The 72,089-nt window shown below is 33.6% G+C and overlaps 4 protein-coding genes and 2 pseudogenes across 4 annotated transcripts; 3 read left to right on the forward strand and 3 right to left on the reverse strand.

Moving 5' to 3' along the window:
- Positions 1–17,679: 17,679 nt before the first annotated feature.
- LOC107615345 (protein FAR1-RELATED SEQUENCE 5-like) lies at positions 17,680–18,984 on the reverse strand. The gene is made up of 3 exons (XM_016317418.1): positions 18,924–18,984; positions 18,368–18,426; positions 17,680–18,273 (listed from the first exon to the last, which is right to left on the reverse strand). Exons 1-3 carry the CDS (start codon positions 18,982–18,984, stop codon positions 17,680–17,682), a joined length of 714 nt encoding a protein of 237 aa, XP_016172904.1.
- A 7,000-nt stretch (positions 18,985–25,984) lies between these two features.
- LOC148544222 (uncharacterized) lies at positions 25,985–29,537 on the forward strand (annotated as a pseudogene).
- A 5,603-nt stretch (positions 29,538–35,140) lies between these two features.
- LOC110266814 (uncharacterized) lies at positions 35,141–37,337 on the forward strand. Its single transcript, XM_021111837.2, has 6 exons — positions 35,141–35,213; positions 35,329–35,567; positions 35,645–35,857; positions 36,516–36,608; positions 36,735–36,836; positions 36,945–37,337. Exons 1-6 carry the CDS (start codon positions 35,141–35,143, stop codon positions 37,335–37,337), a joined length of 1,113 nt encoding a protein of 370 aa, XP_020967496.1.
- Positions 37,338–43,901: 6,564 nt separating this feature from the next.
- Positions 43,902–45,128, reverse strand: LOC148544223 (uncharacterized). Its single transcript, XM_088498898.1, has 3 exons — positions 44,580–45,128; positions 44,215–44,462; positions 43,902–44,130 (listed from the first exon to the last, which is right to left on the reverse strand). The coding sequence occupies exons 1-3, from the start codon at positions 45,126–45,128 to the stop codon at positions 43,902–43,904; spliced, it is 1,026 nt and encodes a 341-aa protein (XP_088355024.1).
- Positions 45,127–48,326, forward strand: LOC107615343 (ferric reduction oxidase 5 pseudogene; annotated as a pseudogene).
- A 3,476-nt stretch (positions 48,327–51,802) lies between these two features.
- LOC107618105 (lon protease homolog 1, mitochondrial) lies at positions 51,803–62,896 on the reverse strand. Its single transcript, XM_016320043.3, has 20 exons — positions 62,377–62,896; positions 61,818–61,883; positions 61,530–61,721; positions 61,384–61,449; positions 61,153–61,194; positions 60,920–61,042; positions 59,399–59,497; positions 59,148–59,213; positions 58,983–59,069; positions 58,297–58,336; positions 57,692–57,863; positions 56,725–56,849; positions 56,001–56,131; positions 55,797–55,901; positions 55,502–55,615; positions 54,736–54,903; positions 54,479–54,580; positions 53,828–54,079; positions 52,663–53,172; positions 51,803–52,237 (listed from the first exon to the last, which is right to left on the reverse strand). Exons 1-20 carry the CDS (start codon positions 62,698–62,700, stop codon positions 52,034–52,036), a joined length of 2,988 nt encoding a protein of 995 aa, XP_016175529.1. The 5' UTR covers positions 62,701–62,896; the 3' UTR covers positions 51,803–52,033.
- Between the last annotated feature and the right edge of the window lie 9,193 nt (positions 62,897–72,089).

Genomic DNA, 72,089 nt, shown 5'->3' on the forward strand with positions numbered 1-72,089 from the left:
ATTATTTCGGGTTGGGTCTGGGTCATAGTTCGGGTCACCCGAACTCGGCTCAGTGGCCCGGTCATCATACACAATTAATATTTTGTGTTATTAGTGATGGATAATGGCTATTCTTATGTGGAATTTAAGTATTGTAAACCTTAATATTTTGTGTTATTAGTTATTATAAGACTATAAGTTAATGTTTTATGTTTAAAATGCATAAGATTTTAAACTAATGCATAATATTGGGTTATTTGTATTGATTTAAATATTTGGTGTTATTAGACAATATTAGTATTGATTATGGTTATGCTTTAATTTTAGAGAAGAGTTGGTTCTTGTTATATTTTTCTAAGTGAATTTTACCATGTCAAATAATGGTTGGAGTCTTGGAAATTTGCATATTTTCACATGCTAGTTTATAAGAAGGTATCAAGGTAATGTAATGTTAACGGCCCGGTTTTCACCCGGTATAATCGTGGCCCAAAGTGTATAGATTTCATCGGGTCTAGGGCCGGGATCGGGTCTAATAAATAGGCCTGGTATATATTTCAGGACGGATTTGGGTCACATCAAATCCGATTTCACCCAACCCATGCATACCCTTACTGCTAAACACTATTCTCTCTCTCTTATATACGTTACTATATATATATTATTGAGATATTAATTGTGGTGAATATTAATATTAGAGTCTTCTACTTATATTTCTTTATTTTATTCCTTATTTATTTATTTTACAACACGTTATCAGCACGAAAATCTGATCAAAATTTAGGAACACTCGGGTAATAAATTTTCATTATGTCAAAACTCTTTCATCTTGAATTTAATGCTCTTGATATATCTGGAAACAACTATTTATCATGATTCATGGATATTAGATGCTGAAATCTATCTTGATTCAATAGATCTTAGAGATACCATTAAGGCTGAAAATAATGCATCCCAAAAGAATAAAACTAAAGACATGATCTTCCTTCGTTGTCATCTTGATGAAGGATTGAAAAATGAATATCTCACATTAAAAGATCTTACAGATATGTGGAAAGACCTTGAAGAAAGGTATAATCATCAAAAGATGGTGATACTTCCTCAAACCTGATATGAATGGATGCACTTGCATCTACAGGATTTTAAATCCATAAATGAATATAATTCAGCAATGTTTCGAATCACCTCACGAATGAAGTTATGTGGGGAAAAGATAACTTATAATGACATGTTAGAGAAAACTTTCTCGACCTTCCATGCCTTGAATGTGCTCCTGCAGCAGTAGTATCCAGAAAAAAGGATTTAAAAAATATTTTGAATTGATTTCTTGCCTTCTTGTTGCTGAACGCAACAATGGGTCGCTTTTAAAAAATCATGAAGCTCGCCTTGCTGGCGCCACCCCATTTCCTGAAGCAAATGCGGCAAATCATTACTCCAGAATAGGTAAATGGCAAGGTTTTAGTAACAAGAAAAATTATGGAAGGAAAAGGAATTATGTTCACAAGAAAAGATCTCACCACAAGTGGGATAAAGAAAGAAACACTGGGCAAAATAAATCAATAGAGGATAAATATTTCCGTTATGGTGGAAAAGGTCATTGGTCGTGTACCTGTCATATCCCAAGGTACCTAGTCGATCTTTATCAAGCATCTTTGAAAAAGGACGACAAAAGAAAGGAGACGAATTTTGTTTAAAATGATACTGAAAATTCCACCATTTATTATGATATATCTGATTTCTTTGAAGATCCTGAAGGAAATATTGGTCATTTGATCAATGATGGAATAGTTTAATATGTGGGATTGTTAAGTATTCATATAAATAAATAATGTAAGAAACTTATTATTAAGTTTTATTTTCTATGTATTTAAGTTTCAAATATGATGTATATATAATGAAATATTAATATTTATGTTTAAAAATTTTAAAATCATTAAATGTGTCAATAATAATAATAATAATAATAATAATAATAATAATAATAATAATAATAAAAAGTTTAGTATATGACATTATTTTTATGTATAGTGTTTCTTAGAAAAATAATTCCAATCAAGAATTCAATTTGACTGTGCATGTACTACTACTCATTTTATTATTATTTGTCTTTGAAGAAAATGGCAATGATATATAATGAAGATGTATGCCTTGCGGAGAGTGTAAGTTCGCACACCATTCTCAAAAGTAATATATACTTTACCCATCTTGTGCCAAAAGAAGAATATGTTAATACTATTATTGGCTTAGGCAATGTGATAGAAGGCTCGGGAAGAGCTATAATTTTGTTTCCTGTAGGAACAAAATTCATAATAAATAATGCACTATTGTCTACCAAGTCTCTAAGGAACTTATTGAGTTTCAAAGATATTCGCCGAAATGGATATCATATTGAAACTATGAATGAGGGAAATTATGAGTACTTATGTATCACAACTCATTATTCAAATAAAAAGGTTATATTAGAAAAGTTACCCTCACTTTCATCTATGTTATATTATATCAAAATTAGTGTAATTGAATCACATGCCATTGTAAATTAGAAGTTTACTAGCCCAAATGAATTCATAACTTGGCATGATCGATTGGGTCATCCGAGAACAACCATGATGCAGAGAATTATTGAAAACTCCCATGGACATTCACTAAAGGATCAGAAGATTCTTAAATCTAATGAATTTTGTTGTGCTGCATGTTCTCAAGGAAAGCTAATTTTAAGACCATCACCAGTAAAGATTGGATTTGAGTCCCCTCAATTCCTAGAGAGAATTCAAGGCGATATATGTGGACCTATTCATCCACCATGTGGATATTTTAGATATTTTATGATCCTAATAGATGCATCTTCGAGATGGTTACATGTGTGCTTGTTGTCTTCTCGCAACCTGGCGTTTGCGAGATTACTCGCTCAAATTATTCGATTAAAAGTACAGTTTCCAAAAAATCTAATCAAAACAATTCGTCTTGATAATGCTGGTGAATTTACTTTTGATGTGCGAAATCGTGATCATTCCATTCCTTGGTAACGGCGCTAAAAACTCAATACGCACGTTCATGATCTTATATCTGTTTCACAACTTCGTACAACTAACCAGCAAGTGCACTGGGTCGTCCAAGTAATAAACCTTACGTGAGTAAGGTTCGATCCCACGGAGATTGTCGGTTTGAAGCAAGCTATGGTCACCTTGTAAATCTCAATCAGGTGGATTAAATTGTATTAAGAAATTATAGTGAATGAAAATAAATAAAATATAAAATAGGATAGTGGTACTTATGTAATTCATTGGCAAGAATTTCAGATAAGCGTATAGAGATGCTTTCGTTCCTCTGAACCTCTGCTTTCCTGCTGTCTTCATCCAATCAATCCTACTCCTTTCCATGGCAAGCTGTATGTAGGGCATCACCGTTGTCAATGGCTACATCCCATCCTCCTGTGAAAATGGTCCAATGCGCTGTCACTGCATGGCTAATCATCTGTCGGTTCTCGATCATACTGGAATAGGATTTACTATCCTTTTGCGTCTGTCACTACGCCCAACACTCGCGAGTTTGTAGCTCGTCACAGCCATCCCTTCCCAGATCCTACTCGGAATACCACAGACAAGGTTTAGACTTCCGGATCTTAGGAATGGCCATCCATGGGTTCTAACTTATACCACGAAGACACTAATAACTCAGACTCGGTCCCCTGTATTAGATATCCAAGAGATATCCATTCAATCTAAGGTAGAACGGAAGTGGTTGTCAGGCACGTGCTCATAAGTTGAGAATGATGATGACTGTCACGATCATCACATTCATCATATTGAAGTGCGAATGAATATCTTAGAAGCAGAATAAGTTGAATTGAATAGAAAAACAGTAGTACTTTGCATTAATCCTTGAGGAACAGCAGAGCTCGACACCTTAATCTATGGTGTGTAGAAACTCTACCGTTGAAAATACATAAGTGATAGTGGTTCAGGCATGGCCGAATGGCCAGCCCCCAAAACGTGATCAAAGGATCAGAAGATAATCCCAAGATGTTCCAAAGATATAACTAAGGATGTAAATACAATAGTAAAAAGTCCTATTTATACTAAACTAGTTACTAGGGTTTACAGAAATAAGTAATTGATGTAGAAATCCACTTCCGGGGCCCACTTGGTGTGTGCTTGGGCTGAGCATGAAGCTTTCACGTGGAGAGGTCATTTTTGGAGTTGAACGCCAGTTTGTAACGTGTTTCTGGCGTTGAACTCCACTTTACAACTTGTTTCTGGCGCTGAACGCCAGACTGCAACATGGAACTGGCGTTCAACGCCAGTTTGCGTCATCTAAAATCGGGCAAAGTATGGACTATTATATTATGCTGGAAAGCCCTGGATGTCTACTTTCCAACGCAATTGGAAGCGCGCCATTTGGAGTTCTGTAGCTCCAGAAAATCCACTTTTAGTGCAGGGAGGTCAGAATCCAACAGCATCTGCAGTCCTTCAACCTCTGAATCTGATTTTTGCTTAGGTCCCTCAATTTTAGCCAGAAATGACCTGAAATCACAGAAAAACACACAAACTCATAGTAAAGTCCAGAAATGTGAATTTTAATTAAAAACTAATAAAAATATACTAAAAATTAACTAAATCATACTGAAAACTATGTAAAAACAATGCCAAAAAGCGTATAAATTATCCGCTCATCACAACACCAAACTTAAATTGTTGCTTGTCCCCAAGCAACTGAAAATCAAATAGGATAAAAAGAAGAGAATATACTATAAATTCCAAACTATTAATGAAACATAGCTCCAATCAGATGAGCAGGACTTGTAGCTTTTTGCCTCTTGAATAGTTTTGGCATCTCACTTTATCTATTGAAGTTCAGAATGATTGGCATCTATAGGAACTCAAAGTTCAGATAGTGTTATTGATTCTCCTAGTTCAGTATGTTGATTCTTGAACACAGCTACTTTATGAGTCTTGGCCGTGGCCCTAAGCACTTTGTTTTCCAGTATTACCACTGGATACATAAATGCCACAGACACATAACTGGGTGAACCTTTTCAGATTGTGACTCAGCTTTGCTAAAGTCCCCAATTAGAGGTGTCCAGGGTTCTTAAACACACTCTTCTTTTGCTTTGGACCTTGACTTTAACCGCTCAGTCTCAAGTTTTCACTTGACACCTTTACGCTACAAGCACATGGTTAGGGACAGCTTGGTTTAGCCGCTTAGGCCAGGATTTTATTCCTTTAGGCCCTCCTATCCACTGATACTCAAAGCCTTGGATCCTTTTTTATTACCCTTGCCTTTTGGTTTTAAGGGTTATTAGCTTTTTGCTCTTGCCTTTTGGTTTTAAGAGCTTTTGGCTTTTTCTGCTTGCTTTTTCTTTTTCCCATTTTTTTCGCTATTTTTTTCACATTTTTTTCTGCAAGCTTTTGTATTCACTGCTTTTTCTTGCTTCAAGAATCATTTTTTTTATTTTTCAGATTATCAAATAACATGTCTCCTTTTTTCTTATTCTTCAAGGGCCAACATATTTAACATTCATAAACATCAACTTCAAAAGACATATGCACTGTTCAAGCATTCATTCAGAAAACAAAAAGTATTGTCACCACATCAAAATAATTAAACTAGTTTCAAGGATGAATTCGAAACCATGTACTTCTTGTTCTTTTGTAATTAAAACATTTTTCATTTAAGAGAGGTGATGTATTCATATTCACTACTTTAAGGCATAGACACTTAGACACTAGTGATTATGTAATAAAGACACAAACATAGATAAACATAAAGCTCAAAAATCGAAAAACAATAAATTTAAGAACAAGGAATGATTCCACCTTAGTGATGATGACGTTTTCTTCTTGAGGAACCAATGATGTCCTTGAGCTCTTCTATGTCTCTTCCTTGTCTTTGTTGCTCCTCCCTCATAGCTCTTTGATCTTCTCTAATTTCATGGAGGATGATGGAGTGCTCTTGGTGCTCCTATCCTTAGTTGCTCCCAATAATTGTGTGGAGGAAAATGTATCCCCTGAGGTATCTCAGGGATCTCTTGATTTGCAGTCAAATATTCTACCACTGAGCTATAGACCCTTGAGATGAATCTCTCCATCTCCTATGACTCGAAGGTGGAAGCTTTTGTCTTCCCTTTCCTCTTTCTAGAGGTTTCTTTGGCCTTAGGTGCCATCAATAGTTATGGAAAAAAAAAAGCTATGCTTTTACCACACCAAACTTAGAATGTTGCTTGCCCTCGAGCAAAAGAAGAAAGAATAGTAGAAGAAGAAGAAGATATGGAGGAGATGGAGGGATGTGTGTATTCGGCTATATGGGTGGGCTTGGGTGGAAAAGAGATTTTGAATTTTGAAGGTAGGTGGAGTGTATGGATGTGAATGGTGAATGAAAAACAGAAGGGATGACTGTGAATGGAGAGAGAGAGGGTGATATAGGATTATGAGGAGGGAATGTGAGTGGAGGTATGTGGGGATCCTGTGGGGTCCACAGATCCTGAGGTGATCCCGTGGGGTCCATAGATCCTGAGGTGTCAAGGATTTACATCCCTGCACCAATTAGGCATGTAGAATGCCTTTGCATGCATTTCTGGCGTTGAACGCCAGCTTCATGCTTGTTTCTGGCATTCAGTGCCAGCTCCAGGCTCTGTTCTGGCGTTGAACGCCAGCCAGATGCTCCTTACTGGCGTTTAAACGCCAGTAAGTCCTTCCTCTAGGGTGTGATTTTTCTTCTGCTATTTTTTATTCTGTTTTTAATTTTTGGATTTATTTTGTGACTCCACATGATCATGAACCTAATAAAACATGAAAGAACAATAAAAATAAAATTAGATAAATAAAAATTAGGTTGCCTCCCAACAAGCGCTTCTTTAATGTCAATAGCTTGACAGTGGGCTCTCATGGAGCCACACAGGTGATCAGGTCAATTTTATAGATTCCCAACACCAAACTTAGAGTTTGGATGTGGGGATTCAACACCAAATTTAGAGTTTGGCTGAGGCCTCCCAACACCAAACTTAGAGTTTGATTGTGGGGGCCTTGTTTGACTCTGTAGTGAGAGAAGCTTTTCATGCTTCCTCTCCATGGTTACAAAAGGAGAACCTTGAGTTTTAAACACAAGGTAGTCCTCATTCGGTTGAAGGACCAACTCTCCTCTGTCCACATCAATCACAGCTCTTGCTGTGGCTAGGAAGGGTCTTCCAAGGATGATGGATTCATCCTCTTCCTTCCCAGTGTCTAGGATTATGAAATCAGCAGGGATATAAAGGTCTTCAACCTTTACTAACATGTCCTCTACTAGTCCATAAGCCTGTTTTCTTGAGTTGTCTGCCATCTCTAGTGAGATTCTGGCAGCTTGCACCTCAAAGATTCCTAATTTCTCCATTACAAAGAGGGGCATGAGGTTTATCCCTGACCCAAGGTCACATAGAGCCTTCTCAAAGGTCATGGTGCCTATGGTATAAGGTATTAAGAACTTTCCAGGATCCTATTTCTTCTGAGGCAATCTCAGTTGATCCAGATCACTCAGTTCATTGGTGAGCAAGAGAGGTTCATCTTCCCAAGTCTCATTACCAAATAATTTGGCATTTAGCTTCATGATAGCACCAAGGTACTTGGCAACTTGCTCTTCAGTAACATCTTCATTCTCTTCAGAAGAAGAATACTCATCAGAGCTCATGAATGGCATAAGGAGGTTCAATGGAATCTCTATGATCTCTAGATGAGCCTCAGATTCCTTTGGTTCCTCAGAGGAAAACTCCTTATTGATCTCTGGACGTCCCAGGAGGTCTTCCTCACTGGGATTCACGTCCTCCTCCTCTTTTGTGGTTTCGGCCATCATGGTCATTTCAATGGCCTTGCACTCTCCTTTTGGATTTTCTTCTGTATTGCTTGGGAGAGTACTAGGAGGGATTTCAGTGATCCTTTTACTTAGCTGGCCCACTTGTGCTTCCAAATTTCTAATGGAAGACCTTGTTTCATTCATGAAACTTAGAGTGGCCTTAGATAGATCAGAGACTATATTTGCCAAGCTAGATGGATTCTGCTCAGAACTCTCTGTCTTTTGCTGAGTGGATGATGGAAAAGGCTTGCTATTGCTAAACCTGTTTCTTCCACCATTATTAAAGCCTTGTTGAGGCTTTTGTTGATCCTTCCATGAGAGATTTGGGTGATTTCTCCATGAGGGATTATAGGTGTTTCCATAGGGTTCACCCATGTAATTCACCTCTGCTATTGTAGGGTTCTCAAGATCATAAGCTTCTTCCTCAGAAGATGCCTCTTGAGTACTGTTGGATGCAGCTTGCATTCCATTCAGACTCTGAGAAATCATATTGACTTGCTGAGTCAATATTTTATTCTGAGCCAATATGGCATTCAGAGTATCAATTTCAAGAACTCCCTTCTTTTGAGGCGTCCCATTACTCACAGGATTCCTCTCAGAAGTGTACATGAACTGGTTGTTAGCAACCATGTCAATTAGTTCTTGAGCTTCTGCAGGCATTTTCTTTAGGTGAATGGATCCACCTGCAGAAGTATCCAATGACATCTTAGCTAATTTAGTCAGACCATCATAGAATATATCCAGATGGTCCATTCTGAAAGCATGTCAGAAGGACACTTTTTGGTCAGTTGCTTATATTTCTCCCAAGCTTCATAGAGGGATTCACCTTCTTTTTGTCTGAAGGTTTGAACATCCACTCTAAGCTTACTCAGCTTTTGAGGAGGAAAGAACTTGGCTAAGAAAGCCGTGACCAGCTTATCCCAAGAGTTCAGGCTATCTTTGGGTTGAGAGTCCAACCACACTCTAGCTCTGTCTCTTACAGCAAACGGGAAAAGTATAAGCCTGTAGACCTCGGGATCAACCCCATTGGTCTTAACAGTATCACAGATCTGCAAGAATTCAGTTAAGAACTGAAAAGGATCTTCAGATGGAAGTCCATGAAACTTGCAGTTCTGCTGCATCAGAGAAACTAATTGAGGTTTCAGCTCAAAGTTGTTTGCTCCAATGGCAGGGATGGAGATGCTTCTTCCATGTAAATTGGAATTAGGTGTAGTAAAGTTACCAAGCATCCTCCTTGCATTATTATTATTTTCGGCTGCCATCTCCTCTTCCTGTTCGAAAATTCCTGTAAGGTTGTCTCTGGATTGTTGTATTTTAGCTTCTCTTAGTTTCCTTTTTAGAGTCCTTTCAGGTTCAGGATCTGCTTCAACAAGAATGTTCTTGTCCTTGCTCATGCTCATATGACAAAGAAGGGAATAACAAAGAAAATATGGAATCCTCTATGTCACAGTATAGAGATTCCTTTATGTAAATAGAAGAAGAAAAGAATGTAATGTAAAGAAGAGAAGAGAAAAAAAACTCGAACACAGAGAGGGAGGTGGTGTTCGAATTTTTGGATGGGAGAGAAGTGTTAGTAGATGAATAAATAAATAGAAGGAGATGAGAGAGAGAATTTCGAAATTTAATTAAAATAAAAATTAAAATTGAAAGTTAGATTTCGAAAATTAAAGTTGAAATTAAATTAAAATTAAAACAATTAGTTAATTAAAAAGGAATTTTGAAAAAGGAGAGAGGGAATTTTCGAAAATAAGAGAGAGGATTAGTTAGGTAGTTTTGAAAAAGATATGATTGAAACAAAAAGATAAGATTGATTGAAAAAGTTTTGAAATTTGTTTTTGAAAAAGATATGATTGAAATTCAAAAGGATATGATTGAAACAAAAAGATAAGATTTGAAAATCAATTTTAAAAAGATAAGAAGTTAGAAAAGATTTTGAAATTGAATTTGAAAAAGATACAATTGAAATTTTAATTTGAAAAAGATTTGAAAAGAAAATTAAAAAGATTTGATTTTGAAAACTAAAGTTGATTACTTGACTAACAAGAAACAAAAAGATTTGATTTTAAAATTTAAAGATTGAACCTTTCTTAATAAGCAAGTAACAACTTGAAATTTTTCAATCAATCATATTAAATGTTAGTAAAGATTTTGAAGATTAAGAAATAAAATAAGAAAAAGATTTTGAAAATCAAATTTAAAAAGTTTTCGAAAATATGAAGGTAAAATGAAAAAGATTTGATTTTTGAAAAAGATTTTGAAAAGATAGGATTTGTAAATTGAAAATTTGATTTGATTCATAAGAAACAATTAAATTTAAAAACTTTTTGACTAAATCAAATCATATTTTCGAAAATTTTGAGTAAAATAAGGAAAAGATATTTTTTTTTATTTTTGAATTTTTAATGAAGAAAGAGAAAAACATGAAAAAGACTCATAACATAAAAATTATGAATCAAAACACACAATGCATGCAAGAACACTATGAATGTCAAGATGAACACCAAGAACACTTTGAATGTCAAGATGCACATCAAGAACTTATTTTTGAAAAATTTTTAAGAAAAGAAAACATGCAAGACACCAAACTTAAAAAATTTTTATTCTTTAGACATTAATAATTCAAGAATGCATATGAAAAACAAGAGAAGACACAAAACAGGAAAACATCAAGATCAAATAAAAATATGCAATTGACACCAAACTTAAAAATTGACTCAAGACTCAAACAAACAACATAAAATATTTTTGATTTTTATGATTTTATTAATTTTTTTGGATTTTTGTATATTTTTTTCGAAAACATATAGGAAAAAGGAAGTAATGAATTCAAAGTCCTCAATCAAGATTCCAGGAATCATACCAGGTTAGTCTAAAGCTTGATGGCCAGCCAAACTTCAGCATACCATTTTGAAACTTTAGAATTCATTCTTAAAAATTTTAAAATAATTTTCGAAAACAAAGGGAAAAAAATTTTTTTTTTTGAAAGATTTTTGAAGAATTTTTTGAAAATAAAACAAAAAGAAAATTACCTAATCTGCGCAACAAGATGAACCGTCAGTTGTCCAAACTCGAACAATCCCCGACAACGGCGCCAAAAACTTGGTGTGCGAAATCGTGATCATTCCATTCCTTGGTAACGGCGCTAAAAACTCAATACGCACGTTCATGATCTTATATCTGTTTCACAAATTCGTACGACTAACCAGCAAGTGCACTGGGTCGTCCAAGTAATAAACCTTACGTGAGTAAGGGTCGATCCCACGAAGATTGTCGGCTTGAAGCAAGTTATGGTCACCTTGTAAATCTCAGTCAGGTGGATTAAATTGTATTAAGAAATTATAGTGGATGAAAATAAATAAAATATAAAATAGGATAGTGGTACTTATGTAATTCATTGGCGAGAATTTTAGATAAGCGTATAGAGATGCTTTCGTTCCTCTGAACCTCTGCTTTCCTGCTGTCTTCATCCAATCAATCCTACTCCTTTCCATGGCAAGCTGTATGTAGGGCATCACCGTTGTCAATGGCTACATCCCATCCTCCTGTGAAAATGGTCCAATGCGCTGTCACTGCATGGCTAATCATCTGTCGGTTCTCGATCATACTGGAATAGGATTTACTATCCTTTTGCGTCTGTCATTACGCCCAGCACTCGCAAGTTTGAAGCTCGTCACAACCATCCCTTCCCAGATCCTACTCGGAATACCACAAACAAGGTTTAGACTTTTCGAATCTCAGGAATGGCCATCCTTGGGTTCTAACTTATACCACAAAGACACTGCTCGGTCCCATGTATTAGATATCCAAGAGATATCCATTCAATCTAAGGTAGAACGGAAGTGGTTGTCAGGCACGCGCTCATAAGTTGAGAATGATGATGACTGTCACGATCATCACATTCATCATATTGAAGTGCGAATGAATATCTTAGAAGCGGAATAAGTTGAATTGAATAGAAAAACAGTAGTACTTTGCATTAATCCTTGAGGAACAGCAGAGCTCCACACCTTAATCTATGGTGTGTAGAAACTCTACCGTTGAAAATACATAAGTGATAGTGGTTCAGGCATGGCCGAATGGCCAGCCCCCAAAACGTGATCAAAGGATCAGAAGATAATCCCAAGATGTTCCAAAGATATAACTAAGGATGTAAATACAATAGTAAAAAATCCTATTTATACTAAACTAGTTACTAGGGTTTATAGAAATAAGTAATTGATGTAGAAATCCACTTCCGGGGCCCACTTGGTGTGTGCTTGGGCTGAGCATGAAGCTTTCACGTGGAGAGGTCATTTTTGGAGTTGAACGCCAGTTTGTAACGTGTTTCTGGCGTTGAACTTCACTTTGCAACTTATTTCTGGCGCTGAACGCCAGACTGCAACATGGAACTGGCGTTCAATGCCAGTTTGCATCGTCTAAACTCGGGCAAAGTATGGATTATTATATATTGCTGGAAATCCCTAGATGTCTACTTTCCAACGCAATTAGAAGCGCGCCATTTGGAGTTCTGTAGCTCCAGAAAATCCACTTTTAGTGCAGGGAGGTCAGAATCCAACAGCATCTGCAGTCCTTCTTCAACCTCTGAATCTGATTTTTGCTCAGGTCCCTCAATTTTAGCCAGAAATTACCTGAAATTACAGAAAAACACACAAACTCATAGTAAAGTCCAGAAATTTGAATTTTAATTAAAAACTAATAAAAATATACTAAAAACTAACTAAATCATACTAAAAACTATATAAAAACAATGCCAAAAAGCGTATAAATTATCCGCTCATCAACTTTCCAGGTCTTTGATACTTATTGTATGGCTAATGGAATAAGCGTTGAACATCCAGTAGCTCATGTTCACACACAAAATGGGTTAGCAGAATCACTTATTAAATGCTTCCAATTAATTGCTAGACCCTTACTTATGAGAACAAATCTCCCAACCTCAGCTTGGAGGCATGCTATTTTACATGCTGCAGCACTTATTCATTTAAGGCCAACAAGTTACCGTCAGTTCTCTCCTATACAATTAGCTTTTGGCCAGCAGTCAAATGTTTCCCATTTAAGAATATTTGAATGTGCGATATATGTTACCATTGCACCTCCTTCTCGCACCAAAATGGGACCCCAAAGAAAATTAGAGATATATGTTGGATATGATTCTCCCTCTATAGTGAGGTATATTGAGATACAAACTGGAGATGTATTTAAAGCCAGATTTACAAATTGTCATTTTGATGAATCAAAATTTTCAACATTAGGGGGAGAGAATAAACTTCCTAAAAAGGAACTTAATTAGAATGCATCATCCTTGATGCATTTAGATCCTCGATCAGGGCAATGTGAACTAGAAGTTCAAAAGATACACCTTTTCAAAGAATAGCAAATGAATTGCCTGATGCATTTTCTGATACAAAGAGGATAACAAAATCTTATATACTAACAAAAAATGCCCCAATTTGAATTGATGTCCCAGTAGGACAAGTGGCCACTGAAATAAATTCACGCCAGAAGCGTGGTAGACCGGTTAGTTCCAAAGACAAAAATTCTCGAAAAAGAAATTAAAAGAGGTAAATACTATTCCTGTTGAAAAAAGACATAGTAAAGACACCTGCAGTTGTTCAAAATTCTAATATAGTTTTAATGCCAGAAGACGTTCAGGTACCTGAAAATTGTGAAAATGATGAGATCTCGATAAATTATATCTTTACAGGAGAAAAATGAGACCGAAATAAGATAATTGTCAATGAAATATTTGCATATAATGTGACATTAAATATCATGCATGATTGTAAGGATCTTGAGCCAAGAACAGTCGAAGAATATCGACAAAGAAATGATTGGCCAAAATGGAAAGAAGCTATGAAAGTTGAGTTAGACTCACTTGTAAAACGTGAAGTCTTTGGACCTATAGTCCGTACACCAGAAGATGTAAAACCTGTTGGTTATAGATGTGTATTTGTGAGAAAACGAAATGAGAAAAATGAAGTTGTATACTACAAAGCTTGACTTGTAGCACACGGTTTTTCACAAAGGCCCGATATAGATTATGAAGAAACATATTCCCCTGTAGTGGATGCAATAACATTGCGTTATTTGGTTAGTTTATCTGCATACCATAAACTACATATACATTTAATGGATGTGGTAACAGCCTATTTATATGGATCATTAGATTATGATATCTATATGAAAGGTCCTGAAGGACTAAAGATGTCTAAACCATCCAATGAATATTTGTAGGGGTTATACTCAATTAAATTGCAAAGATCTTTATATGGTCTAAAGTAATCTTGACAAATATGCTATAATTGTCTTACTGGGTATCTGGTCAAAAACGGATTTAAGAATGACGATATCTACCCATGTGTTTTTATAAAGAAATATGTATTTGGATTTATTATAATTGCTGTGTATGTTGATGATTTAAATATCATTGGAACTCTTGAAGAGATTCCAACAATTATAAAAACTCTAAAAGGAGAGTTTGAAATGAGAGATATTGGAAAGACTGAATTTTGTCTTGGCCTGCAAATCGAGCATACAAAAAATGGGATCTTTATTCATCAAACAACATACACAGAAAAGATCATGAAGAGATTTTATATAGATAAGTCACATCCATTAAGTACCCCAATGATCGTAAGATCTTTGGATGTGGAAAATGATCAATTCCGTCCTAAAGAAGAAAATGAAGATATCCTTAATCCTAAAGTACCATATCTTAGTGCCATTGGAGCGCTAATGTATCTTGCTAATAATACACGACCTGATATATCATTTGTTGTGAACTTATTAGCAAGGTATAGTTCCTCTCCAACCAGAAGACATTGGAATGAAATCAAACAAATCTTTCGATATCTTCATGGAACAGTTGATATGGGATTGTCCTATCCATATGGATCCAAGTCGCAACTAGCTGGCTATGTAGATACAAGATACTTGTCTGATCCATACAAAGGGAGATCTCAAACAGGATATCTATTCACATATGGTGGTACAGCTATATCATGGAGGTCTACGAAATAGACGATTGCAGCAACATCCTCTAATCATGCTGAAATACTAGCAATACATGAAGTTAGTCACGAGTGTTTTTGGCTCAAGAGTCTGATCCAATATATTCTGTCATCATGTGGACTGATTGATCAGAAGATAGCTCCAACTGTTCTGTTTGAAGATAATACAGCATGCATTGCGCAACTTAAGAGTGGATACATCAAAGGTGATAGAATAAAAAATATTTCTCCCAAATTCTTCTTCACTCATGATCTTCAAAATCAAGGGACAATTGATGTCCAGCAGATCTGCTCAAGTGATAATTTGGCATATTTATTTACAAAGTCACTCCCAAAATCCTGTTTTGAAAGATTGGTATATCAGATTGGGATGCGTCGATTTTGAGATATTAAATAATGGTGACAAGAGGGGGAGGCTGTACTATTTTTTCCTTGGTCAGATTTTTTTCCCATTGGGTTTTTCTTGACAAGGATTTTAATGAGGCAGTCCCCATCATAAAGAATATTGTACTCTTTTTTCTTCACTAAATTTTTTTCCATTGAGTTTTCTTTAGTAAGGTTTTAATAAGGCATTTTCATAATGGTCATCCATGGGGGAGTGTTACAATATGGATGACAACCAACCCTTCATCCAATTAAAGATACTTGGATAGTACAAATCTTTAATATAGACTGTGCCATCCTTTCCGAAGCTTGAAAAAGTTAATCTTATACAAGTATAAATAGGAGGCATAGTCAAAAGTAATATACACAACACAATCAATAAAATCTTCTCTCTCTCTTTCTTATATTATTAAACACTATTCTTTCTCTCTCTTTTATATATGCTACTATATATTGGTAATATATATAATTTATATTATATTGAGATATTAATTGTGGTGAATATTAATACTAGAGTCTTCTACTATACTTCTTTATTTTACAACAGAATCATGTGGGCTCGCTTATTATATAACACAGGATAGCCGCGAGTTGATCGCCTACGTGGAAATATCTCAGCTTTTAGAGTTTTCTTAAAAAAAAATTATTCACTTCAATGTGATGGTTGGAGACTGATGTATGTTTCTCATTTTCATAGTACTTATAGTTAGTACAACTTTGGTTTCTTCTCTCTATACGAATTCATCGTCGGTGGTGGTTGTGACGATGACAGATGCTTCTGGTTTGCACAATTGTTATTTTTGGTACACGCTATGATTTACTTCTCTACTATTCTGCATCATCGATAAGGTGGCTCTGCTCCTCTGAAATTTTATCTCATAATCCTGTGTTTTTGGCTTGCCATGTTATTTAATTCTTCTTATTTTTGTTCAATTTTGTGTTTCAAGGGAAATAAAAAATTTAGGGTTCTTGTTCAACAGATTATTTGGCTCGTTTCTTGGGAAAAATACAAATCTTTCGTATTTATTCTCAATTAATTACTATAATTACTTATTATGGTAGGTTGTCTCTGTGATGCTTAGTTTTTTGATCTCATAACCCTGTGTTTATGGTTTACCATGGTATTTACTCTTTTTTATTTTCGTCCAATTTTGTGTTTCAAGAAAAATCAATTGGGTATTTAGAGTTCTTGTTCAACAGATTTTTTGCCCCATTTCTTAGGGGCAATAAAAATCTTTTGTATTTGTTCTCAATTAATTACTATGATTACTTATTATGGTAGGTTGTCTTTATGATGTTTAGTTCTTTGATTTTCATATCATTTGTATCTTCTTTTTGTTTTCTTGAATACGGTGCCATATTGTCAGTATGCTTAATGCTGGTTTTGGTCATCATGAGGTGATTCTTTCTTTTTATATTTTCAAGGCAAGGAGTTTCTACCTACTACTTGAATAGACATGATTTCTATTCAGTTTAGTTTCTGGGTCGTGAATGAATTGCTTTCTCATTTCTTATAATATGTTTATTTTCATATCCTCTTTGATAAGATAGTTTCCTAGAAATTTCATATATCAGTCAATCTTCCTTTCTTGTTTGCATGTGTTTTTGTGCATTATTTTTTATCAACTCTTAGGATCTTCTTTTACATGGTTAACTTTTATTTATCGAGATCTTTTGTAGGGTATGTTGTAGCTTACTTTTATTGGATAGAATATTAGTAAGGTTATTGATGGGTATTGTTATACAGGAATTTCTATGTATATAATTTTTTTATCTTTTCTAAAAATTTCTGGGTAGTTATTCTTATTATTAGACATTTCTCATTGTTCTTTCTCCTTAATGTTTTAGTCTTCTGTTTCCTGTTTGTTGTTTAGCTCATTTTTTAGTTATTATTGTTCTATAATTTTCATATAGATTAATTATGTGTTTCCTCTTCTTTCATTCATTTTCTTTCAATTTTTGAATTTAACCATATCAACTCATTCATAACTTAAATTATATTATACTATGTAGTATGTCAGCAATTATTATCAAATCAATAGACTCTGAATTTGGTGATAGTTAGTGGGTGTCAACTTCATGATTTAATTCCAATTAGAGATGGTTTTTCTTTTTTCTTTCAGTATGTGTTCTGTTTTTGTAGATTGTATTTCTTTTTATTTGAAGACTTCTTTTAAGGGTTATGTATAGCCACATATGTTTACAATATTATAACTTGTTTTTCCTCCATCATCTTTTTTTTTAATTCAAATTTCAACTTCTTCTTTCAATTTGTCTATAAAAGGAGAGTGCAATTGAGTATGTTGTGTATAAGTTCCTTTACGTTATACATTATCTGCAGTGTTTATCTTTTTTAGCCTATTCTTATTGACCCTACGAGCGCACTACAAATGACCCTGCACCTTGTATCAACCCAAAGTGGACTCCTGAACTTGTAATTATCGTCAATATTTATTGCATAAAAGAAGTTTGGATTGATCTTTTTCATTCACATGAAGTAATTCAAAATCTCCTTAACATCTGCATTGATATCAGTAGACCGGAGTTTGGTTGTAATGTAATTTCTCACATCCTTTTCTGAGTAACCCAGGTTAGACAACTCACCAACCTCATTAGCCAATGGTAGGTATGTCTTATTGGGTCGTATGCCAATCTCATCATTATCCTCAATCACACACTTAGCATGCATGATCAGCTCTCTATACTCATGGTAGTGCACTGCCATTTTAGGACAACATGGATGCGAATGCCCCAATTCTACCTTCAACAACACCTGATCTTCTTTCTCTCTATCAAACTTCGCATATATCCTTGCTCTGTATCCCATGGCTGCAATCGTGTTCTTCCGTGTTGCTGCTTTCACACAAGACTCGCAAAAACCCTCCCGATTACAATGAATAGATTGGTTAATTGGTTTCTTGAATTCCTTTGTTATGCTGTTAAATATTGTGGTCTTAATCTTACTTACGAAACTGACTTTCTTTGCATACGTCGCATAAAATTCCAATGCCAGTTGCAAAGAATCAAACTGCAATCCAACTCTTGGTATTTTCTCTTCACGAAGACCACTGTAATCCGGTAACTGTATATAAATTCACAACAAACATCGCTCAATGCCACATATGATTAATAGTGAATTCTAAAATCTAGTTATTATTAAATCAACAATAAATTACAATTTGAACCTCATGACTCAGTTCTGTCACATCATTTTCTAGCTCAATAACGTCCGTAACTTCCACAACATGCAATCAAACACAAACAAACAAAACCAAAACAAAGAAACCAATTGAGATATCATACTGTGAAGTAAATATCAGGAAAATAAACAACCAGTCAATGACAAAAAAAATTCACATAAACACACAAGATTTTTTATTTTTTAAATTCCAAAATGTTAACATAAGATCAAAATTTTTGTTTATTTAACATGTACAAGGATTTTCTTAAAACAAAAAAAAATTATTATTGTTTTTTTTCTTTCATTGGAATTATTTTGACTCTCAAGTTACATTAACCAATGTACTCCAAAAAACAATAGGCATATACAACAAATTCGCATAAAATATACAAGAATAATCCATTTGCATTAAGAAATAAACATCTATATGCAAACAAAACTTTCACCGCATATCTTCTCATCCTATTGAGCTTAATTAATGCTTAAATCCACAATGTTGCCATCTAATTGATTAAAATGATCATTGATGTAGGAGCATGGGGCATTAGAACCTCCTTCACCCATTGATGACTCCATCAAAAGTACCAATAGCATGCCTTCAACACCAACCATGGTAATGAGCTTGGGATAGCAACAGTGGTGCCTCCCTCAATGATCACGAGACAACAGCTGCAGCAGTGGTTCTCGTGTCATGAATCAGAGCGACAGAGGAAGCACAGGAACGTGAATGAAACGCACGGGGTGCGGCGTTCTGCTGCGTTTGCACGGGGTGCAGGGAACAGCGACATTCTCAGAAAGAAAGACACCTCTCCACAAAGCTGTCTCCGACGATGATGGTGAGTTGTGGATGTGGACCGGAGAGAGATTGTGTAGGCTATGCGGCAAACATTGGAAATGAAGTTATGGTGGGATTGGGATTACCCGTACTTAGTGTGAATGTGTTTATGTGCTAATTCTAATTTTGATTTTACCTTCTTTCTTTAATCTTTTGTTTACGTTGTTTATTATATGCGTTGTTCTCTTATACTTTCTGATCTCAAAAAAATATAATCCAAGCTTCGCTTTACCTCCTTGATAACATTCTTCCCTGATGGATTACCATGTGTTCATAACACGCAGCGAATGAAAAGAAGGTAATTCTAAAGATCTATTTTGTGCTTAAATTTTATTCTAGAAATATATAGATTAGATCTAAATACCTTTAGATACTTTAGTAAAAATTTTATTCTTCGATTGTACGAAGACTCTATGTGTATCCACACCGAGACCAATCTTTGCTGTCAACTCCTTGACCAATGGACATCTGATTTAAATTGAGAAACCTCTTGCAACTCTTTGTACACCATAAAATTCTTCTCCAAGAATCAGGCTCACGTGCGTTTATGTGTGTAGAGGTAAAGGAATAAAATCCTTATGTTTTATTCTCATCTCCGTCACCTTCCTTTACTTTTGGCATACATATATATAGTATGAGATTTGTTACTGATTTTAAATTTGAATCTCAATTCAAATTTAAATCATATCTTAAAATTCTAAATCTGAATCCTTCAAATTTATGAATCATATCATAACTCAATTTGAAACAGAATCAGTTAGGATCTCATCCAAATTTAGAATTCAAATTTAGAAATAGAATAACTAATTATTCTCAAATCTCATTTAATATTCTCAATTATCATACTATTATTATATTCGTGGTGCTAGCAAAAAAATATAATAATATTCCATCTGAATTAATATAATTATTTATTTGATCAAATCAAAATAATAATTAAATAATTCTACAGCAAAGATTAGAACACTCGTTAGTGTGTGACTCCATAGGTTCAATACTAAGCAGGTAGTAAATTAGTCATACTAAATTTACTAATCAAGGTTGGCGTCTAGCAACACTCCTTAACGACCCGATAGTATGAAGTAATATATTTTTACTAAGAACCTTAGAAGAACAAAGTATAATTCCTTCCATCTTTCCAGCTCTTGGTTAACCCTTAGAGTATAGTTTAATTGTCAAACTCTAACTTGTTACCATTATTATAATGAACTGTGAATGACCTAAGAAACTCATTTCTTCATTCATTCAATCCCCTTGGCCAAGGTTTTATTCATCTCAGTCATTATAATCATAGAGCTCAAACTCTTTACCGAGAGTTGACGGATTCCTTATTGACTAATCATTAATTCTACAAGTATTTAAATCATACCCAATATCCATTCAACTAGCACCCTAGGGTATTAGGTATCTGGAATCAAAGTATAATAAATACATTGTTAATTACTATGACAGTCACAGGTCAAAGGAAACTCTATTACTATGTTCATCTTGAGAATATCCTATTGACAAATATACGATAATTATAACCATTAGGAATTCTCAGAGTGAGTCAGTTCAATGATCATATCTCTATATGTACCATCTATATATATAATTTAATAAATGAGATCTATTAATCTTCATCCAATGAAGACCATTATATATATATTGATCTTTCCGGATTATTAATGTCCTTTTTAATAATCCTATGACCAAGAACAATTTAGATTAAATTATAAAAGATTTATCTTTCAATATTATGATCATTATCACAATGATAAATCTCTAAATTTAATCAAGAACCTTATTATATTAACATTTTAATATAATAACAATAATAAATTATTTAACATATAATTGATTGAATTGTGGTCATACTCCTTATTCCCAACATTCCCATCCAATCTGAATTCCAATCCTTTAACACGACACCCCATATCTCCCGTGATAAACCACATGAAAAAAAAAAGATGATAAACTGATTCAATAAGACAGTCACACAGAACACAATTTGTCATAGAGTAATAAATGATACCACATCTACTTTCTTTATTTCTAGTGTTTCATTTCTCAAGTGTTACCAATCAAGTCAATAATTTTACTCGTGGAGGAACCATACCTTTCTGTAAAATTTTCGCATATGTCTCCATCTCTTTTTTTTTTGTTTTTTTTTTCTTGTAATGCCAAAAGTTATCCCAAACAATGCATCATCCGTTTTGACAATAGTCTGGCCTAATATTATACCATTATTAACGTTGATCACTTATTTTTAAATACAAAATTATTAAACACTTAATTAACAAACTCAGCTTTGTAAATCCTATACGGTTGCAACCATTGTCCCTCTAAAAGTACGCATGTGAAGTCCAATATAGTTACATTCACTACAGCAGATGCGGAGCTTAGCAGCGGAGAAACAACAGCCCTAGCCAAAAACGCCGCTAGTTTAGAAGATCCCGGCAGAGATCCGCGGCAGTCTGGCAGGTACCGCTAAACCTCCCTGGATATCGGCCGTGTAATCCGAACCGCTTCGAATTTGGTGTATATATCTTCAACTAACCATCCTGATTTCATTTAACCTCTTGGCGCGAATGAAAGCACGAGCAGAGGTGCGAAGAGCACCCAACCTCCCTCTGGCGCAACCTACCCGCGAGTACACCCAGAAACTCCGCTAGGTGAGTTTCAATTCCTTAATTCAATTCCCCCTTTTACTTTACTGCCATTAATTGAAACCCCCCTCCCCCCAAATTTGCAGAAACCCGTCACTTCATTTTGGTAGCGCGCCAAACACGAGCGGGAGCAGAGCCGCGTACCATCTGCTCCACCCGGCGCTTCCGTGTTCGCCGTCGAATCGCGCGGCGGCCAACCGTGGTTCCATCACCGGCGACGAAGTTGAGCATCTCATCGGTAGTGCGTGAAACCCCGACACCGTCCTCCACCGTGCGCGAATCCTAGCTATCGCTGCCTCCCCCTTTCAGCGGTTTGTTCTTCCACATTGAGCTTTTCTTCTGGTTTACATTATTGGTTCAGAGTTCTGAACATGTATTTGTCTATATCTTCTATAAATTGTGGCTAATTGAAGCAGTTTCGAGTTAGGGATTTCATTCAGTGCGATTAATTAGCAGATTGCAAGTTTATCTTCAAAAAGATAACAAATATTAGAGTATAATACCTCTGTTCATTGGTTTGATTTAATTATACGGATTCTTTGATGCTCATTTGATTGTTCATTGTTGCTTTATTCCTCCCCTTTCTCTTACGATCGATCATCAAATTTATATTGCCTTCTTAAACCGGCTGCAATTAGTTGTACTTGAAGGGTAATCGTGTGAGTTGGATTGAATCAAGCAATATTTTGGATGAGAGAAAAGAAAACCCCATTAGCCTTTGAACCATCACTGAACCCCCTCCCTGTGCATGCTGCTTTTAAACTGTGAAATTAAATAAACTAATCTAGTTACAAGGTTTTGGGCTAATCCTGATATATAGATGCAAAGTGGTTGTCATCATTCCTTTTAGGTGCGTGTACAGAACTGGAAATATGTACAAACGCTACAGTTTTCATGATGATCTCCATTGTGCTCTTTGCATTCTATTCTGCATCTATGGTCTGCCTCTAAGCTTGGAAATTTGAATCCACTATGATAAATTTTATTTAGTAATATTGCATCCATTCATCTTTTGCATATGTGAGTAGTGGAATTGATCATTCTCCTAGTTAGGAAAGGGTTATGTAAGAAGGATTTGATCCTGATGTAACCATAATATTGTCTATGTGTTATAACCAATACTTACCTGCATTGACAACGTCTCACCACTGCATCTTTTGCCTATTATTAGTAATATTAAATTGGAATAAGCAATATTATGTGAGTTTTGAAAAATGTTGGATAACTGATAATATAGTATATTTGGTGACATTCTAATTTCCAAAAACTCTGACTAATGAATTAACTGTTGAGATCAAGAGGAGTTACTAAGTTATAACAAACATATAGATACATGAGTCTTTATTCCATTTTTAGTTGGACTGATTGGTACTTGTTATGTTCAACAGATTTCAACAGAATAATTAAAACATTTATTCATTTATTATATATTTCTCTGCCTGTGCCTGGACGGAAGAATGAACGAGCTAAGTTTTATCTAGCTGTGGTCTATAGAAATACTCCATGTTATGTCAGTCGTTGATTCATATACTCAGACATAGCTGCTGGTTTCACCCTACATTTTTATGCTGTCTCATTTTGTCTGCTGTTATGCCATAATACAAGCTGCAAGGCCTAGTTTCTACTATATATTATTATAAAAGGAAACAAATCAGAGAGAGATAGAGAGGGGGCAGATAAATCAGAATATATATGATAGTCTCTTTATGTTTACATGTCACTAGAAGAGAAGCAATTGTTAATCACATATTATTTCATATATGTCTCCTATGAATGGATGATTGACCATTCTTTTAGTTTATATATTAAATAAATTAAAACAGTATGTAACTATGTATACATAACGATTAATCAACGAGGATAAAATGCACTTAGAGTTTTTAAGTAATAGTAATAGTAGGAAGTGAAATTTGAGTTAATAAATATCAATTAGAGATATAATTATTTATGTTCTTATTTTAATTAGTTTAATTTTTTTAAAAAAAATAATTAGAGGTTTCCTTTGTATTATTATTTATGTGAAACTTGAAATTAGTACTTAATTAGTTTCCGCAGTTAGCTAGCTTGGCTGGTTTATATACTAATTATTGATAGAGAACTTGGTTTACATAAGATAGGATTTTGGTCAATTTTCCAAGTATGAAAAACAATGGAGATATTATATATGGACTCTGCGTGTTTACTTATAAAGTTTCATTTTTTTTAGAATTCTTAGTTACTAAGTTTAGCTTTTGTGCTTTGTTAATCACATTTTTATTTCCTCTTGCTCTGTTTAAGACCTTAGCACAAAAAAAAAGTGCTCTGTTCAAGACCTTACTGAGTTTCTCTTTTTTGTTACTTCATTGACCGAGTTTGTTCCCTAAAATTGTGTTGGGATTCTAGCACTTATTATTTTTCAAATTGGTTCATGATTACTTTGATTTGTACTATTTGGTTCGCTTTAGTATTAATCTTTGTTTTGGTAATATAAAATGACTAGTAGAGATGTTTATGTAGCCTTAAAATAAGTTGATAGTGAGGAACTTTTGAGGGGTTGGTCTAAAAATAACACAGCAAGATGTATATAATATGACTAGTGGAGCTGTTTTAGGGTATACTAATCAAATTGTGTTCACTTTTATGACCAAGTGTTGTCGTTTTTCCAATGGTGTAGTTGAGGATAGTGCAGCGGTATGCTACTTTCAATGAAATATTTTACATCAACTTTGGTTGATATTAATATATGCACCATGATATAATAAAGCTGCCGATTAGACTTCTTACTATATTTTTCGTTACAGTTCTCATATCAGGAACCTTGATTTATCTCACTGACATGTATCGTTAATGTATATATAAAAATGATCATAAATGAAACATAAATAATGATGTATCACTGAAAATCTAATAAATAAGGATACCGAAAAATGAAAAAGCAACTTGGAAGATGGGAAACAAGTGCTGGAGGTGTGGGAAGAGATGCTCACCAAAACATTTTTCAATTTATTTCACTCTCGACATTAACAGATTCAAAGGCTTTGTTGTTTTTTTCTGCACTGTGATCTGTTATTTATACTTTTGTGTTTTATATCTTTACACTCTAACTTTTTTTCCTGCCCCTTTTTTTTAAGGAAGCTATTCTTTTCCATTTCATTTTTTGGCTTCGGAACCAAAAATTTTTTCTTCCAGTAATTTCTTAAAAGTGCAGAATTAGACCATGAGTAAGCAACCTTCCTAATACCATTTATATTCTATCTATTATCCCGAATACAAGTACCTTTATCTATGTTTCATTTCCGGGTTATTCTCCCGTTCTTTCTTTTGTATTACTTACTGAATTAATATCGAATATTACTCTCCCGTTATGAAGATTTAATTATTAAAAAGGATCTTTACTACTAAAATTATTAAAAAGGACTAAATCTTTTTATAATATTTAAGAAGAAGAACCAAATCTTATTATAAGGAAATAAATATATTGTTAACTATACTTTTATTTAATTTTTAAAATCTTTAATATATGTTGTTTGATTCTTAACGCTATACAGATATGTATGAATATTCACTTGAGATTAATTAGTTAATTACTTTTAAAAAATTTACTCTAAAAGATTGTCAGGGAGATTTGATTATTAAAATATTAATATTTAACTGTTTATTTATCTTTTTTATAATTTTTATATTAATTATTTTTATATTTTTAAAATTTTTAGTAATTTTATTATTTATTTATTTATTTATTTATTTATTTATTTATTACTTTTATGATCTTTTGTCTTTTTTTTTTCGTTGGGTAAAGATCACAAAAAAAATATTATAAAAGATTTGATTCTACATGTTAAACATTATAAAAAGATTTAGTCCTTCTTAATAATTTTGGTATTAAAGGTCCTTTTTAATAATTAAATCTTCCTAACGGTTCTTCAGAATAATTTTCCCTTTAATATATCTCGTTGGACAGTTCGTCCGAAATTTTTTTTTATTTTCTATTTGTATTTCCTTATTAAAGTTTTATTCATTCGTTTATATGAACATCATAAAAATAGATATAGATAAGAGTTGGATCTCAAGGCCACGAGGTAGTGTCGAATACAAGGCCGGGTTGAACAAATTTTTGGATTTTGCATTTGCAAATGCATCATCCGATGGGATGATACATTGTCCATGTCCTTCGTGTGGATTCCGGCTATTCCAAACTAGAGAGGATGCTTACGATCACTTGCTGTTAAAACTGTTTCCTGCTAAGTATACCTTTTGGTTACATCACGGGGAGAGACGCGTAGGAGAGAGTTCTACTGAGACACAAGAAACTGACCCTGGTAGCGTCTACCGAGATCCAATGCGCGACATGGTTCGTGAGGCATTCAACTTTCCAGGTTCTGTTGTCGATGAAGATGACTCGAGCAATAAAGATTTTGAGGGGGATGCCGAAGAGTTGCCTTATTTGTACAGCGAACCTAGTCAGGCGGCCCGTCATTTTGATGAGCTGCTTGAGGATGGAGAGCAGGAATTGTATCCGGGTTGTGCGAAATTCTTGAAGTTGGCTTTCTTGGTCAGGCTATACCATATAAAGTGCATGTGTGGCATGAGCGACAAGGCATTCAGAATGATACTAGAGTTACTGTGTGAGGCCTTTGAGCATGCAAAGATTCCAGCTTCACTGCACGATGCCAAGAGGATCATACGAAAGCTCAGTTTTGCTTACAAGAAGATAGATGCATGTCCGAATGACTGCATGCTATATCAGGGCAGCGATCAAGAACTATCTAGGTGCAAGATATGTGGGACCTCGAGATGGAAGCAAAAGACTAGGAGGAATTCCATTGTCCGGATCAATGTGGTTGTTAAGAAGAAAGGGAAGCCGCAGGCGACGAAGGTTCTTCGGTACTTTCCCCTTGTTCCACGACTGCAGCGGATGTTCATGTCCAGTAAAACATCTGTTGACATGTTGTGGCACAAGAAAGGTCCTAACTCGGATGGTTTTTTGAGGCATCCACGAGACGGAGAGGCATAGAAGGCATTTGATAGAAGATATACTCACTTCAGTGGCGATCCATGCAGCGTTCGCTTAGCCTTAGCTAGCGATGGCTTTAATCCCTTCGGAAATCTCAGCTCAAGGTACTCGATCTGGCCCGTGATTCTCATCCCCTACAACCTGCCCCCATGGAGTTGTATGAGACCTAGCTCTTTCTTGCTGTCTATGATTATCCCCGGTCCCAAGATGCCTGGTAATGACATAGATGTCTACTTACAGCCGTTGATAGATGAGTTGAAGCAGCTGTGGGGTGGTGTTGATACGTACGACGCTAGCGAGAAAAAAACATTCAAGCTGCATGCTGCGTTGATGTGGACAATCAGCGATTTTCCAGGGTTGGGCAACTTATCTGGGTGGAATACGTACGGTGGGAGAGCATGTCCTACGTGCAACCTAGATGCCGAGTCAAATCGACTCATGTTTAGTCATAAATGGTGTTTCATGGGTCATCGGCACTTTCTGAATCAAGGCCACAAATTTCAGCAGGACCGGGTCAGATTTGATGGGAAGGTAGAGGTCAGAGGTTCGCCTGTAACATTGTCGGGTGGAGATATTTTGAGACAGTTGGATAATGTGCATGTCAAGCTTGGCAAGGTGCAAACGGAAGCCGGTAAAAGAGCGCGCAGACAACAGGCTACATTACAAGATGAGTCTCCTTGGAAAAAAAGGAGTATATTCTTTGAACTCCCATATTGGGAGTATAATTTGTTGCGTCACAATCTGGACGTGATGCACATAGAAAAAAATGTGTGCGACAACATTATCTACACGATACTGAACGATAGTGGTAAATCCAAGGACAACCTCAAAGCTTGAAAAGACCTCCAGCTGATGGGAATTAGGCATGAACTCTGGCCACGAGAAGATGGAAAGTATCCCACTGCAATATTCTCTATGTCGAATTCACAGAAGGATGTTTTTCTTAGGAACTTAAAGAATGTGGTCTTTCCAGATGGTCATTCAAGCAACATATCTCGCTGTATTGACCTACAACAGCGAAAAATATCCGGCTTGAAAAGTCACGACTCCCACATTCTCATGGAACATCTTCTCCCAATAGCTATCAGGAATGTATTGGAAGCCCCAGTGGCAGTCGTCCTGGCTGATTTGTCAACTTTCTTTAGACGACTATGCAGTAAATCTATAGACCCTGAACAACTTCCTCTCCTACAGGAACATGTGATCCTCACTCTTTGTCAAATGGAGATAATTTTTCCACCATCTTTCTTCACAGTCATGGTACACCTAACCGCGCATCTGGTCGAAGAGGTACGCCTAGGGGGCCCGGTCCATTATAGGTGGATGTATCCAATTGAAAGGTAACTATAAGACTAATTTTACATTTGAGTTATTTCATAAGCTAACAACCTAACACATATCTCGCTCGTAAAGGTACCTAGGTCGTCTTAAGCAGTACGTGCGTAATAGGGCAGCACCGGAAGGATCAATTGCAGAGGGCTACTTATCCGATGAGATTCTCACTTTTTGTTCGAGATATCTAGATAACATTGAAAGCAGGATCAATCGACCATTGCGTGTTGATGATCGACCGAGCGAAGATGCGACTAATAACGCGACAAGCATGTTCCCACTGATTGGCAAAGCGGTAGGGGCTTTCGAGAGTTTGAATCTTTCACCAACCGAGAGACTTCAAGCACATCATCACGTATTGGTCAATTGCGCAGGTGTGGAGAATTTCTTAGAGTAAGTGCAGTTATTACACTTAGAATCATATTGTACTCGAAGGCAATATTTGTTTATACCTTTAACAGTAGATCCACATGGTATGCTCAGGGATTTTAGGGCTAGTAGAAAAAGACAGCTACGAAGTATTGGCAAGAGAAACGAAGCCTACATTGACAGGGTTGTCCATAGAGAATTCACCGAGTGGTTCAAGAATGAGGTGAATCTTCTGTATGGCTCTTCCATTTATAGTTTCGTTAATATCTTGCCTCCTGCCACTCAACCTTGATAATCTTTATTTCATTGGTAGATACCACTAGGAAGTACGATGCACCCGAGAGAACTGCAGTGGCTCGCATGTGGCCCCAATATTCAGGCAAAGCACTTTAAGGCATACAATGTCAACGGATTAAGGTTTAGAACCCTATCAAGAGAGGATGGAATGAGAACCCAGAATAGCGGGGTTTGTGTCTCTTCTGACACTAGAAGTTATGCAAGCGCTCGTGACAGTAACATGGCTGTTGGTGGCGTCTCCTATTATGGAACATTGGTAGATATCATCGAGCTGAATTACAGTGGGCAATTTTCTGTGGCCTTGTTTAGATGCATTTGGGCAGACACCACGTTCGGTAGAGGCATAAAGCAAGACATTTTGGGACACACCTGTGTTAACTTTAGCAATCCGATTCACACTGGTGATCGTGAAGATGACGAGCCGTACATTCTTGCTTCCGAGGCTCGCCTTGTATACTATGTGGACGATGAAGTCGATAAGGAATGGAGCGTAGTGGTCCATGTGAAGCCAAGAGATTTGTTTGACATGGGTGAATACAATGAACACTGTGAGGTCGAACTTTCCCTCCAAAAAAGTCTGACTGATTTGTCTAAGCGTGATGTTGAAGGTATCTCGTTGACAAGGGATGGCAACTTAGAAGAACCCACGCCTGACACAATCAAAACCGGTGAAGACGCTGCTGATTCCTAGATATATTTGGATAGCAATATATGACATGCACACTTGTACCTTTCCCCTTATTATACTCTTGAAATTTCATTTATAAGCAAATAGGATAATAATAAAAATCAGTCGTCTGGATCGACTTTGATCTTATTTAATTTTGCCTTTTTTAAGTGTGTGTATCTTGAGATTTAATATGCAAGACCTGTATACTTAGAGTACTCTTGCTCACCCTTTTATGTGTTGGGACTAAGCAGAGAAATTGGAAGAGAATGACCTCTTTATGTGTGCCACCAGCTTTTTTTTTCGTCCGCTCGATGCAAGAGGCATCTCCGTTCTCTTCACTTGAGCACGCAATTTCATTCGCTCGAGATTTATGGTTCAACAATTTGCCTATTAGATCATGGTTGGATGCATTCTCTGCACATAGGCACATAGGTACAACTATTAGTAGGGCACCTACTGAACTAATTTCGGTACGTATCCAAACTGGCTAACCAATCAAAGGTTCTATAACCATAACCATAAGACAAAGCCAACTATCGGATGATTTATACAACTCTGAATGTTGTAGGATTTGTGTCAATTTGGAGCGAAGTACCGGAAGAAATTTGGCTTCGAATTCTTTACGACTACAGATCTTAAACATTCCCATAAAATACTGGAGGAGGTCAAGGTATAAAATCAGCTAATTAAATGTTATTATTGTTATTGTTACTTATAATATTTTGGACATCACTTTAATATTTTGCAAGATATTAAGGCTCAATGAATGTTAACATATATATTATTGATTTTAAAAAAAGTAAAATCAAACTATATATAGATAGAGAGAGAGTACAGTTGCATGCTAGGGATAGGATAACTGAAACAATAAATGGTTTGAATATATAGATATAATTTCTTTTCATTCTATGTTAAATATACATACTCCCATAAGTTCCTATTTAGGTCTCACTAAGTTATTAAAATTTTTTTTGATAAAATATTTATTTTTCTTGTGTTTAATAAATTTCAATAGCAAAAATAAAAATACTAAAAAAATAAGAAAATATTTTTTTAAAAGTTATAATTTATTATTTTAATTTTGTTACATAAAAAATTTTTAACATAACATATGAACAAAAAAATTATTTTTATATTATTCTATCTAACATAATTGTTAAATAAAAAAGTATTTTTATACGAGATATTTAAATATAATTTTTTTCATTTAAAAATCACTTAAAATAATTATTATTTTGTAGAAGTTCACCCAAATAGATCCTAAGCAACACTCAAAATCATATTACGAATAGAAAGTTGTCTTATATAACGATTTTTGGGTCATTGATTGATGCTAATAAACGCATCAACCTTTTTCTTTGAAAGATATTAATCACTATATATAATATTGAAATCACAAGAGATAGAGAATAATAACACATGTACTTTATTAGTTTAATTACCGTTTTAATTTTTGTGATTCTTATATGATTTTTCATCATTATGACAGATGCGATAAGAATCATTTTCGGCTATGTGCTGTGATTGCTATGAATGATCTCCTTCATAAAGCATCTATATTTTAAGCAAAATCTTTTTTTCTTGTCTCGTTCTTTATTGTATTTTTGAGAAAGCATACCCTAATAAATATTATCAGGTTAAAAGATAAAACTTTGGGATGAATCTTGCTGAATTGAGTCAACAAATTCCCTCCCCATGAAGACTTTCAGATTACCCTATGTAATGTCTTCCTAGTTTGTTGGAATGCCTAATTGTTCTGATGATTTTTTTGTTCTGATTTAGGCTCGATGCGAGAACAATATCTTGGTTGAACTGGATTTTGCGGCCCGAGAGAAATTCTATTTCATAGAAAGATGACTCACGAAACTCTGGGAACATAAGTCTAACAGGCCTTGTAGAATATGGCAGCCAGACCATGTTCTCTATAAAATTTAATAATGTTATTCAAATCGTTTTGTTGCGATGTAACTTTCAGAATTATCCCAAGAGGAGCTTCAAGAAGAAACAGAAGATTTAGGGGAGGTAGTTCCAGACTCACTGGAATAAGAACTCGTGCCCAGCAACAGTTCGGACGAGGTTGTTTGGACCGGTGACAAGGCTACCATGAGAAATTATGACCTCAATAAAACACCAGACGAGAACCAGATAGAATGATCCATCTCTACCCTGATTTCTTCTGCTGGTGTTTTTGTCAAATAATGTGACTCATTATTTGCTTAGTTTAATCCTAGTTATGTTTTCGTTGTTATGTCTAGTTGTTTTCCTCACTTTTTGCACGGAATTCAATTTGGATTCATTTCAAACACAAAGATATTTAGCTGACTTATTCAATATTTTTTTGGTACCTTTTTATTACTTTTACTATGGTTAATTTTTTATTGCCTACTTGGTGTCAGCTACTCGAAGAATTTGTGGTGAAAATTATCTTTCCAACAAATATAAGGTGTAGAATTTCCATTCTTGAATTCACTGCCAATATTCAATTAAATAAAGGTCTGGTGAATTCTATGGTGTAGAAATAAATTTTTTTCTACACATGAAGAAACTAACGTGACATAGGTTTAGGAGTGACACCTATCTCTTACTATTATTACTTTGTTCAGATGTGATAAGACAAATACATCAAACTTGAGATTTTGACTTTTTTTTATTCAATATTAATAATAATGAAACTTTAATTACAAATATATTTTTGTTGTACTGGGCAAAAAAAATTGGGCAAAAAAAAAACAATAATTTTTGAACTGTAATGGATTACTATTAAAGAAATATATTTTATTGTGTTTACTTTATCAATAAAATTAATTAGTTTTTATTAAATATTTAAGTATGCAAAAATAATATTAAATACTACAAACAATAAATATTAAAAAATAAATATTTAAATTCAAAATTTAGTCTCTAAATTATTGTGTATAATACTAAATTTTTCTTACATTTTGTATAAGAAATTAACAAGTGTTATTTTTATTTTATGAAAGTACCTATAAAAATATTTTGTCAATAATATTAAATTTTTTTTACATTTTGTATAAGAAATTAACAAGTGTTATTTTTTATTTTGTGAGAATACCTTAAAAAAAATTGTCATTTAATTTATGAATTAGTTAATAAAAATTCTTTAGTCCATGAATTATTTATTTTTTTAAATTAATTTATAATATTTTGATTTATAGTATGAATGATAATTTATTTAAAATTATAAATATAACAACAAAGTTAAATTTTAAAAAGTTGAGGGAAAAAAACTTAAAGAACAAATCTGGAGTCTGAAACATAATCCAAATTATTTGGTACGTATGAATATTTTTTTAAATATTCAATATTAAAAATTATTTTATATGTATGAATATTTACTTATATTCCAGTTTTGCATATGAATATTTAATCATCTTCTTAAATTTAACTTTGTTGTTATATTTGTAATTATAAATAAATTATCATTCTTATTATAAATCGAAATATTATAAATTAATTTTACAAAATAAATAATTCATGGACTAAAGAATTTTTTAACTAATTCATAAATCAAATGACAAATTTTTTTAAAAGGTACTCTCACAAAATAAAAATAACACCTGTTAATTTTTTATACAAAATGTAGGAAAAATTTAGTATTATTGACAAATTTTTTTTAAAGGTATTCTCACAAAATAAAAATAACACTTATTAATTTCTTATATAAAATGTAAGAAATATTTAGTATTATACACAATAATTTAGAGACTAAATTTTGAATATAAATGTTTATTTTTTAATATTTATTGTTTGTAGTATTTAATATTATTTATGCATACTTAAATATTTAATAAAAACTAATTAATTGTATTGATAAAGTAAACACAATAAAATATATTTCTTTAATTTGAAATATTTTGGTAGAATATATAGCATTGTAGTCTTATTGTTTTATATATTGGGATTAGTGAACAAAATTAAACATTGATATATTATCTTTTTACAATTATGAAAACGGTGAATTCGTGGTGTTTAATTTGAGGTTTCCATTAGTCAGTTTATATAATTCGGAAAACAGGTTGCATTAGTAGTGGCCTAGTGGGTTTATACTATATCAAGGCCCACACCACTATATCAAGCCTCGAAGCGGTTAAGGTAATAAAGTAAATCCCAAAACTTCCTCACATGAGCCCCAGTTGCGCGCACAATTCTCCCATAGCTGAACCCTTGTTTTCACTCTCCCCGTGGTTGGTTTTGAGCAGCATAGTCATCGTTGGTGCGCCCTTGCCTCCCTCACGGTCGTCAGTCATATCTTCTTCCACCCGGTTGTCGTGCAAGTTGAGGTAACAAGTTCTAGCTCTTTCATGCTCATAGTTATGTTGCTCATATTGGGTCAGTTATCTATGTTGTGAGCTAAGCATTTTTAGTTGAGTTCGTGCACTATGTATCAATGCAATTAGGAAGAAACCACATTACCTGACATCCTATGGCCACAAGTACAAATTAAATGAGATGCTGACCGGTTCTAATTACATGCAATCAATCTGTTTTTTTTTTTAATTAACTTAACTTTAACTTGAATTCTATGTGGGTATGAACATTCACAGATGAAATATAAGTCGTTTGGAGGGTTGCATGTTCTAGTCTTCAATGTAACTATAAAAAAGGGTGCAAGAATATAGCCACTGATAGTTCCTTCTAATTTCTAAGTTAATTATATTAAGTAAAAAAACATTCTCTTGATTAAAAAAAAAAAACTGCGATTGGCACAACACTGCTATGAATATGCACATTGATAACGGGAATGGTGAATCTAATGGAGTAGATATTGTTCATGCAAATTTGGGAATAATAACTTTAGTCATATTTTCTTAATTAATTCTGTTAGGATTATTAATGATGGATGCTAATTTTAACCATGATTTCTTAATTTATTCTGGTAATGATTATTAATGATGGATGTTAATTTTAATCATAGTACGTTAATTAAAAATAATTGGAATTTAATACACCTGTGATAAATAGGAATATTAAAAATGGTAATTTTAATCATAGTACCTTTATTAATAATTCTGTATATAAGGTATCATTTCTGTACAGAAAATCCTATGGCTTTATTAGTGTCCTCGTCCATTAACAACTTTTCCCACGAAATTTCATTAGATTCTTTTAATTTACATGTAGTTGGATCATTTGGAAAAAATAGATTCTATTTATATAATCACTATATGTACATATATAGATTGGTTTTTAATATGTTGTTACATAGTTAAAATGTGAGTAATGATATTTGTTGGTTAATTATTCTATTCTTCCATGAGGAATTAATTTTTTTTTTGGCATGATACATGTGTTTTTACTAGGACTGTAAGATGCCCAGGAAAGCTCGCTTCAAGAAAGGCACAAGAGTGGAGCCACCGCGTCAGCAGCCTCCAGCTACACCTCCTGTGTCTTCACCATCCGATGACGATGACTGGCTCATCCCTCCGCCCCCCAGTAATGGTGGTGTCTCCGCAGTGGATATTCTGCAACCCTTTCGTCCGCCCAGGAGCGAACCAAGACCTGAGCCACAGGCCGCTAACGGTTCATGAGTGACGGAACCGTGCAATGAAGCCATTGACCCTGAGGCGAACGAGGCAGATTCGTTTGAGGAACACATTGACAGGATGTTTGCTGCTTCTGATGCTACAAAGCGCAAACGACGAAAGACTACTGAGTTTTGGGATGTTGATCTCATTGGTAATAAGTGTTGAACTTAAAATCTTTTTAATTGATCAGCTTATGATTTTGTTATGCTCCTTACATGTGGGGCACATTGAGCACATAAATAACATTTTTTCTTCTTTTTTGTTAGATTCTGAAGGAATAATCAAGCAAGCTAAAATGAGTGTGAGAGAGGCTATGGAGCGGTCTCTTAATGGTAGCAAGATCATCCTGAGGTTCAATGAGGAACTGCAGGCAGTCGGAGATGGAGCTGGCCTGTTGAGTGGCATTCTAGGAGCGCTGGGTTCTGATTACAGCAAATTTCCTATCTGTGAAAAGAGTTGGGCAAAGGTGCGGGGCAAAGACAGGGTTTATGACGATTGTATAAAGGTAATTCATTTTCTTATTGTTTAATCATATCAAACATATAACTTGCAATTACTTACAGCTGGACATTGTCGTCGCAGGAGATGTTCCACTTCCAGGATAGCAGTGGTTTAATCAAGAAATCATTTTTGAAACAAATGGGGAAGTCTTGGAAAGACACAAGGGGGAGGCTGTTTGACTCGCATTACAAACCAACAAGGACACTTGAGCAGAATCTTGAACAGCGCCCGGAGGGAATTCCTAGAAAGCATTGGAAGTGGTTCATTGAGTATCGTAATGATCCTGCAACAAAGGTACCCTATTCATTTAATACATATAATTTTTTAAAAAATGAATTTCCTTGAAATCAAAAAATGTAATCCGTTTGTTTTGTTGATATGATTTGGTATAAATAAATAGATTTTATTTCGATTGAGCTGAATTTGAACCATGTTAATTAGTATACATGATTAATTCACTTTAATACATCAATTCCCAGCACAGGCTGTTTGACTAAGATCTTAATATTATACATGCATGATGCTGAGATTGGTGTACACCATTCTTCCTTATTAGAACCTTATTTGTTGTAGGTTACCATATAAGACAATTAATTTAATTTGAGTATCCCTATTATTATAATTTATGCTATATGATTGTTATTGGACTATCTCACAGGGGCTGTTAAATGTGTTTTCCGTTAGTTGTGGTATGAGTTATGGGTGGCATTTGCATATTAGAAATAAAATAATATTGTTAACTTCTTATATGTAAATAGGGACTGCATCCGTATAACTATTCTTTTTGTTAAAGCAATACTTAAATTTAGATTACCCACAGTTTATTCAAATTCCACACTAGTATACTTAATGCCCCATTATTTTGAGTCTCTTGCAACGTAGGATATATGTATACTAACTAAGCAAGTTTTAGTACTTCATTGAATTCAAGCTTACTGTTGATTTTTAATAGGCGAAGTGCAAGCAAAACACACTGAATCGAAAGAAACAACTTTACACGCACACTGGCGGATCTAAAAGCTTGGCAAGGGCTAGAGAAGAAGAGGTAATATAAACTTGTAATAGAGAATAAGTGGCTTTTAGTGTTGTTTTATTCATAGAGTAAACAATGTTAGAAGTATTGAAAAAATTTATAGAAGTGAAATTCATGGGATAAATTTAATTCTCACAGTCACAACTACAAGGAAGGACTGTTGGTAGGGGAGAACTATGGATCCTAAAGCACAAAAGATCTTATGGCAGCTATATACATGAAGAAGCTCAGAGGATTGGTGTAAGTACATTTAGTCATATATGTTGTAACATGTTGGGTTTAGCAATTAAAATGTCTTGAGTATGCTATTAGCCTGGTGTGATTGTGTAATTATGTTTATGCCTGTAGGAAAAAATATCTGAGCTTGAGCAACTGGATGAATCTACAAGAATATTGTCAGAGAATGATTCCCTTGCCCAAGCTCTGGGCAAAGAGCACCCGGGTAGAGTGCGTGGGATGGGACACGGCCCGACACCAAGTCAAATCTTCAGTTCGAGTTCGCAGCCGCCGGTGGATAGAGCTCAAGTAGAAGAGACCCAAAGGATGCTGTGTGAACTACAAGCGGAGGTGACGACCGAAAAATTGAAGACGAAAGCAATTGAGGATGAATTAGCAGCAGAGAAGACGAAAAGGCAGGAAATAGAGAGTGTGCTGAGTTATCTGGTCCAACAGCAGTGTGGGGAGCTGCCTCCAGACATTGCTGCACGGATGAATTCTTTGGACAGATATGGAGGAACATAGATATTAGGATTTATGTGATACTTAGATTTTCAGTACATGTTTTGTTTATGTTAAATATGGGGCATTAAGTATTAACCAAGTACTTTACCTTTTTGAATGACTATTGAAATACGTTATTGACATTATTAAAATAGACATGTCTGATTGCTTTGTAGTTAAATATTAATGAGTTTTTTTTTCCATAGTGCAGACTTTTATAAAACAAAAAGTTTAATATTCTTTAATTAAGAAAGATGGGAAAAAATATATAAAATATAAAAAATAACAAAAATTAAGTAACGTTAAGATTCTTTAAATTAAAATTAGTTTAGAAAAAAAAAGTGCCAAGTTTGTAAAATTACGCAAAAAAAAAAAAAGAGGTCGGAATAGCGGCGGTTTGAAACCGCCGGGAATAAAATATTTAAAAAACGAAGCCTCAAATAGCGTCGGTTCTAAAACCGCCGCAAATCAATTTCATTAAATACGATCCTTAAAACTGCGACGGTTATAAACCGCCACTAAGGTGTTTGACGCAAAACCGCTGATTTGCGGCGGTTATGCCAGCGGTTGCTGGTAACCGCCGCAAAATGTAACTCCCGCGTCCTTATGCACTGCGGATGTTGTTCTGCTGGCAATCTGTTTTGCGACGATTCAAAACCGCCGCAATTCGGCAAATAAACCGCCGCCATTCACCGCTTGTCCTGTAGTGATTTATTCCCTGCGTAAGACTACAATATGCCAAAATATTGACATGATCTTTCTATATATATTGAAATTTTTTTCTTTTTACACGATAGCACTAGCATACTTAGATAAAATTAAAAGATATAAATTACTTAAATACTTTTTTTTTCTCGAAAAATATGATACCATTCATATTAATTTTGTACCTTTATAAAAGTTTTGTCTTCGGTTTTATTCTCATAAACTTTTTTATGTATGTTCTTATATTTTAACAAATAAAAGTCTAGCATTAAACAATTTTATTAAAAAATGTTGTTAAATAATTTGTGATAATAAATCAATGTTATAATAATATTGTAATAATTTTTTTTAAACAAATAATCAACTGATAAAATAATATATAAAAAAATATTAAGAGGAAGAAGAAATTTAAAGAAATAAAGAATATTAATTGAAAAAAATTATTTAATTATATCTCTTTCTCTTCTCCAAAAAAGGAGGAATAAAATGGAGAAAATTGAGATATTAAAATGTATACATGAAATTAAGGATTCAAGTATTCAACAAAGAAAATTAAAAGATGATAGATGAAAGTGGTTTAGAGACAAATATAGAAGCTAGATTTGGATCCTCTAAAGTTTGAATTTCACTTTAGAGAGTAAAGTGTGATCTTCTACCCTTGAATAGTTTCTCTTTCATATTTATTATTGGTCCCACCTATGAAATCAATGGTGAGAGATCACACTTTACTCTCTAAAGTGAAATTCAAACTTTAGAAAATCCAAATCCGGATAATCGGGACATGTGTCAAAGGAAGCGGGATGTTAAAAAAAAAGAGCATTAAGTACAGAGCGTTAGACACCATTAATGTTAACGTAATTAATATTTAACAATTTTTATATTAAAATAGATTATAATAAATAAATATTATTTAAATTATATTATTTAAAATTATTTTTAAATAAATAATTATTAAAAAAACATCAATTTAAATATTTTTATATTATCTTATTATTTTAATTTAAATATTTAAATAAATTTTATTAATTAATTTTATAATAAAATTAATATTTATTTACTAAATTAAAAATAACATATAAAAATTAGTAAAATATACTTTATATTAATATAAATAAATATTATATTAAAACATAATACACCAATAAAATACATAAAAAATAATATCTTATAAATAACTAAATAAAAATAAGTAAAAAATCAAATGAATAAAGTCAAATAAAAATCAAAAAGATTTTCTATAAAATAGACATAAAGAACCTATAGTAAATAATAAAAAAAAGGCTCATATAAACAAAGAAATAATAAAATTTTATCAAAAAAAATGAAAATTTAGAACATTAAAAAAGTAATATAAAAAATATTTATCATATAAATAAAATAAATAATAAAAAATAAAAAAATAAAAAAGAGTACTACAAATTTTATAATATCAAACAAAAAATATTTTATAATTATTTTAGTACTCTCAATATTCTTTGATTTAGTATTAGGGTAAAAAACGTATATGTGCCAAGGGGGATTAAAATTACCCAAATCAGTCAAACGAAATTCTGATATATCAATCCACCAATGAACAAATATATGTAATTCGAATCAATACAATTCTAATTAGTTTTCAATGTAATTCGAATTGATATAACTCGAATTACTCGAAACAATTGGCAACACGTAATTCGAATCAATATGTAACGAATTATAAACTTATAATTCGAATTGATTCAATTCGAATTAGTAGGGAATCGTGCTTTTAAGGTAGTTCGAATCAAATTGATTTGAATTACTCAATTTTGCAAACTAGTAGTAATTCGAAACGAGTTCATTCGAATTACGTGGGAGTTGTTTATATAAGGAGTTCGAACCAAGGTCATTCGAATCACTTTTTCATTCTCAAACTCCACCAAATTCCAGAGAAAACAACTCAGAATCGGTCCAAGAAAGAGTGGAGCGGCAAAGTCAGGCGATGGGGGACGATCCGGGAAGGCTGTATCGACTGGATGGAGTTGCTCATATCGCCAGGGTGATCAACGACGAGGTTAGTGGTTTTTGATAGTGGTTTATGATATTAGTTTATGTTAGTGGTTTATGATAGCGGTATTGATAGTGGTTTATGTTAGCTGATTTACATGCGGTTTTATTGGCTGTTTATGTTAGTGGGTTGGGCTAGTGGTATTGCATGCGGTTTCTTCTAGTGGTTTTGTTTGCGGTTTTGATGGTGGTTTATGTAAGCGGTTTATGTTAGCGGTTTAGGGTGGTTTATCTTAGCGGTTTATGTTAGCAGTTTAGGGTGGTGGTATTGATGGTGGTTAATTGAGTGGTTTTGCATGTGGTTTTCGTAAGTGGATTTGGGTGTGGATTATGTTAGTGATTTTTTGTATGCGGTTTTAGTATGTGGTTTCGCTAGTGGTTTACCACTATTATTTTGTGCATGTGTTTTCCAGAAAAGGTTTATGTTTGCGGTTTTCGTAAGAAATTCTGTTAGTGGTTGACTATATCTGTTATTGCAAGTGGTATATTTTAGTTGTTTACGTTGTGAGTTTTATCTGTTAGTGGTATTGTAAATCGTTTCTAATTATGCGGTCCATGTATTGCGCAGCCCCGGTGTTGCATATCGAGCATTCGGCGGCAGCAGAGGATGCGACTGGATGATAGGTACGTTCCGTACTTACAGATGGCCGGATTATACCATCTTGCGAGACTAAACGACAGATGGTTTAGATTGGACGAGCCCCTTGTGAGTGCCTTCGTGGAGCGGTGGCGTCCGGAGACGCACACGTTCCACATGTCGTTCGGAGAGTGCACGATCACACTCCAGGACGTTGCGTACCAGTTGGGGTTGCCAGTAGATGGACGTTACGTCAGTGGTTTCCTGACAGACTTCCACGTATACATAGATGGTGGCAGGCCAGCTTGGCAGTGGTTCCATGAGTTGCTAGGTGTGTTACCTCTCGCGAACCAGATACAGAAGTTCGCAGTGAACTGCACCTGGTTCCAGGAGACTTTTGGAGAGTGCCCCGAGGGGGCAGATGAGGAGACGGTGAGGCGCTTTGCCCGAGCCTATATCATGATGTTGTTGGGCACCCAGTTGTTTGCAGACAAGTCAGGCAATCGTATACACATCAGATGGTTACCGTTTGTGGCTAGGCTTGAGGAGATGGGTAGCTATAACTGGGGGTCGGCGGCACTAGCATGGTTGTACCGTTGCATGTGCCGAGTGGCCAACAGACATGTAGTGAAGTTAGCTGGGCCGTTACAGTTACTTCAGTCGTGGATCTTTTGGCGTTTTCCTGGTTTTAGGCCTGCTGGGTATGATGCGTTTAGCTGGCCCCTTGCCTCGAGGTACCGCTATCGTATTGTACTATTTATCTTTAGTTTATTTATTGTCAATTTCTCATGCAATTTTATGCCTTTTAGAATCATTAATGACCGCAGTACCATGTTTAATTTCCTACGCAGGTGGTCAGGTTACAATCCTGGGATTAGCGAGAAGGGACCTCGGGTACAGATGGCTCGACTGAAGATCGACTTGTTACAGGCTCGGGATGTAAGTACGCTAATCTCATATGTATAGTTAATGCTTCTTTCAGTTTATACGGTTTAACGAGTTCGTCAAATGGATTTGTGATGAGCGGATAATTTATACGCTTTTTGGCATTGTTTTTAGTATATTTTTAGTAGGATCTAGTTACTTTTAGGGATGTTTTCATTAGTTTTTATGTTAAATTCACATTTCTGGACTTTACTATGAGTTTGTGTGTTTTTCTGTGATTTCAGGTATTTTCTGGCTGAAATTGAGGGACTTGAGCAAAAATCAGATTCAGAGGTTGAAGAAGGACTGCTGATGCTGTTGGATTCTGACCTCCCTGCACTCAAAGTGGATTTTCTGGAGCTACAAAACTCGAAATGGCGCGCTTCCAATTGAGTTGGAAAGTAGACATCCAGGGCTTTCCAGCAATATATAATAGTCCATACTTTGGCCAAGAATTGACGACGTAAACTGGCGTTCAACGCCAGCCTTCTGCCCAAATCTGGCGTCCAGCGCCAGAAAAGGATCCAAAACCAGAGTTGAACGCCCAAACTGGCACAGAAACTGGCGTTCAACTCTACAAATGTCCTCTGCACGTGCTACACTTAAGCTCAGCCCAAACACACACCAAGTGGGCCCAGGAAGTGGATTTATGCATCAATTACTCACTCATGTAAACCCTAGTGACTAGTTTATTATAAATAGGACCTCTTACTATTGTATTAGACGTCTTTTTGACCATCTTTGGATCTTGGGATTATCTTATGATCCTTTGATCACATTTTGGGGGCTGGCCATCTCGGCCATGCCTGGACCTTCACTTATGTATTTTCAACGGTAGAGTTTCTACACTCCATAGATTAAGGTGTGGAGCTCTGCTGTTCCTCAAAGATTAATGCAAGTACTACTGTTTTCTATTCAATTCATCTTATTTCGCTTCTAAGATATCCATTCGTACCCAAGAACGTGATGAAGGTGATGATTATGTGTGACGCTCATCATCCTTCTCCCTTATGAACGCGTGCCTGACAAACACTTCTGTTCTACATGAATTAAGCTAGAATGAGTATCTCTTAGATCTCCTAACCGGAATCTTCGTGGCGTAAGCTAGAATGATGGCGGCATTCAAGAGAATCCAGAAAGTCTAAACCTTGTCTGTGGTATTCCGAGTAGGATTCAATGACTGAATGACTGTGACGAGCTTCAAACTCGCGAGTGCTGGGCGTTAGTGACAGACGCAAAAGGAGGGTGAATCCTATTCCAGCATGATCGAGAACCGACAGATGAATAGCCGTGCCGTGACAGGGTGCGTGAGCATATTATTCACTGAGAGGATAGGATGAAGCCATTGGCAAGGGTGATGCCTCCAGACGATTAGCCGTGCCGTGACAGGGCATTGGATCATTTTCCCGAGAGATGACCGAAAGTAGCCGTTGACAATGGTGATGTATCACATAAAGCCAGCCATGGAAAGGAGTAAGACTGATTGGATGAAGATAGCAGGAAAGCAGAGGTTCAGAGGAACGAGAAGCATCTCCATTCGCTTATCTGAAATTCCTACCAATGATTTACATAAGTACCTCTATCCCTATTCTACTATTTATTATTCGAAAACTCCATTATCACTTTATATCTGCCTGACTGAGATTTACAAGGTGACCATAGCTTGCTTCATACCAACAATCTCCGTGGGATTCGACCCTTACTCACGTAAGGTATTACTTGGACGACCCAGTGCACTTGCTGGTTAGTTGTATCGAAGTTGTGACAATTATGAATTAAGATCAGAGCACCAAGCTTTGGAGCCATTACCAGGATTTGTTTGAGCCTGGACATCACAATTTCATGCACCAATTTGATTTGCTTTTTTCAGTTTATATGGATGCCCTATAGCACACCCGACGTCCTCCAGGTTGTCCATCCGGAGGTCTTGGAGCCTCGGCATACGATGTTATGGTGGTGTGTGACCTCCCTGATATATTTTGCGGTGGTTGAGTGGCATCAGGTTGATAGAGTGTTACCGCAGTTCGGTGGCGTACAACCTCCCCCGCATCCCGCCCTGAACATCGACTTCTTGATGTCACAAGAAGCCTCCGAGCGTCTTTGCCCTTGAAGGTGAGGGTGAAATTTGCTGCTACGTGTCGAATGCAGAATGTCCGGTATGCAGCCGGAGGTAGCCATCCCCTGATAGGAGCCTCAATCGCGGCCTTGATGCCGTTATGCCTGTCTGAAATAACTAGAAGACCTGGCTGCGGTGTGACGTGCTGACGGAGGTGAGAGAGAAAGAAGAACCACGAATCAGCATTCTCACCCTCAACTAGTGCAAATGCCACAGGGAGTATGTTGGAGTTCCCGTCCTATGCAATTGCGACAAGCAACGTTCCCCCATACTTACCATATAGATGGGTGCCGTCGATACTCACCAACGGCTTGCAATGACGAAATGCCTCGATACAAGGTGGGAACGTCCAGAACAGCCTATGAAAATAAGCATGAGACTTGTCCAACTGTCCCCCAACTCGAACAGGGCATGTCCGAAGGACTGCTACTGAACCAGGCATGGTCAACTGGACTCCTAACACCCACCTAGGGAGCTCGTTGTACGACTCATCCCAGTCACCATAGATGATGGCAACAGCCTTCTGCTTCGCCATCCAGACCCTCCTGTACGTCGGCCTGAATCCAAAGTGTGCGGCCCTGGCATTTAGGAGCACCTTGATGTTGACGGATGTATTAGCCCTCACCATTGGCATAATGAATGTCGCTATCACATGATAATCCAAACTCCTATGGTCGCTGGAGATAGAGGTGGCGAGACACGTATGCGGTCCGTTGTACCGTTTCACTTCCCAGACTCCCTTGCGCTGCCGGAGACTCAACCGAATCAACCACGTGCACCCATTCCCAAACTCAGAATACTTTCCCACATACCGGCGATAGTCAGACTCAACTACCTTGTACTGTACCCCTCGGTGGATGCTGTAAGTCTTCACACTCAACAAAGCCTCATCTTTATCCTGAAACTGCTGACCAACCTGGAACTCTGTCATACCAGCAGACCCGTCCACATCTCTAGCGCCAAATCCAGCAGCTTGCCCAGAAAGCCCATCATGCCTCATGGCATCCAGGTCCAATGATGAAAAATGGGGTGGGTACTGCTGTTTCCCAGAACTAGATCCACCTGCAGCCCCTCTTGGGTCACTCGCTCCGAGATCATCGCCACTGTCGTCAGCAATCAGATCCGGCTCAACATCATCATCATCTGGATCATCAAACAATCCGTCTCCAACACCAGCTGGTGTAGCACAATGTACTGAGGTCGGAAGATGTTTCCCTGTACCAACCTCGTCGCCGACATTGCCACTGAGGTCAATAGCGAACGAAGGGGAGGCGACAGGCTGGGTCGGTGGCTCATACGCAGGGACGGAGGAAGAAGCAACGGCAGGTCTCGAGCTAGAACCGGCCACCGTGGCTAAAGTGTGCGTATTCTGGTTCGAACCCCCCGAGTTGGATACCACATCAACCAACTTTGCCAACAGCTTTGGTGTCCTCACCTCGGGAAACTGCCGGCGACAATGATACATGACCTACAAGTCCTCATCACTCCCGATCGTGAAACAGTCATACTTCACGGTATCTTGGAGCACCGTCATTGGAATGCGATAGAAAAACTTCTTAACCCTTTTCAGACCATCCAGACCAAGTTTCAGAAGTACAGAGCTAACAAGGTCATCATAGCTCGTCGTAGGCCTCACGATAATACAGAGAGGATCCTTATCGGTGAACTTCACACTGGATCGAGTTTTTCTCTTAATCGATCCTCTGTGGTGAACCAACACTAGAAAACTATCCTCACTAGCCATCTGACCCCTCTATTGAGAGCAACTCACGTACACATCATATATATAGACCTCTGCTTCATAGTAATTCGAATCAAGTTCATTCGCACTATATATATATATAATTCGAATCATATCAATTCGAATTACCCTAAGTAAGCAACCAATACTAATTCAAATCAAGTAGATTCGAACTCCCTCTTCATGCAGTTGATGCTAGTAATTCGAATTGACTTAATTCGAACTACGCTTCCTTAAATCGATGTATATTGATTCGAATTACTTAGGAACGTTACTAGTCAATAATTCGAGTTATATCAATTCGAATTACGTTGAAAACTAATTCGAATTACATATATTTGTTCTTTGGTGGATTGATGTATCAGAATTTTGTTTGGCTGATTTGGGTAATTTTAAACCTCCCTTGGCACATATACGTTTTTTACCCTTTAGTATTATTTTGGATTATAAATTTTTATTAGGGCTAACCACCAAAAACGCTTTCGAATTATTCAAACATTGACAAAAATACACCCGAATTTTACTATCGACAAAAATGCCTTTAAATAATTTAAAAACACAATAACAATACCCAACAGTAAATATATATTTGTAAAACATACCTTAGAGATTGAATTTTGATGTGATTTTTTACAAGCATAATTAAAAAAATGAGATATCATTATTCTTAAAATTTAGTGATTTTTTTCTAAGTATATATTTTTTATGATTTTTTAAAAATATTATTAGTTGTTAAAAAAATTACAAAAAAATATATACTCAACGAAAAATTACCAAAATTTAAGAATAATAATATCTCATTTTTTTTAATCATGCTTGTAAAAAATTGTATCAAAATTTAATTTCTAATGTATTTTTTGAGAAATACATATTTAATATTAGATAATCTTGCAAAAAAACTAACATTGAATATGTATTTCTCAAAAAAATACATTAGAGATTGACTTTTGATGCAATTTTTTATGAACATGATTAGAAAAATGAGATATTAATATTATTATTAAAATTTGGTGATTTTTTGTTAAGTATATATTGTTTTATAATTTTTTTAAAAGTATTATTGGTTGTTAACAAAAAAAATATAAAAAAAATATATACTTAACCAAAAATCACCCATTTTTATGTATAATATCTTATTTTTATAATCATGTTTGCAAAAAATTTTATCAAAATTCAATCTCTAAGGTATTTTTTAAAAATATATATTTACTATTGGGTATTGTTGTTATGTTTTTAAATTATTTAAAATTATTTTTGTCGATAATAAAATTTGAGTGTATTTTTTTTAACGTTTAAATAATTTGAGAGCATTTTTTATGGCTAATCCTTTTTATTATTTATGACTCTATTATTAATTAATTTATTATTTACTTTATTTTTTTAATAAAATCATAATTCATATTATACAAAATTTTAATAATAAACATAATATATAAGAATTATAAACTAACGTAGATGATTACTTATATTTTTTTTATAAAAATAAATAAATAGTAGAGTTGATAGAAAAAAATAAATTTTTTTATCTAATTTTTCAACGAATAACAAACTAATGCTAACAAAAATACAGAAATTACAACTTTTAGCATTCAGAAGTAAAATCACTTCTGCAATCGGGATAACAAAAAAATTATCACACATTAAAAAAGGGCATTCATTTGTTCAAACTCTTTCAAAGACTAAACTAAACACGCTCTTGCACTTAAAGGTTTATAACGTTAAACCAACTTTTCTTTCTGCTTCTGCTTCTGCTTCTGCTGCTTCTTTAAGTGGCTGCTTCCAACACTTGACACTAAAAAAACACTTCACATACATACGTGCTGCCGCCAACTCCGACTCCTACCTCTCACAACCTTAACCACACTCCACGGTATTATTTTCTCTTCGTTGAATTGGCATAACTCCCTTCATATCCGTAATCCGTGAACTCATCTTTCATACCCAACAACAACAATCTCACACTCCAACTACCTCTTTCTTCTTCAATCCCCACACAATTATAATCTTCAGTTACAAATCAAAGTATACATTACAAGAGAAGAGAAAAAAAGACCAAGAAAAAGAAACCCACCAACAAACTCTTACATGTGTTGGGTCGAAAAATTGGCTATAGCTTTGTTCCATAATCTCTTCCTCTTTCCTAATGTTCCTTCTCCTCATGGGGCTTGTAACTCGTTACTGTATCTACCCAATCGAACAAAACAATGGTAAACTTTATGATTGGACATTTAAGGTTTTGTGGTTCATGTTTTTGGCATGTGGAGGGATAAGTGCATGTTCTAGTGCTGTTTTTGTTTGGTGTAAGAGATTAAATGACTTGAAAAGTAAGAAAATTTCGAATGTGCAAATTTCAATAACACCACCATCATCATCATCAACAAGAGCAAGATCGGAGGAGAGAGAGCTTGAAAGCTTTCCCCATCAAACTCTAATGGAAGCTACCAAAGTGCATTTTGGTGCAAGGCCTGATCTCAAGAGTAAGGGTAATTGCATATTTAGATTAGTGATTTCTTTTAGTTGATTCATATTACAAAATAATATAAGATATGTATTTTGTTAATATAATAATTTATATTACTTTATATTTTCTCACATAATATAAAATATTTTAACTTGTTACCAATTATATTTAATTAGTTTTTACATATTTTATGATTATTGATAAAATGTTAAAAATATAATTTATTTCATCAGTAATATTTTATTTGAATCAACCAAAATAATTGGTTCTAATCTGCATATATTTGACGTAATTTTCTATTATCATCAAGTAATTAATACTAATTGGCTGCTCATGATAATTCAGAAATTCTGTATGAGTGCAAAGAAGAAGATGTTGGAGTAATGGTTTGTGGGCCCAGCAGCATGAGACATGAAGTAGCCGAAATTTGTGCTTCTAGTTCAGCCCACAATCTTCACTGAGTCCATTAGCTTTAATTGGTGATAAATGATTCACACTTATATTACAATTTAAGATGTTATATATTTATCATCTTATTGTAATATTAATACATATTTTGTTACTAGTGAATTAGGTACTTTTCTACTTAGAGTTAAGTCTTATTTTAGTCTTTGAGATTGACGAGTTATACCGATTTAGTTCTCGAAATTTCAATTGCTCTAAATTAGTTTTTCAGATTAAAAAAATACACTATGTTAGTCTCTTCCTCATTTTCTGTCATCAGAACACTGACATTGTCAATGACGTAGTCGATTCTTGCCACGCTGGACATAAAAAAATGACGTCATTTGTATTTGGCGCTAAACATACTTTAAAATGACATTGTCTGCCTCTGAAAGAAAAATAAAACGTTACTCTTCTTTTGTCATCACTCTTTGTATTCAACTTCTCCATAATAGTTGCAGAAAAAAAAATTTCACTTCTAAGTGACAAAAATTAGTGAGTGGTAGCTGTGTTAGGATTTCTGGAAACTACCGGATCACCATATAGTAATCCAAACAAAAAGCTACTTATTTAAATTATGTTGCACCAGAATTTGTTGTTGATCCAAATTTTATTGCACCAGAAGTTATTATCGTTCTTCTTTTAAGTAGTGATCAACATGCACCTGTTCAAGCTCCTCCAAAATCTGCACCTCAACTTACTAATGTCCAGGAAATTGAGATCAAAATTTTTCAACTAAGTTACTCAGATACACAAGAGTCTCAAGAAGTAATTGCATTTAGTTTAACAAACCACATTTGATTTAATAGAACAATCAAACTAAATTTATGTAATATTTACAGAGAAGAAAAGAAAAGAAAAAAGATGAAGATGAAGTGAAGAAGAGTGACATAAATCTTATTTAGGTTATAAAAGGGGATTAGGTACGATTTTGGTCTCTAAGGTAGGGACTGAAAATTTTTTTCGCCTCCAACTTTTTTTGCATATAAAATTGTCCCTAAAGTTTAACTTAGTTTTAAAATCGTCTTTTTTACCAAAATTTTAATTTTTATTATTAAACTACCCGTAATTAAAAAATTATAAAATGAAAAAAGAAAAAAAAAAAAAGAGAACACGGGGAAGGGGGAAGGGGGAAGGGCAGAAAGGAAGAAGAAGAAGGGGGAAGGTCAGAGGGGAAGACGAAGAAGGGGGAAGAGGAAGGGCGAGGGACAGACGAGGGGAAGAGGAAGGGTGAGGGACGGACGAGGGGAAGAAGAAGAGGGAAGGGCGAGGGACGGATGGACGTCGACGCCAGTGTTCGACGTCAACGCTAGCAGATCCGCGAGGGTGCGCGCCGCTCGCTGTTTCTGCTCCTCCTTCTCGCTCGCTCGCTCGCTCGCCGGTCATCACTGCTCCTCGTCGGTCGCCGCTGCTTCTCGCCACTTGCCGCTATGCTTTGCATCCTCGCCGATGTTCTTCCATAGGGTTCCAATTTTACTCCTGATTTGTTGATTTTGTTAATTACATTGTTACTTCTTCTGTATCTTCTGTTAATTATATTGTTAATTTTTTTTTTGTAGATTTGTTGATTTTGTTAATTATATTATTTCTAATTATGATTCTATTATTGTTATTGATTCTAATTCTATTCTACTTCCATGGTTCTTCTGCTTCTGTTTCTTCTTCTTCTGATTCTGATTCCATTATCCATTGTTGTTGTTGATGCTTCTGGTTGCTTCTACTTCTATTTTTTTGTTTGTTCTTTGGAGTTGAGAGAGATAGTGATGGAGATTATACAAATTTATTTTTTCATTTCTGTTTCTGCTTTTTTGTTTATTACATTGTTTTATTGTTGTTATTGCTGGTGCTTTGATGAAGAAGAAGAAGTAAAAAGAGATGATGTTGTGATGGAGAAGAAGAAAAAGAAGAATAGAAAATGAGGATTTTGGTGAAGAAGGAGAAGCGTATTTTGGTCCAAAAGACGATTTTAAAACCAAATTAAACCTTAGCGACGAATTCGAATGCAAAAAAAAGTTGGGGATGAAAAACATTTTCAACTTTTACCTTAGGACCAAAATCATACTTAAATGAAACAATTAAATTGGAGTAACTCCACTTTTATGGCATATCATCTAACCGTTACTATGTTTATGTGGCAAGAATTGGTCATGACGGTGTTAGTGCTCCGATGATAGAAAATGAGAGAAGGACTAACGTGGTGCATTTTTTTGAATTTGGGGCACTAATTTAGAGCAATTGAGATCTCGAAGACTAAATCAGTACAACTCACCAATCTCAAAGACTAAAAGTGGGACGTAATTCTTTCTATTTTTACTAAAAATATAAGATAGTAATAAATGTATGAATATTTAAGATGATGATAGGTATTTACGTTGGTGTTTATTTCAATACAATGATAACTTTTTAGTAAATCCTATCTAACCCTCTCTAAAATAACATATAATTTATCCTCTATGATATGTCAACTTCTAATTATTGGATGTTATCTTAATGATAACTAACTATACTTGTAACTTGAGTTACCTCAGTTTAATTAGAGTTAATATCTTAACCATAATAAAATTATTTTGTAATTAATTTATTATTTAAAATGAGTAATTATCTAATTTTTTAAAATATTAATAACCAATATTTTTTTAAAATAATTCTTTCTAAAAGAACACTTTTGAGTTCTCGTTACTTGGACATTATCACTCTTTAATATAACCATTCACTATCTACCATGATAATAATTGAATACTTTGAATATCATTTTATTTATTTATTTTTTGTCTTTTTTTAAGATATTTTTATCAAAATATAAGATATTTTTACTAAATTATAAACCCGGTGAACTTTTAAATTTTTAAATAAATCTAACTATTCATGCTAAAATTTTAATCTTATTAAATAAAACCAATATAAAGAATGATCTATCATTATCAAAAAAGATAATAAAAAATTGGATAGAAATGAGATTTTATGAGTTCACCTCTTTAGAAGGCGCGACAACAATTAAAGAATGGAGAGGAATGAAAACTATTAGAGAGAGAGTTAGGATACCTGATTTGGGAAAAGAAGTTTTTCAATTTTTTCTTCTGTATTTCAAAAGAAAAAATGATTCAAAAAAATAGGATTAATTATTAATATTTTAAAAAATTATATAATTATCTATTTTAAATAATAACTTAATTACAAAATATCCTATTATGATTAAGATATTAATTCTAATTAAATTAAAATAACTCAAGTCACATATAATTAGTTATCAGGTTAAGATAATATCCAATTAAGAATCGAGTAAAATTTACCTAAATTTTTACGTATAGATATAATAAAAATATAAACATGTAAAAATACGATACATAGCCTATATTATCTATATCAGTATTTAACTTTTTTTAAAAATATATATTATATTTTTTTTATACTAAAATGTCTTTATAATTAATTAAAAAGGGAAAGACGAACTATTCTCCTTCAGGCATGAGCACTCCCCATCTTGAGAAAACAATTTGATACCGAACATCTCAAGTCTCAACTATAAAATATAAATGTACATATTATTACACTCGGTTACAAAATCTGAAAGAGAAAATGATACTTCTCCTCTGCCCAGCAGATGAATTTAAAGGTCCAAGAAACACTGGCATTAAATTAAATACAAAAATATAGTACAAAATTCAGGCTGGTTACCAGCACATCAAAGAATTGAGTTTCAAATAAAGGATGATCCTACAGAGCATTATAGCGAGACTGACTTCTCCGAATGCTGGGAATTGTCATCATCAAAAGCCAAATCAAAGATCTGCATGAAGTCATCAACAAAATGAACATCAAGACCTTCTTTAACATTTGGTGCCAGCTCGTCAAAGTCTCTCCTGTTGGCAGAAGGGAATACAATGGTCTTAACTTCGCTTCTCCTCGCAGCTATTGTTTTCTCCTTAACCTGCACCATATTCAAAGCATTGCATGAGTCAAGGATGCAAATAAATACTCCATATCACCAAAAATTGGGCAAGGGTTCATAGAGGTTTGTATTCTTTTTCCATTTACGGTTAGTTTTTCTTTGGTGTCTTTCCATTTATAGTTAGTTAATATGCTAAAATATATTTTAGTTCCAGAAAATGGTTTTATCTTTTTCAAATAATTATAAAAATACAACATTGTCTTCGACTTTAAAAATAAGATCATTTTCAAGATCAAGTAGGCCTTTAATTGCAGAGTAGATACTGAAAGCAGGTAGCCAACGCATGGACAATACCATTTCCTTTCATAAAGAAAATATTAAAGAGAAAAAAAAAATATGTAAGCATGACTGCAGCTAAAGATTATAACCAATAAGATCGGAATAAATGGCATTTCTCAACCTACCCCGCCAATGGGAAGAATCTTCCCGGTGAGTGTGACTTCCCCTGTCATTGCCAGATCCTTTTTTACGGGCTTCTTCATAGCAAGGGACAACAATGAAGTCGTCATCGTGCAGCCAGCACTAGGTCCGTCCTTTGGTGTAGCCCCTGCAGGAACATGGAGATGTAACTTTGAATTTGCAAAGAAATGATTTTCTGGTTCCTTCTCCAGTAGTATTCTTCTGGCAATTGTATGAGCTATCTGAGCACTTTCTTTCATCACATCCCCCAATTGACCAGTGAGGTTCAGGGCTCCTTTTCCATCCCCTTCTTCGACAAGGGTTGTCTCTATATAAAGGGTAGAACCACCCATAGCTGTCCAGGCAAGACCCATGACAACTCCAATAGGTGTCTGATCGTAGATGCGTTCAGCATGGAAGACAGGCTTGCCAACATAGTCAGCTATATTTGATTTATCAACCAACACTTTCTCAATTGTCGTAGTTTCAATTTCCTTATCTTCATCACTTCCTTCCTGCCAAAATCAAGATCCATACAAATGAGCAACAAGTGAGCTGTTGGACAAAAAAATTCAGGTTTATAGAAAGAAAACACATCAACTGCTAAATGTGTGTGCCGATATTGGTAGAGGCCGTTCAGATACACGTATAAAATGCATTTTTTCTATCATTTTTTTTTTGGCCAATATAAAACTGTTATACCATGTTTGGACATATGAGAAGAAAACCGACAGAACACCTAGTCAGGAAGGTGGATGAGATGGAAGATGGACAAAGAGTGAAAGGCAGAGAAAGACCTAAGAAGACCATCCATTAGGTGGTCAAACGAGATCTACATGTAAACAGTCTCTCTGTAGACATGATACATGACAGAGCTCAATGGCGTCGTTTGATTCATGTAGCCGATCCCACCTAGTGGGACAAGGCTTTGTTGTTGTTTCTTGTTGTATAGAACTGTTATACCATAACATCTGCATGCTCATGGCAACACCATAACATCAAGTAATGTATTGGAGAGTTACTAAGTTTTCATTCACTAATACTTGGTTTTATTTGGTAATGAATCAATTGCCACAAAGTAAATTTAACAAAAAAAATAAAAAAATCATATATATATATATATATATATATATATATATATATGCTCCCAGAAAAGTTAACATTACATACCTTCACATCTGTCAATTGGTTTTCAGGAGATTCAGATTGATCAACTGGTAGATCTGTTTGCTCCTTGTCAACTTCTTTGTAAGGCTCACTCATTTGTTCAGGGTTACTACTATCTGCTACCATGGAGCTTTCCTTCTGATTGGGATCTGGATGTGATTCAACATTATCTTCTTCAACTCTTTTAGCCTCAACAGATTGAACACTAGCAACAGTGGCTTTTGTCTCCCCTTTCCTCACTAGTTGTAGTGCTATCTGCGATACCACAAACAGAATATTTTGGGCCCAGGTAACCAAAGCATTTACTAAAATTCAAATATATTGAAATATAGCAATCTCCAAAATTGAAATCAAACAGCTAAGTCAATATTAAGAAACAACCAACAGGAGATAAATAAGTGCAACTAAATATAAATATAGCGGCTCTTGCTCATTTGACACTATACTTAGAACATTGCTAATGGTTATGGGCAACAACCTACTATTAACAATAGCACATCTTTAATTCTGCCATAACAATTCACCATTTCACAAAACTTTTACTTTGTCCAATGATAGCCTAACTATGCCATGTCATTTATCCAAACTTGGAACTTGCTATACAAAGATATTCAATACAATTGAACTATATACATGCAGACTTAAAGGCAGCACCTTTCGGTATATTTTCTCTATGTGCTTTTGGAGATTCCTGACACCTGCTTCTCGGCAGTAATTTTCTATCAAGGCAAGAAGAGCAGCATCGGTCACTTCCACCTGAAGCAAGTTCATTTTTGTAGTTAATATTTAGTCGATAAAAATGAAAATGGCTATAAAAGACGGCATCGTCATGTTTGCAGTAACCATGGATTTCAAGTATGGCATTCTTTGTGTATAAAAGGGACTACAACATGGGTGGAAAAAAAAAGTACTTGTTCTGGCTTGATTCCACATGCTTCTCGTGTACTCTTCTCCAGATAATCTCTGGCGATGTGCATTTTCTCGTCAGTGATGTATCCAGCAATAGCAACAACCTCCATCCTATCCAACAGAGGGTTTGGTATCATTTCCACTACATTTGCAGTGCAAACAAAGAGAACCTGTGGAAATGATTTCAATGGTAAGTCATGTGGTTAACATGTTGAATAACCAAATTTTCCCCTAGAATACTATCATTAGCCACGCAACCATAGTTATCAAAACCGAGCCAATAATCGAACCAATCAAGACATTGGGTCAGTGGTTAAACCAATAGGTCACTGGCTGAACCGTTTAAATAAAAATTAGTTAATTCAATTTCATTTATATAATATATTTAATATATATATATATATATATATATAACAAATAACAACTTAGCCTAGCGGTATTGGGTAAGCTTGCCTAGGCATACTAGGAGAACCTGGGATCGATTCCCGAGTTATATAAAACAGGTGCTAATGCCATGCTGACGTCATTGCTTCTGTGACCTGCTAGTTCACTTGGTCCGTTTAAACCAGGTTTGACCGGTTTTCACTGGGTTGACCAAGTTTGACCAGTCTAAATACTAAATTAGACCTGGTAGGGTTCGGTTCACCAGCTTTTCGGTTGAACCAGCTGGTCCGGTTTGATAACTATACACGCAACCCACTTGAACATGGACATGAACATATTACACATAAAAAAGCATGTCACCATTCAAGCTACCAAATATGTTACCTTTGATAAATCAATGGGAACATCAAGATAATGGTCCAGAAAATTAGCATTCTGCTCCGGATCCAAGAGCTCTAGCAAGGCACTTGCTGGATCACCAGCATGTCCTCTGCCCAACTGTCAATTGAATAAAACAAATATTCAAATATGAATACCAAAATCATCCTCCTAAATTCTAAAAGAACATTTAGGAAGGAAAACAAAAATCATGCAGCATATTTATTTTGACCAAGCAAACATACTAAGGGAGAATAGAATACTCAATTCAAATAAATTGAACCAACTACCAATGTATTACTTTGTCAATCTCGTCAATCAAAACAAGAGGGTTGGCTGTCCCCACATTCTTTAGGCATTGTACCATCTTTCCTGGCATAGCACCAATATAGGTTCTACGATGACCCTGTAAGATGGCGTATATATGATTCAGAACACTACCTCATTTGTTGCCATGGAACTAACATATAATTTAACCTTAACAAGGAGACAGAAAATTAGTTACCTTTATTTCAGCTACATCAGCTAATCCTCCTACAGAGAAACGGAAGAACTTACGGTTCAAGGCACGTGCAATTGAACGGCCAATACTTGTTTTGCCCACTCCTGGTGGACCAGAAAGACAGATTATTTTTCCTGCAAATATGAGAAAGATCAGGAATCATGTCAACCTTTTTGAAAATGAAAAGATGAAAGGCACCATAGGCAATAAATACACCATGATATTTAGAAGACTGATACAGTCAACCAAGTTATTAATCTTCCAAACTTCTATGCGTAAAAAGTTAATTTAAATAAACATAACTAATAACATACTCCACAGCTTACACTGGCATATTCTCCCATAACATAAAATAATCTTTTTTTGGGTAAAATATATGTAAATAGTCTCTCTCTCTCTCTATATATATATGAAATCAAGCATCAAGATATGTGGTGATTAAAGATTTCTTAGCAAAAGCATCTCTGCTTTAAGAAATGACATCACTATAGTATCTATAAAACTTGGCGGACACTAGATACATTACTATTGATATTATATTCAATCAATTAGCTGTAAAGTGTCAATTAGGTTAGATTAGAATCAATTATGAATGATTATGTTTATCTTTAGTAGGTATTGTAATGATTAATCAGTGTATATAAATATATGAGCTGAGGAGTTCAGAAGCCTCAAGCTTTTCACGTTAAATCACTGTCTAAACAATTACAAAAATGAAAATGATTACCTTGAGAAGTCCCTCTTAGTTTCCCAACAGCTATGAATTCCAATATCCTTTCCTTCACATCAGTTAATCCATAATGATCTTCATCCAGAATCCCTTGTGCCCGAGTAACATCGAAGTTCTCATCACTGGATTTTGAAATAATAGATCAACCAAATTATGAGATTCACAACAGTCATAGTAAAAGTAAAGAACGCTACACATGGTCCATTTGCTTTTAGTTCTGAAAAAAAAAATTTTAAAAAATAAGAGAGGAAAGAATTAAGTCAAACAGATTACCTAAGAGGAATTGACGTTGAAAGAATTAGCTTTTGTTTTTGGATATTTTATAAGTAAGGATAAAACAATATTATTTTCAAAGGCATGATTACCAAAAAGAATATCTACTTCTACTATATATAATCTACTTCTACTTCTATGTCTACTATTTATAATCGGAATTGGGAGGACCGGCGGGGTTTGGACATTTGGTGCACAATTTTTCTAAAATATCCTTCATCATATATGTCAATAAAAATACATTGTTTTGTTATTTATAAGACTTGAATCCAATACCTCATTCTTATACTTACCTTCTTGACTTATCTCACATTTATTATTATTACACATTTAATATATATAAAAGGATATAGATTAATAATAGCCACTAAAAGTGGCTTATTAATCCATTAGTATCATATAATTCAAGCATGCTTAGTTGAGTAGATGTTATTATAGGCTAATAATGAAATTTCATCTTATCAGACTCATTCACTGTTCCCAGAATCTACTGAAAACTCTATCTACGCATTTTAGTTAACACCACAAAAAACCACCAAAAACCCTTGTTGACTTGTTCTAATTTGAACTATCAACCACATCTGTCCAACCCACATAAATGGTAACAGGGATGTTATAAGATATCCTTGAAATCACAAATTTCAATTCCTACAGCCAACAGTAATAAGAGCAAAGTTCTGTAAACACAAACCTGTATTCTCCCCAAGGTAGTGCAGTCAACCAGTCCAAGTAGTTACGGGTAACACTGAATTCACTAGAACTAGCCTCCAACAGCTGCAGCTTTGTGAGTTCTTCGTCTATGACTTGCAAAACATGAGGGGGGCATTTTTCTCTCTTTGGTTCAATCCTTTCCCTGAATTTACCTTAAATAAAAGAAAAGGTAATTCTATTTTAGCAACAAGCCAAAAAACACTTCACCAGAGAATACAACCATTCAGCCATACTTGATGGAATGGCTGGAAGCAATATAACTCAAATATGATCAGATTATTACTGCAGGCCAGCCAGAATATGAAAAAACTATAACAAAGAGAACATTCCTACACTTATTATGCGGCCACAAGATTTAAAGGATACTGCATAGAAACACAGAGATGAGGACAAGATAAAGTTAAACCAGTCAAGTGAGAATCATTTAGTGATTTCTAAGTCATGAAGACTTTGATCACTAATTAATTGATTCAACAATGATCTTTCCTACATGCTTATATACACAATCAACCTTGAGGCAAGAAATGAGAAACAAAAAGAAGTGTATCATCCTGATTTACAAACATATTATAGAGCAGAACATACTAGTGAGAGCTGTCTTATCATCGGTCTCCAGACCCAATTCCTGTAAATACACCAAAAGAACGAATAAACAATAAATTCTGACCAACTAAATATCATTTGCAAAGGATAATAATTTAACTCATGTTAGGAGTACTGTATTGCATATTTCTTTCAAATTTCTATGCATGGTTAGAGCTACTAATTGACTTTAACTGACACAACAGATGAGCTTAGCAGTGGTCTACACATGATGCCACCATCGCTCTCAGCAGTGTGTAGAACCACTGCTGGCATTCTATTCGGTGATGTTTCTGGACATTTTGTTTCAAGTAGCAATCAAAACAATATGTATCTATAGGAGTATAGGTTGAGAAAAATGCTGAGTATATATCTGCTATATTGTTTACTATATTCTAGGGAAGTCACACAGGCCAAGTAGCTACATTTTTCTATGGTCGTTATCTTGTGGTTTTGAAAGTTTTGGTGTCAATCTAGGGCATTGATCTTGCTGCTGGTATTCTCCTTATGCTAATACTTGTAGGCAATTTAAAATAAAGGATTGAAGAATAGAAGCTAAATCAAATATGCAATGAACCAAACTTTCTAGTTAGAAAATAGGTTGACAAGCCAGAAATAAAAAGTTGTTCAGCATTACAGGCACACCGATGTATTACATAACCAAATCATGAGAGATTTGTAGTTTGTACCTTCTTTATGGCCTTAAGTTGCTCATTTAACAAGTAACGGCGCTGCTCACCACTTATCTTTTCTTCAATTGCTTTTGCAATTGATTCCTAACAAAATCAACACCCGCGTCAATATATGATGAAAATTTGAGTGGAGCATAAAAGTGCATTCAAAAGAACTATTACCTGAATCTTACTGATTTCCATCTCTTTCTTTACCAACTCCAGTGTGAGTTTTAATCGTTTATACACCTGTTCAGCAAAATCAGAAACAATAGTTCCAATATTATAATTTTAAAATTCCACAGGTTCACTTATTTATATGTTAATTGAAATTAAAACTGATTATAGCCTCAGAAATATCTATATTTTTATATATAGTCTGCAATGCATAAAGCCAATCTTTCTCAGCGTAAGTGGCAAAGTACAGTACTCACATCTAACTCTTCAAGAACTTCTTGACATTGCAATTTGTTTGCCCCGGATATTGCAGCTCCAAAATCTGCTAGCTTCGGATAAGTGAAATCACCTATATGCTGTGCATTTTAAAATGAAGAAAGTCAACATGACATGATAAAATAATATAGGTTAAGTAATTAACTATTATCCAATATTAATTGTCATAACCGTCAAATAAAGTCGTACTGCATCATTCATGCTTATATGTTTCACAAAAAGAAAACTTATGAAAACAATAAAAAAAAAAAAAAAAAAAAGATAGCCATTGTATAGTACATGATCGTATAGTCCATTCAGTTGCTTATAGGTTGTAAAAAGAATATAGTTTCACTATCCTGCAGTTATGTTATAAAAAGAATTTTCTTTCAGAAAATTCCTCATTATTTACAAGGAACAAACTGACTCAACCAAATAATTGAAATATAATAATGGACTGAAACCTCTTGATCTTCTGATTGAAATGGAAGTTATATTTAAAAAAATTATTGTTGATTTGTTTGCTGTAAATGCAGCTCATATCTCATATCAGACAGATAGATAATATTTCAATTTTCAATTGATATGACATGAAACAAACTCAAGTATTCTATAATGTATTAATGTCAAACATGCACAATGGACAATTATATTAAATTAAACAACAAACTTTTAGTTTCCTCCACAGCAAACCTAAGGTAAATGATTATTACAAAACCCATATTATGTTGCAAGGATGCCTAACAAGTCCATATCACCAAGATCCAGCATATTTGAATTTGAGTGATGCTTCTTGAATACATGAAAATAGTGAAAGCTATCACATGTTTGGGGTTCTCAACATTGTACAATAAAGCAAACAGGACAAAGGAAAATGTGCAACAACTGAATTTGAGGTTGGGGGTTAATTATGTTAAAAGGACCCTGGGCCTTGGAAGGAATTAGTTAATTAGCAAGAAGAAATAAAAGAGATTATGGTTATTAGAGGTGTAGAACAGGTTCAGATGAGAAATTAGTCATTAAGTCTGGGGAGCAAGGGAACTCTCATATATTGCTAATCCATTGTGGTTTTGTATACAAGAATAATGCTCACTTAACATTCTGATCCCGTTCCAATGGATGTATATGTCTATATGTTAACAGTTTTAGTCATTAAAAACACATTAAAACGGTACATTTTCAAGGAATTTAATGTGGTTAATGCGAATAATAATAATTTACCTACCCTTTACCAAACATTTTTGTTCCTCACTAAACCTTTCATATTTCTTCCTTCTACCACTTCGGTTCCACTCACAGTAAAATTATAAAAAATGATGGATAATAACTATTTTCCATGTGACAAGATGGTGTGATAGATCAATTCATTGGATTTGTTACAATATTAAGAAAAGATTCATTTAGTCAAGTAACTTAAACATGAGACACTAGAAAGTAATTGATGCAAACAAACAGTGCCACATAAACAAAGGATAACTCCAATTCCCTCTCCCTAATAAACTCATATAGAGAAAGATCCAAACCTTAGTGTAAGTCTGGACATGGTCTCTCCAAAGGGAACTTGTTTTAAGAACATCCCTTAGGGTTGATATAACCTCAAAAGATGTGGCCTTTATAAGATCATCATCTTTATTATATGGCTTATCCTGCATCACCAAGTAAAACCACATAAAACTACAATAACAAGGCAAAGAAACCTATTACTCCTGACCAAGATGTAGACTAAGGAAACAATAGATAGCAGTTACAAACGAACCTTGAGATGATCAACTTTTACAGTAAGTGGATCCTCACTAACCTGTAGATAAGACACAAGTTTTCACATCAAATAATCATCAGAATATTTCAGACGCTACTAAGAGAAATGATTATTTGTAAACAGAAATCCCTTTCAAGTGCGAGAAACACCCAGTTGTACAAGTAGGATGGCACAAAAAGATACATCAAACATCAATTTTTCTGTGTTTTCCATTTGGTCAATACATACCATCTCTGTTATACGTAGACGCCGATGACCAATCAGAATCACCTGTTCCCCATGGATGCTCGAAATCTGGCATTGAAAACAGGATTAGCGACAAAACCAGATGCAAATATTCAAGATATGTAAGTCATTGATTCAAAAACTCATACTTGAGCTAGAGTCCCAACTTCATGAAGACGATTAAACAGCTCTTTTCCTTTTAAATCATACACACTTTTTTCCGTTTCAGAGCCAGATACTATGCTTGGATCAGCCCCTGGATCATCCTTAAGAAGGAAAGCACCAGCATAAGGGGCTTGTCTTTCTCGACTTTCCTGCAAAGCTGCTAACAATTTTGGATCCTAGATGCATAGTAAAATACCAATCAGACAACCATACTGGCAGCTTTTTCAAGCTATATTTAACCATCAGTCCATCATTTTGATAAGAAACAGTACCTTAACATAGATTGGCATATAAAATCCTGGAAAAAGTGGCCGATGTGGCAATGGCAATGCCAAAACCTGATCGGAGCAAACATAAGAATACAAACATTTTATTATATTCTCCAAACGAGGAAAATGGTAATAAATCAATGTATAAAAGGCATACCATTGATAAACTCCAAATATTTACTTTAGCGAGTAAAATAATTAAAAAAATGGACATTGAAACCATAGCTATATTTGCCTGATGAAGGAACAGCACAGTGTACTGTTGCATTGAGACAAGTAAGAATTCGCAGCCTTGGACACAGTTTACATATTAAAAATATTTTTTTTTCTGTTAAATTAAAAAAAAAAACTAACTTGATCCATAACTCCACAGTCCACACCTTGCATAACAATGATAATTTACTACCTAACTACAATTTCGACACACACATTCTTCATTCATACACTTCAAAGTTCAAACTTAACTTCAAACACAGCATCAATAACCAAAAACCAAAATTCGGCAATTGTTGAAGACTAATTTAAACAACTACAGTTCTAAAATAAATCCAGAAAAACTAACAGTGAGGTAATCTTCAGGTCTGGGGTAAGTGGACACTATAGCCGAAGAAGCCTTCGCCTGCGCCTCGTCGGCGGCACCGGACTCAGTCGACTTCACTTCCGCGTCAACCGCCTGATCCGACCCGTCGCCAGAACCCGAACCGGAACAGAAAAATAAGCGCCCAACCGAGTTACCATTCCTCCGGCCCAACCCGCCAAGTGAATTGAGCACTCGGAGCAGCGGGGAGCTGGACTCAGCGACGGGCCGGAGCGCCGTAACCGCCGCGGCAGAGGGGAAGCGATGGTGGTGGATGCGGGAGGACGAGGAAGTGATGAGCTTCAACATTGATTTGTTCAATGAAGCGAAGGAGCGAATGGAATTGTTGAAATCGAAGGTTTTTGAAACATGCCCTAGAATACTGTTCGGGAATTTAGGAAATGGGGCTTAATTGTGCTGGAAACGTCCATGGATGCTGTTGAAAGAAGGAAATGGGAGGGGGTGTGTTATTTTGTTGAGGGTTAAGCCCTTCATAAACCCTCGCATGTCTAGTTTGACGAAACTAGCCTTTTGTTACCACTGAAGTACGATTTTGTCCTTGAGAATATTTTCATATTTAATTATTTATTTAAATAAAAAACCCAAAGAATAGCCTTGGCAAAATAATTACAAAATTTATCCCATTTTTATTTTAAAAAATTAAAATTCTTTTACTTATTTTTTGTTTTTAAATTTTAAGTCTGTCCCACAATAATTCGTTTCCAATTCTTATTTTATATTTGTTGAAAAAAATATTTTTATTCTTCTTGATCTTATTTTTAATACAAATCATATTTTTTATACTTTTTTTTCTCTAAAATCTTACAAAACAATTTTTTTTATAGTGTAAGAATAAATTTTTTCCATTTTTCTATCAATTATTTTATCAAGTATGATTTTTTATTATTCAACTATTTTTTCACTTATTTTTTCACATATTTTATTTTAGTCTCACTTAAAAAATATATAGTGAGATATTACATTTTAAAACAACAATTAAGTGAAAAAAAGCGGAGAGAATACTGTAGCTGTAAGCTTTTGGCATTTTAGAAGACAGGTTTTATAAAATAATGTAGATAGCTTCATCTAGTTAAAGTCATTAGCTCAATTTATCTGCTAAAAATTCTTTAAACATGATTCTAATTAACCCTCTACTCTTTATTTTTTATCTATCAACTTCCAAATCAAGTATTCTTTTGCAGCCAAGTATTAATTTTTTATATCGATAATTTATAGATTTAATCAACCCTTAATTGACATGAAGATGTTATTAGTATCTAAAGATCGTCAATTAAAAAATTCTATGTATGAAAAATATGCAATATTAATCATAAATTTACAAGTACCTTTAATAATTTATATCTTTTTTCATCGTTGCATAAATATTATCTAAAACAAATTTCTGCCCAAATTGAATTTCATTGTATGATGATAGATTCTCATATGCTATGTAGAGTTTCTCAATCAAACTCTCTAGAGAGATTAAAAATCTTGAAAAAAAAAATATAGAGTAAAGTATCGTTTTTGTCCCTAACGTTTGGGGTAAGTCTTATTTGTGTCCATAACGTTTAAATCGTCCTATTTGTATCCTTAACGTTTATAAAAGTGATTCAATGTTATCCTATTATCAATTATACTAACAAATCAGATTATATTTTTCAATTATTCTCATTTGGATGTATTCATTCTCAATTAGGTCTCACTTAGATGTGTTCGATGTTAATATTATACCCACTATTTGTGTTTAGATTCAGTTATGTCCCTAGAAACGTGAATTATATAAATGTTATAGGAATTAGTTTCAATATTTGATGAGCTATTTTTCGGAGTAGATCATCGATTCTATCCCAGACATTTGTATTCTAACTTCAAGAAGAGATTTTTAAAACTCAAATTAAAGCACTCATGATGTGTAATTGACGGCAGGATAACATTGAATCACTTTTATAAATTTTAGAGATACAAATAGGACGATTTAAACGTTAGAGACACAAATAGATTTACCCGAAACGTTGGAGACAAAAAAGATACTTTACTCAAAAATATATTAATAATAAAGGACATACTATTATTTATATCAAATTTTAAAGGCATTTAATTTTAGTTTTTTTTATTACTTGTTGGCATATATTGCGGATTAAACTTTTTATTCTCTTGCATCATTAACTGCTAGTTTAAAAGAACAAAGAATGTAAAAAAAAAGTGTTAGAGAAAAAAAGATTATAATTTTAGGCAAATTACCAAAATCGCCCCATTTTTTAATATGCTAACAAAATATCCTTTATTTTTTATAACGACAAAAATATTCTCAAAACATTACAAAACACAACAAAAATATCTAATATTATATATATATATATATATATATATATATATATATATATATATATATATATATATATATATATATTCTCAAAAAAATACTTTATAAATTAAACTTTAATGCGATTTTTTGCAAGTAAACTTTTTAGAGAGATCTGAAATCATAAAAAAAATATTGATAATGAAGAAAATACTATCATTTATGTCAATGATAATTTTAAAGGCATTTAGTTTTGGCTTTTTTTCCGGTCACTTGTCAACAAATATTGTGGATTATGCTTTTTATTCTCTTGCATCATTAAGAGATGCTTTTAAAAGAACAAAAAAGGCCAAAAGAGAAAAAAAAAAGTGTTAGAGAAAAAAAATTACAAGTTTAGGTAAACTATTAAAATCGCCCCGTTTTTTAATACGCTAATAAAAATATTCTTTATTTTTTATAAAGAAAAAAATGTTCTCAAAACATTACAAAACACAGTAAAAATACCCAATATTAAATATATTCTTAAAAAAAATTATAGATTAAATTTTAATACGATTTTTCGTAAGTAAACTCCCTAGAAAGATCTGAAATCTTGAAAAAAAATATATTAATAATGAAGGATATACTATCATTTATATCAATAATAATTTTTAAGGCATTTAGTTTTAGCTTCCTTTTTTCTGTCACTTATCGGCATATGTTGCAGATTAAGCTTCTTATTCTCTTGCATCATTAAGTGCTAATTTTAAAGAACAAAGAACATAAAAAGAGAGAGAGAAAAAAGTTATAAGTTTAGTAAACCATCAAAATCGTCCCGCTTTTGAATACGCGGACAAAAATATCTTTTATTTTTTATAATGACAAAAAGGTATCAAAACATTACAAAACACAACAAAAATATCCAATATTAAATATATATTCAAAGATACTTTATAGATTGGACTTTAATGCGATTTTTCGCAAGTAAACTCCCTAGTGAAATATGAAATTTTGAAAAAAAAATATATTGATAATGAAGGACATACTATTATTTATATCAATGATAATTTTAAAGGCATTTAATTTTAGCTTTTTCTTCTCCCATTTGTTGGCATATGTTGCGGATTAAACTTTTTATTCTCTTGCATCGTTAACCGCTGATTTTAAAAGAACAAAGAAGACAAAAAAAAAGTGTTAGAGAAAAAATGGTGACTTTTGGTAAACTACCAAAATTATCCCATTTTTTAATATGCTGATAAAAATATGCTTTATTTTTTATAAAGACAACAATATTCTCAAAACATTATAAAATACAACAAAAGTACCCAATATTAAATATATATTCTTAAAAAATATTTTATAAATTGGATTTTAATGCGATGTTTTGCAAGTAAACTCCTTAGAGAGATCTGAAATCATGAAAAAAAAAATATATAGATAATGAAGGACATACTATCATTTATGTCAACGATAATTTTAAAGGCATTTAGTTTTAGCTTCTTCTTTTTCTGCCACTTGTTGACATATGTTGCGAAATATGCTTCTTATTCTCTTGCATCATTCATTAAGGATTTCTTTTAAAAGAATGAGCAAGTCAAAAAGAAAAAAAAGTGTAAAAAAAAAAGTTACAAGTTTAGGTAAACTATCAAAATCGTCCTGTTTTTGAATACGCTGACAAAAATATCCTTTATTTTTTATAACGACAAAAATGTTCTCAAAACATTACAAAACACAATAAACATATCCAATATTAAATATATATTCTTAAAAAATACTTATAAATTGAACTTTAATGCGATTTTTTGCAAGTAAACTTCCTAGAGAGATCTGAAATCTTGAAAAAAATTATATTAATAATGCAGGACACACTATCATTTATATCAATAATAATCTTAAAGGCATTTAGTTTTTGTTTTCTTTTTTCTGCCACTTGTTGACATATGTTGCGGATTAAGCTTCTTATTCTCTTACATCATTAAGTGCTGGTTTTAAAAGAATTAAGAAGATAAAAAGAGAGAAAAAAAGTATCAGAGAAAAAAAGGTTATAAGTTTAGGTAAACCATGAAAATAGTCCCTTTTTGAATACGTTGACAAAATTATTTTTTATTTTTTGTAACAACAAAAAGGTTTTCAAAACATTACAAAACACAACAAAAATATCCAATATTAAATATATATTCTCAAAAAATACTTTGCATATTGGATTTTAATGCGATTTTTCGCAAGTAAACTCCCTAGTAAAATCTGAATCTTAAAAAAAAAATATATTAATAATGAAAGACATACTATCATTTATATCAATGATAATTTTAAAAGCATTTAATTTTAGCTTTCTTTTCTACCACTTGTTGGCATATGTTGCGAATTAAGCTTTTTGTTCTCTTGCATCGTTAACGGATGGTTTTAAAATAACAAAGAAGACAAAAAGAAAAAAAAAGTGTTAGAGAAAAAAAATTATAAGTTTAGGTAAACTACCAAAATTTTCCCATTTTTTAACATGCCAACAAAAATATCATTTATTTTTTATAACGACTAAAATATTCTCAAAACCCTGCAAAACACAACAAAAATATCCAATGTTAAATATATATTCTCAAAAAATACTTTATAAATTGGACTTTAATGTGATTTTTTGCAAGTAAACTCCCTAGAGAGATCTAAAATCATAAAAAAAATATTGATAATGAAGGACATAATATCATTTATGTCAACGATAATTTTAAAGGTATTTAGTTTTGTCTTTCTTTTTTTTTTTTGTCAGTTATTGGCATATGTTGCAAATTATTCTTCTTATTCTCTTGCATCATTAAGTGTTGTTTTTAAAAGAACAAAGAAAGCAAAAAGAGAAAAAAAAAGTGTTAGAGAAAAAAAAAGATTACTAGTTTAGGTAAACTATCAAAATCGTCCTATTTTTGGATACGCTGACAAAAATATCTTTTATTTTTTACAACGATAAAAATATTTTCAAAATATTATAAAACACAATAACAATACCTAATATTAAATATATATTATTAAAAAAATACTTTATAGATGGGACTTTAATGCAGTCTTTTGAAGACATACTATCATTTATATCAATAATAATTTTGAAGGCATTTAGTTTTAGCTTCCTTTTTTCTGCCACTTGTTGGCATATGTGGCAGATTAAGCTTCTTATTCTCTTGCATCATTAAGTGCTGGTTTTAAAAGAACAAAGAAGATAAAAAGAGAGACAAAAAAAATATCAGGAAAAAAAAGGTTATAAGTTTAGATAAACCATTGAAATCGCCTCCGTTTTTAAATACATTGACAAAAATATCCTATATTTTTTATAACAACAAAAAAATTCTCAAAACATTACAAAAGACAACAAAATATCCAATATTAAATATATATTTTCAAAAAATACTTTATAGATTAGAATTCAATGCGATTTTCCGCAAGTAAACTCCGTAGTGAAATCTAAAATCTTGAAAAGTAATATGTTAAATACTATCATTTATATCAATGATAATTTTTAAGGCATTTAATTTTAACTTATTTTAACCACTTGTTGGCATATGTTGGGGATTGAGCTTTTTATTCTCTTGCATCATTAACCGCTGATCTTAAAAGAATAAAGAAGGCAAAAAGAGAAAAAAAAAGTGTTAGACAAAAAAAGATTGTAAGTTTAGTTAAACTATCAAAATTGTCCCTTTTTTTAATATGCTGACAAAAATATCCTCATTTTTTATAACGATAAAAATATTCTCAAAACATTACAAAACACAATAAAAATACTCAATATTAAATATATATTCTCAAAAAATATTTTATAAATTGAACTTTAATGCAATTTTTCGCAAGTAAACTTTCTAGAGAGATCTGAAATCATGAAAAAAATATATTGATAATGAAGGGCATACTATCATTTATGTCAACGATAATTTTAAAGGCATTTAGTTTTGACTTCCTTTTTTTCTGCCACTTGTTGGCAGATGTTGCGGATTATGCTTCTTATTCTCTTGCATCATTAAGTGTTAAGTTTTAAAAGAATAAAGAAGGCAAAAAGAGAAAAAAAAGAGTGTTAGAGAAAAAATAGGTTACAAGTTGAGGTAAACTATCAAAATCGCCTCGTTTTTTAATACGCTTATAAAAATATCCTTTATTTTTTATAACAACAAAATATTCTCGAAACATTACAAAACACAACAAAAATACCCAATATTAAATATATATTTTCAAAAAATACTTTATAAATTGGACTTTAATGCGATTTTTTGCAACTAAACTCCCTAGAGAGATCTAAAGTCTTGAAAAAAATATATTGATGATGAAGGACATACTATCATTTATATCAATAATAATTTTAAAGGCATTTAGTTTTAGCTTCCTTTTTTTCTGTTACTTGTTGGCATATGTTGCTGATTAAGCTTATTTTTTTTCTCTTTGCATCATTAAGTGCTAGTTTTAAAATCACAAAGAAGGCAAAAAGAAAAAAGAGTATATAAAAAGGTTATAATTTTAAGTAAACCATCAAAATCATCCCATTTTTAAATACATGGACAAAAGTATCCTTTATTTTTTATAACGGCAAAAGGTTCTCAAAACATTACAAAACACAACAAAAATATCCAATATAAAATATACATGCTCAAAAAATATTTTATAAATTGGACTTTAATGCGATTTTTCACAAATAAACTCCCTAGTGAAATATGAAATTTTGAAAAAAAATATATTGATAATGAAGGTCATACTATCATTTATATTAATGATAATTTTAAAGGCATTTAGTTTTAGCTTTCTTTTTTTCTGCCACTTATCGGTATATGTTGTGGATTAAACTTTTTATTCTCTTACATCATTAAGTGTTGGTTTTAAAAGAACAAAGAAGGTAAAAGAGGATGGGGATGGTGAAGCACACAAAGTAGGGTAAAAGTATAAGGGTGTGGTGGTTATAGTTGGAATTGAATTGAAGTGAATGATTGAAAAATGAATTGGGGCAAAAGATTTTAGCTTTGGGTGCTACGGAAAGAGAGATATAAATGAAGAGGATGAGACTTATCAAGGGTAAATTTGTCAAAAAGACAAATTTAATACTAAATGGAATGTTGAGAACCATTTTGAATCGAAATAGAAGTTAGGAGCGATTTCAATTTTTACTCCAAACCTTAAGGAACAAAATAGTAATTATCCCAAATAATATATAGCGATTAATTTTGATGCACTAACAATTTAAAGCGTTTTATACAGTCGTGTAATTACATCCGTTCTTTTGGATGACCATTCACGCGGTCAATGTGAAAGATAGTTAATGTGACGTTACCTAATTAAATGCACGTGTAAAATTACTTTACATTGACATTGCATCAAAATTAAATTCATAATATATATACTATGTTGTTTTGATAAAAAAAATTATATAATTGATTAAAATAAATATTTTTTATTTTAGTAAAAAAATCATATTTCATAAAAATAAAAAACTTATTTAAACCATATTTTTTATCTTAATAAAAAAAAATTACAACAAATATTTTTATTCTAATTTCAATAAAATTAGCCTAGTTAACTTTTCAATAAACTTATTTAGAAAAGTAAATTGGCTCTATAGTTAACATTATATTAAAAAAGTTATCTAAAAAATATTAAATTACAAAAATTATATTACCTAAATTTATGAAATTTCAATAAAATTTACTATCAGTCTATCACACTGGCACCCTCCTATACAACTATTGACTGTCTTGTATATTTTTCCGGCTCTTTCCTATCAACCTGCCACTTCGAATCCTCTCTCTCCTGTTCAGACACACCTCTCTCGTTTATATGTGGTAGTTTCTCTCCGCCATCTTCGCAACTTCTACTTTTCACATACACAATCTCTCAATATTTAATTTATCGTATTTTTAAATAATTTATTATTAATAGTATACAAACTTTGGGCAAATTCCTAATTTTTTATAAGTAATTTTTAATTTTCGGTTCACATTTCATTTTCCAAATTTCATTTCAAAATGTTTTGTTCTTGCATTGTTTTGGCAGATATTTTATGAAGAATGAAAAAAATTAGAATGCAACTTTATACCTTAAAATTACCTAATAACCTCTCCTTTTTCTAGCATCCAAGTAAGTTTGTCATCTGCTTCATATATTCAAGTATTAAAGATTGTTATTATTTTTGGACTGAAAATTTCCTATATAATTGCTTGGTTCCACGTTCTATTAGGGATAATTAGTTCATATACCTATAATTTGGTGTATGGTTCGAGTCAGACATAAGACTAGGAGTAATTGAGAGAAGAGTCCTCTTTAATTATGATAGTAAAGCCTATGCCAACTTTTTAGAGAACTCCTTTCTCTAGTATTTTTCTTTCCTCGAGAATGCTATGCCAACCCCATGACGGACGATTAACTCCCACATCTGATCTCATGAATTTTGAATATTTGTAATACCTGCTCTGAAAAATCTTGGCAACAAGGGAGTTAGGCCTTGTTAAAAGTTTCCAACCTTACTTTGTTAACTTGCAAGGTTAAAGACTTTACAATCTTTGAAATTAAAACCTCTCTGATCTTTTGGCATACAAAAAATTCTCCAGTCGATGTATTGTATTCTTTTTTCTGATTCTTTTTTGTCTCTACCAGAATTGAAAAATAATTTTTTGTATTTCTTCAATTAAAGTTTCTGGAAGCTTAAAATAACTCAGGATATAAATTGGTATTGCTGTAGTCACAACCATGATAAGAACTTCCTTTCCGCTTAGAGATAGTAGGGCTTTTTTTCAATGACTTAATTTTTGACACACCTTATCTTTAATATAGTTAAAATTTGCTATTTTTGATCTCTGCACTATTGTTAGGAGTCCCAAATACCTGTTTTGGTTATCGACATGTGGAATGTGAAGGATATTAGCTAAATTATCTCTCACATCAATAGTGTATTCTTACTAACGAAAATAGATGATTTATCTAGATTAATCTTTTGTCCAGTTAGTTCCTCGTACACCTGTAGGATCTGTATTATATTTTGACACTTTTTTTTATAGCCTTGCTAACAAGAATTGAGTCATTTGCAAAAAATAAATAGCTTATCTTCAAAAACTTCTGATAAAGTCTCAAACTAGATATTTTCAGTTTCTGTTCTCTTCTATGGAGCATATGAGAGAGACCTCTTGCACAGAACAAGAAAAGATCGGGAGATAGAGGGTCCTTGCTGTAATCCTCTAATGGCCTGAAAAAGCCATGAGGTTGTCCATTACAGTAACAGAGTTAAAAACTATCATCACAAGCTCCTTCATCCAAGCTATCTATTTTTCACAAAAATCCAACTTTCTTATCATTGCCTACACAAAACTCTATTCTACCTTATTATAAGCTTTACTCATTTCTAATTTCAGAGCAAGATCATAGTCATCATATTTATTATTCTTTAAATTAATTTTTTAATTATTTT

The sequence above is a fragment of the Arachis ipaensis genome, chromosome B9, assembly GCF_059453495.1.
Source record: "Arachis ipaensis isolate K30076 ecotype BB chromosome B9, ASM5945349v1, whole genome shotgun sequence".
Taxonomy (NCBI): domain Eukaryota; kingdom Viridiplantae; phylum Streptophyta; class Magnoliopsida; order Fabales; family Fabaceae; genus Arachis; species Arachis ipaensis.

Coding starts and splice junctions, on each gene's coding strand:
- LOC107615345 (XM_016317418.1), bottom strand. CDS start 18,984: ATGGTTGGTGTTGAAGGCATGCTATTGGTACTTTTGATGGAGTCATCA. Junction 18,427..18,923: donor GTCATCAATGGGTGAAGGAG/GTTCTAATGCCC, acceptor ATGTTGTGGAAG/TTACGGACGTTATTGAGCTA. Junction 18,274..18,367: donor TGAGTCATGAGGTTCAAATT/GTAATTTATTGT, acceptor ATTTATATACAG/TTACCGGATTACAGTGGTCT.
- LOC110266814 (XM_021111837.2), top strand. CDS start 35,141: ATGTTTGCTGCTTCTGATGCTACAAAGCGCAAACGACGAAAGACTACT. Junction 35,568..35,644: donor TTTATGACGATTGTATAAAG/GTAATTCATTTT, acceptor TTGTCGTCGCAG/GAGATGTTCCACTTCCAGGA. Junction 36,837..36,944: donor AAGAAGCTCAGAGGATTGGT/GTAAGTACATTT, acceptor TTATGCCTGTAG/GAAAAAATATCTGAGCTTGA.
- LOC148544223 (XM_088498898.1), bottom strand. CDS start 45,128: ATGTATCATTGTCGCCGGCAGTTTCCCGAGGTGAGGACACCAAAGCTG. Junction 44,463..44,579: donor CTGGTATGACAGAGTTCCAG/GTTGGTCAGCAG, acceptor TATGTGGGAAAG/TATTCTGAGTTTGGGAATGG. Junction 44,131..44,214: donor CACTTTGGATTCAGGCCGAC/GTACAGGAGGGT, acceptor CGAGCTCCCTAG/GTGGGTGTTAGGAGTCCAGT.
- LOC107618105 (XM_016320043.3), bottom strand. CDS start 62,700: ATGTTGAAGCTCATCACTTCCTCGTCCTCCCGCATCCACCACCATCGC. Junction 55,902..56,000: donor CTGATGTAGCTGAAATAAAG/GTAACTAATTTT, acceptor GCCATCTTACAG/GGTCATCGTAGAACCTATAT. Junction 52,238..52,662: donor AGATTCTTCCCATTGGCGGG/GTAGGTTGAGAA, acceptor AATATGGTGCAG/GTTAAGGAGAAAACAATAGC.